The sequence below is a fragment of the Scomber scombrus genome, chromosome 15, assembly GCF_963691925.1.
Source record: "Scomber scombrus chromosome 15, fScoSco1.1, whole genome shotgun sequence".
NCBI classification, from domain to species: domain Eukaryota; kingdom Metazoa; phylum Chordata; class Actinopteri; order Scombriformes; family Scombridae; genus Scomber; species Scomber scombrus.
The window spans coordinates 3,614,385-3,686,473 of NC_084984.1; the positions used below are offsets into that span (position 1 = coordinate 3,614,385).

The window sequence follows — 72,089 nt, forward strand, 5'->3', positions numbered from 1 at the left end:
TTTTCTCGTCATCTTAAAACTGGGCAGCCAAACGTCAATAATGTTAATGTAGTTTGAAGTTATATGCCTGAAGTGGCTCACCCACCAACTAATAAATGTAAGGAAGTCTGTAACTTCTCTTTCAGTGGTGTCATCAGACCTCTGCATAATTGAAGTAACTTAATCACAATTACAAACACTGTGGCCAAGGTAGGTCTTATTAGGCTGAATGCCAGTTAGTAGTATTAATAGCTATAAAACAGTTTAAACCATCGGTACGTTGATGTTTTTAAAGTAACTCGAGGCACCTAACAGAGCTCCAAAGACGACAAATTGTCTGTGCCCAAACCTCAGGAGAACTGGTCAAAAATAAACAGAAAAATCATTCAGTATGTCACTCGGGGAAAGTCTGGAAAATCATGACAGCTCTTGCCAAAATGCAAAGAACAACAGCTGTCACAGGTTGAAAGTACTCACTAGGGATTTGACAGACATGTGCAGCACATACAGTACAGTAGGGGGTTGACAACTAGTGCAAACTGACATGCAACCTACAGTTACATGACGCACCTTTTGTTTGCAGTATAATTCAGTTAATCCGATGTTAAAGTCCTTCTCGCCAAGTGTTGACATGAGTTTGTCACCTGTCACCTAGTATGACTGTCTCCCTGATCCTGCAATGTGTGCACAAAACCTGACAGGCACTGCAATGCCATGTTATGTTCTTAATGTGTGTGTGTGTAGCTTATTTCCAGACAAAGCAGCATGCCATTGGGAGCTCATCATCACAAAACCAGCAGCTGAAAATACACTCACCTGATGATCCCATTGCTTAAAAACAATCAACAGACAGCTGACAAATACTGTATGCAACACAAATATCTCAGCACAGGTGCCAACTGTTCCTGTTTTTAATATTGGGCACACAGTGTACTCTATTCTGTCCTGGCTGTTCCAGGATGTCACTGAGTCTTTAATTAACGGATTAGTGTTGCATTGATAAGAGATGTCATTCTGAGGGCGGACTCACCTGATATAATCTATGCAAACCCAGCTTCTTCTGTATCCTCACTGCAGCATCCTCCTCATCCTCCTCCTCTATCCCTGGGTTTAAAATGCAAAGCTCTGATGTCAGCACATTTCCATGCAGACAGGCTCACAGGTAAGACTCTAAATGCCCTCTGACCTCTTGCGAATCTATGTTTAAAAACAAAAAAAAGAAAAAAGAAAAGAAAGGGGCACATATGAAACCCATTTTGCAATCTGTCATCAGACACACGGGGCTGAGCAACAGGAATAACACGAACAAGACAGAAATTGATTTCATCTGTTTCTCCATCTCCTCTCACAGTCTGAGTGGCACTCGCTGTCACTTGCTATTTAGCGGACAAGCGTAGGGTTCAATTACAAAAATCAGATATGGTGCAGAGTAAGGTCTACGATACAGCAGACATGCTAAAGAATTCAGAACAAAGTTTTTTAGATTAGTCTGTTGAAAGATCAAACTGTCAGAGGAGATCAGGGTGATATGTTTTTAATGTGGTGGAAAAAACACAGAATTCCATTTTCATAGAGATATGAGGAATTGTGGACTTATAAAAAATCTCTAAGTCAGTGCATGTGGCTGAAGTAGAGAAAGCAAGGAGTCATGAAACATATTCCGGTAACCTTGAGTCAATATTATATCAGCAAAATAACACACTGAGTCACAGCTGGGTATGGTGCTGAGCTAACACAGTGAAGAGTGTTCAATCTTGGACTTTCCCTTTCAGTTAAAACAGGTGACTTGTACTGTGATTCTGGGTGGTCTGTCTTTTTTTTTTTTTTTTTAATAAACCACTAAGTTGGAGCATAATTATAGGCTGACATCCTGCTACCTGCTTGTCAGACATATGAGTGCGTAATTCTTGAAACATATACATGCAAAAAATTAAATCAATAACCTTTTTGTGCAGTAATAATACATATCATATATCTATATTCTTTCATTTTCACACTCAAAGGCATACATGCAAGCACACAAACACACACCCTGACTCACTCTCACACACACACACACACACACAGCTGTCTTTTATTTGCCAGGATCCAGCCGCAGATGGTGATACAGTGTGAACTTTAACACACAGATTCTTGACATTCTTTACGGGTGTGAGTTACTCTTCAGCTCAAAACCAATGCTTGGCTTCAGCCCCCTTAACTTTCCTGCCAACAGGTCACTGTAACAGAGTGAGTCCAAGCGAACCTCTCCCACATATATATATACATACAGGCTACTCTTGTCTACAAAGGTACAGTAACTCAGATTCAGCTTCCAGCTGTACACCGAGACTCTATGCTGGAGCTGCGTCTGTTAATGATGGGTCCTGTAGTGGCAAGTTCATTGCTTAATGTAAAAGGAATGCTAATTTAACTACGCAGCACACCAGCTCACTGTTGAAATCAAGGCGTAAAAATATACAGTGTATCCATGAACTCCTCAGACACTAACAATGATTCTTTGTGCTGCGATGTGCTTAGTGCATGGGCCAGTACTTCAAAATGTATCTTTGCTTTTTTATTTGACAGCAGTAAAAAGGCTGAAATAATATTTCTATGTCCAATCTGTTACATGAATCAGTATCAATTACAAAATTAAAATCTTTTGTAAGATTAGAATCATTTGTTGGACAAATAAACACTGTACATGTAGATAAAAATGTTTCATCTTTCATACACTTGAGCAGATATTCACAAGCCCTGCACTGCTAGGGGTAATTAATTCTTTCAAGAGTTTCTAAAATTTACTACACTCTATCAGATGCTGATCTCATTCATTTCCGGTACTCCGGTCAGAAGACAGAGAGGGGCTGTGTCTAGCCTGATACTTTGGAAAAACAGGATTCTATTATAGTCCATGTGGTTTATTTTACACAGCACATCCACATGGCTAGCAGAATGTCAATTAGCGTGCCACTTTGGAGGCAAATTGCTACAGAGACAGCATTACAATCTTAAAGCATAAGCACACACACGCGCGCACACACACACACGCACACACAATCAGCCCTGCCAAATCCATAAGTCTTACTACCTCTGCTGCAGGAGCATCAACACTCAGTCTATCTTAATCAATACAGCTTTTAGCTTTGGTTTCTTCACAATATTATTGGCTTGGAGCATCAAGTGAAACCACTCAAAGTTATATTTAAGGAGTTTACATTGAACATGTATCAAGGAACTGCAGACAGGCGTGTATTATGTTATTCACTTTACAGTTAAAAAAAAGGCAATAATTGATCAAACTCACCATTCAAACATCAGGGCATCAGAAAGCATCAGAAAGCATCATGTCAGCGTACCCAGCGGGGCTCCAGCACTTTTTTTTTTCTCTGAAAGACAAAAGTAGAGTTATTAGAAGGAGCTCATATGTCTGCCATGTATAACTGAAATGACTGAGACTCAATTTCAAGCTCAGGTCATTTCCCCACTTTGACTTTCAACCAATCATGCAAAGTATCCCTTATCCTCTTTTGTTCTTCGATCTTCAATCATCCCCCACTCATCCTGTACCTCTTTCTCCTTTTTTTTCTCTGCCCCTTTCTTTCTCTAAAAACAGGATGTCGGCTTTCTCTCACATGGTTGCTGACCTTCCAGGCAAAGAGCAGAGCGGCTTGCAGCTTTAAGTAATTCCTGTTGCCCACATTTGTCTCTCATCTGCAACTACAGATGAAACAGAGAATGGGGCATCTGTATTTAGCTCTGGTGGTTGAATTAGCATCACTGTAATTGTCAAAGAGCCAGCGGACCCTACAGGTAAGACGCAGATTATTACTAAGTGGAACAAGATCAGTTGCGCTACGCCTATGCTTCCTAGTTGATGGGATCCAGAGGCATACATAAACATAAAGTTTCTCTTTACGGAAGCACTTGAACCTTAAAAAGATTGTAAAATGGGTTCATTTTAAAGTTGAAATTCAAACTTGAATTATAAGAAAATTACCATTCAGTCTCTCCATCTATCCCCCATAGAAGGATGAGGCTGTCTAGAAAAAAATGCAAGCACAGACCTGCATCCCAGGCAGAATCTGTGTTGAGATCGTTGTTGCTGTTGCAAAGAAAATAAGACTGTATGACTATGGTTTCTGTGGTATGTACTGTATGGGTGTGCATGGGAAATCCAGTGCAGAGTGTTAGTGTGTGGGAGGAACAGCAGCAACTGGCTGAAATCACTGAGTGAATGACAGATGGAAAAGCCATACCTGTGGAAAACCTTCTTATAAGATGCTCGTCTATCTGTGTGTGTGTGTGTGTGTGTGTGTGTGTGTGTGTTGTGTGTGTGTGTGTGTGTGTGTGTGTGTGTGTGTGTGTATGTGTGTGTGTGTGTGTGTGTGTGTGGAGGAGAAACAAAAGGGAATCATGAAAGAAATATCATGCCCTGGCAGCTGGAAAAGACATTGAGCAAAGTCTGTCTGGAGCCTGAATCTCTGACAGTTTGTTTCTCAACTGTAGTAACTCTGTAGCGTAGGATATATCTGACAGTCACTGTGCTCATATTACACGATAGACTGCTTAAAGCAGGAGTGTGAGGTGATAAACTCAAACTGTAGTGTCATTTTTCTTCCTTTTTCAAACAGAAATCTCCTGCAGCCTCTGCAAACCTGAGCACTCCAAACATCTTTCAAACTTGATGGCAAAAACCACCCCCTCCACCCACATATTCAGTCATTACCTGTCTAGTCCTCAAATACTGCTCCTATTGAGCTTGTTAATATGCGCCAAATATCTCTGCTCTAATTGGCTAAACTGGCTTCCTGTAATTATGAGGGAGGAAACTGGGGTGAGGGGTCGCAGCTTGCTAAGTTTAGCCCTGTGGACAAACCCACACTCAGGCTAGTATCTACCTAGAGTGTGTTTGTATGTCTGTTTATGTACATTAGTGACTGAAGGACTGAGAGTGTGTGTGTGTGCGTGTGTGTGTGTGTGTGTGTGTGTGTGTGTGTGTGTGTGTGTGTGTGTGTGTGTGTGTGTGCTTGAGGCCGCTGGTATGATCAAATGAGCAGCAAATGAATTTACCAAAGAAAGAGTTTAAAAATCAACCAAACTTAACAGACGTATGCTCAGCAATAAAGAGGTATTCACAACTACTGCAAAATACCTTGTTAGTTCTTTAAGTCCCATAATCCAGTAAATAATGCATACACTTGTAAGGCTATTGTATTCATGATTCTCTTTGGTCTGTTAAGCAGCAGTTGCATGATTTTTCTGCACTCATGTTGTGATCAAGTCTGTGTTTTTTGAATGCAAGAACACATGTGACAGTCCAGCTTCATACAGTAGGGTGCGACTTTTTCCCTGTTCATACAGACCATTAAGAGATCCCTTCATAATCCACTTTCAATGTAATTGATGTTGGACAAAAGCTACAGTCCTCCTTCAATCAAATTAGTCAAATAAAATCAATATCTTTCAACGTTACTGTCCATTTAGTGTCAATTTATCCGTTTCTTATGATCTTTCCACTGCAGCTGAACAGGAAAACATTGCCCATCAAGACAGAAAAAGGGATTAAAATTTTTTTTTTTTTTTAAATCAAACTGTGGAAGATATCCGCTTTATTTGACAAATTCAGATGGCTTAAGCCTCGTATTATGTGTTAATACACTTTTAAATACATTTTTGCTCAAAACAAGGGATGTGGATTGGACACACAGTCCAACAAACTGAAGCACTTGAAGCTTGCCTTGCCATGCATCCTCACTTGACATGCTATCCCCACTGTGGTGTTGCAGGGGCAGAGCCAGGCTAAGGACCAGGTGGTAGTTTCATCACTCTTTGTGCGTTTAATATTAGCCAAAAACACTCACTCAGCTCTGCCTCAATAAGCCTCTCTGTCCTTTAAGTGTGGCTGGAGTCTTAAAAAACACCACAGGCCTGCATGAGGTGCAGCAGGTCATGCAAACCCAACTCTGGGCTCTGAGATGCTGATGTAAACATCAGGACCTCAGTGATGTCACATACATTGGCTATCATGGTTCATTGAAGCTCAGTGATCAAGTGCAGAACACAGAGAGGTTTTGTTTAATACATGTAAAATCAAATTGTCATTTACATGCTTCTACACACACTGACAATATCATTTTCAGCCTGCAGCCAGACTCAATATCTGTCTCAGTATTACACTTTTTTCCTGTGCTGTATTTAATTGACAAACTCTACCCTGAATCCTAATTGACTGAAGTGAGCAGTGATCATCAAATGTGAGGAAACATCAGTTTAAAAACATAACATGATCTTCATCAGCTAATGGAGTTTACCCAGTTGCCACAATGAAATGTATAAGCCTCCTCAAGGTAGTCTATTCAACCACAAGTGCATAACAACTGAAAAACGCCTTTCTGCTTATGAAGATCACGTGCTATGATCGAAAGCTCTACAACGTTTACTAAATGGATCTAATTAGATACATTAAGAGACGATCTTCATCAGTAACTTAACTTCTTCTCCTCTATTTCTCCCTCGTATCAAACATTAAGGTGTACTGAGTAGCAATTACAGATAAGCATCATCATCATCATCATCATCATCACCACCATCACAGACTCCCATCAACAACACGTTTGGGGTCCCGCTGATCTCGCGCGCAGCTGCAACCAGCATCAAACTCAACTCAGCGCGATCTGCAAAAATAAGCCCTTCAGTTGAATCCTAATGAACAGCAGCACGGAAAACTAATGACACAGCCCTGTGAGCCTCAGTGAGGAGAGCTTCATAATCACAGCTACATTACTATTACCCTGCAAAAGCTTTACTGCACCACTGACACAGATCAACATTTTCTTTCTCTCTCTCTCTCTCTCCTCGCTCTCTTTCTTGCTTTCATTTTTTATTTTTTCCCCCCCAAAGCAAAGTTACCTTACCGTCTCCTTAAACGCTGCTCGACATGAATCCCAGTTGGTCTAAATGTGATCTCTGCTGTGGTCTCTTTCATTTGCATGTGTCTCCCTCTCTGTGTTGTGAAAGAGTTTTCCAAGAGTACCACGGCTTCTGCGCACAGCTCCCACCTCCGACGTCTTGGAGAAGTGCATAATATCACTGCGCCCTGCCTGCTGTATGGGGCATCTGTTTCTGAGATGATAACAATCAAATAGGCCTAATAATCGAGGCACTCAACACTGTTTTAGCGCCTGTTTGTAATTCGTAAATGACTGTAAAACAGATTATAATTAAACAATAAAGAATGTAAATGTGTGTGTGAGCGGTGGGTGTTGTTTCTTCTGTCACAGTAGAAATGTGTGCTTTCCTTTCCTCTCTTACTACAGGTACATTGTATGAGGCAGCTGGTGCCTGTCTGCCTGCCCATGAAACCACAGATATATAATGCACACAAGAGCCATGATGCATACTGCATATTGTTCTCTGTGCATTTAGAAACATAAAACAATGAATGTGCAAAACATAAACAATTGGTATCTGCAAGAGGAATTGCTTTTCAGTGCCAGCCACAAAGATTGGGATAAGACTATATTATATTACTATATTGAGACAAGAACATTGATGAGATAAAGCTACATAACAAGACTTATAATACTCTCATTTATTCAACATTAAGTACTTTTTTTATGCACAGTGTCCAATGAGAAAACATCCATTACACAATTCCAAAAAGTGTTTTATTCTAGATATTGTGCAAGGCACATGAGAACTGACAGCAGAACCCAGCTTCTGTAAGTATATATATTAAGATGGTTTCATGTTAATAGAACAAAACATTTCAAACACATTATCACTGAGAGCAAATACAACATGACAAAAGCATTGATGGCTAGAAAATGGCACAAACACTGCCACCATGGAGGGTTCAGGTCCCATCAACATAGCACTTAAATTAACTGCATTTTAATGCAAGAAACTACTTGAAATAAGTATTATTTAGTCTGGGTATTAAGTGGAAGCATGACCCTTGAAGCATTTTGCTCCTGAACTATATGCATAACAAAATATACATTAACAACACAACTGAACTTTATCCTCTTATATCATTTTTATGCATTAACAATGAAAGAGGAGCTGTAAAGTGTCCGATTTAAACACTGCTTTACACATTACAAATGTGCTTTCAATTAGTGGGAATAAAACTTTAAAAAAAATAATATTAATAATAAAATGTCCCATTTTTATTCTGTAGGCCTATTTGTTGCCAGAAGAATGCGCGTGATGATGAAGTGACTCTGGCTTACAAATAAATAATTTTCCCTCTTAAATTAAATATGATTTCTAAACCCTGCGCTTGCTTTGTTAATATGAAGCAAAGATATCCACATCAGTATTTTTTTCTAATGTATGACCCCTGAGGGGCTCAGTAGGTCATTGCAGTAAAGTATCCTCTTCTATGTGAAATAAAAAATACCCATCAAGAGCTCAAAAAACCTCCAGCCCAAATACAAATCCTAGCATAATCACACATGTATTAATAATCCACTGAGTTACAGGGGTAACAGTCTATCGAAATGCATATTCATCTCTAAAACTCATAAACTGTACTTTCATGACATAATGGCAAAGTAAACAATGATAGAGCAAGTATAAAGCTTACAGTGGAACCTCTGACCCAATCTTATTCTATTGGAATACACAAACAGATAAATCAGCTTCAAAAAAGTGAAAATATTAAACATCTGACTGAAATATAAAATTGCCATGAACTGACATTGTTGCCCCTATCTCATTCATATTCATACATGCAGGAGCAGGTCAGATGTTGACAGTGTGGGCATGTTTCTTGCACAATGGCTTGTCTTTTTTGGAGAAGAATGCTTGACCCTGCAGAGCATTGCTGCAGACCTATGGATTGAGAAACAGATACACAGAGCGGCTTTGTTATTCACACAATGTTCTCAACATTTTCTTATTTTTAGATCAAACTCTTGTTGTTGTTGTTGCTGTGAGTCAAACTGTCTCCATGGGGTAAGAGGTGTAAAGGGAAGGGAGGATGAACCTACCGCACACACAAAGCACGTGTCATGCCAGGTGAATCCAAGAGCCTCCAGGAACTTGTCCCCTGCCTCAATGGGGAAGTCACAGCCGTGGCAGTTTGTCCCAAACATGGTGTAGTAGTCTGAGTGAATAGAACATTGTTACATGTTAGTCTTTTTGCATGTATTTTTTTTTTTTCCATTTACATTGTGGGTTTACTGGTTTACCCTGTTCACAGTATGGCTGTCCATCCTCCATATGAAACATGTTGCCTCTAATTGGCTGTTGGCAGGCCACACAGACAAAACAGTTGACATGCCAGGTCTGTTTCAAGGCATTCATGATTTCCTGCAGAGAAAAAAAGAAAGAATAAAACAAACAGAATGATACAAGGGTCAATGACGTATAAGGATTTTCAACAACTCAATTGTAGAATAATAATAAAAACAAGCATATCTAATGCAGTAGTTCAAACATTCAGAATGTTGTGTACCTCAAGATCCATATTATACATTTGAAATTAAGTGATTTTAGTGGGTTTATCAAGATTAATTGGCACTGGCCTTAATAAAAGTCATGTGGTGCGACCATGATTCATCTTGAAATAAATTAATTTACTTAACACGCTTCACATCTTTTTTTACAAGTTTTCAGTAATATAAAGTGTTTGGAAACAAAGTATTTGATTTTTTTTCTTTTTTTTTTGTGTAAATGATGATCTTTTATTTATATAAGATATTTCAAGATGAATCATGGTCGCACCACATGACTTTTTTTAAGGCCAGTGCCAATTAATCTTGAAAAACCCACTAAAATCACTTTCAAATGTATAATATGAATTTTCAGGTACACAACATTCTGAATGTTTGAACTACTGCATTAGATATGCTTGTTTTTATTACTCTAAAATTGAGTTGTTGAAAATCCTTATACGTCATTGACCCACACACAAATAGTAGGTAAAGATCTCAACTTCATGTTAAACCAACTTCAAGGGTTTTATTTTTTTAGTGATCAAATTCAAGTATTTTTAGGAGCCCTTATTGTACAATCAGATACACTTTAATGGATTCAGCAGAGGAAGAGTAAATGATGTTTATAGTATTAATGAGTTTTCAGGACATGCAGACTGGGAAACAGAACAATATGACTCTAGTGTGGTAACTCACTCCCAGAATCTTCTGGTTGCATCGGGCACAGGTGGGAGCCAAGAACTGCTCATAGCAATGTTCGCAGTACACCTGGCCCTTCTCCTCCACGAATCCACGGTCCGTCAGGGAGGAGTGGCAGTGAGAACAGTTGAATTCCTCTGGGTGCCAAGCCATGCCCATGGCCACGAGAAACGGGCCCCTGTAGGGAAGAAGCAACGAACAAGGAAAATAACTCAACCATAACAAAAGTCTTAGAATTGATCAAATCTACCAAAATAAACCCAGAGTGTTTCTTCATTTTTTCTGATGCTACTCACCTGATGACGTTGTTGCACTTGTTGCACATCGGGGTACGTGTACCAGCTGGGATGTGCTCAGCTCGCTGCACCAGAGAGTCAAGGTCCTGTGGATGTGGCTGTGGGGTGGGGCGTTCTGGACCTTTGGGAGCAGCGCTGCCAACTTTGCCAAAGGAAGGAGCTGCTCCGCCCTTAGGAAAGCCTAAACCAGCAAGAAAAAACAATGGGCCATATTATTAAGTGTTTTGAGTGTATGTACTTTCCAAAATTCAAAATGAAAAAACAATTCATTAATAATAATTGCAATTTTCTTCCACCTATTCTTTGTCATTTCCAATCATGACTTGAACGGAACAGATGTGCACAGTCTGATTGTGTATTGTCAGATAATGAATGGAAATGATTTGATGATCTCTAACCTTCATGCATGAAGCATGAGACAGCTGGGGTTGGACAGAGCAACCCCACCCTGTACAGACAAGGGATCAATTTTTCCCACTGAGGGGAAACCACGCATTCCCAGAGACAGAGGAGACACCTGGAAAAATAATCCCCCTCCTCCTCATATTTCAAAACACATGGAGAGGATGCAAAGAGAAAAGAGGATGGAAGTTTTTCCTTCTTTTTTTCAGTGCAAATATGCATATAGGACGGAGGTCAGTGCTGTCTGGCTTCAGAGGGAGTACTGAAGGGTTTGAGGACTGGGGACAGAGACACTACAGAGAAAGAGCAACATTATCAAAGACTTGGGGGGTGGATGGTGGTGGTGGTGGTTAGGGTCAAAGGACAAGTGCTCCCTAAATTTCCTTGGAACTGTGAGCAAATGAAGTGAATAAACAGCACTGGGCACTAGCAGGGAAGTGAGAAGACTGGAGAGGGTTTAATAGGAAGAAAGACGCTGGGTTGATACCACAGAGTAAGTGTGATCGAGAGAAACAGGGGCTCCAAATGGGAATGGAAAATATGGATGGAAAACAGATTCTCTAAGATATTTTACTGTTTAATGATAATAATTGGCTATTTAATACTTCTGCTATGGCTTAGTGAAGAGCTCATATAAATATCAATCCCCAGCTACATAATCAAACATGTTTTTTTCCATAAATTATTAACAATGTCTGACACTTCTTGAGCAGGGCCATAGCTACCATTAAAGGCACTGATGGGACATGAATGGTATATTTTCTGGGACTTTGGGGGGGCTTATAGTATTTTATGGGCAAATTCCAATATTTTTACATGATTTAATTTGTAATTAAATTAAATCATGGAGTACTGAAGCTGAAATTATAAAATATTAAAACAGAAAAACTCATGACATCTTTATGCAGTTTGTTTCATCAGTAAAGAAAATAGGAAATAGGAAAAAATGCTGATGTGCAGACTTAAATAGCAGCAGCGTGATAAAAAAAAAGTCTTACTAGGATATTAAACATGTTTCAACTATGCCCTAATTTAGCTTCAACTATCCATTAAGATAAGCCAGATTTTTAAAAAAAACCAAAATGTCACCCTCACATTCAATTTAATTCAGTGCTAATGCAGAAAATACTGCAGGAGTTGAAATATTGTCCCCATAGCACCATATGACCTTATCTGTAGGAAACCTGCTACAGTGGGGTGGATGGTGACATGCTGTCAGTAAAAGCAAAACTCCGAATCTATTGGCAAAAAGCAAAGAATGGCGACTGAGCAACATTAAATGGGACAGAAAAGTGAAGCAGTGAACATTTGTGAGTCTGTCACTGCTGTCTGGCTGTATGAGGAAGATAAGGAGAACAACGTCAGCATGAGGAGACATCCAAACTGAATCACAGCAGGAGTGCAAATCTCTGTATTGTCTGTTCTGCCTCTCTGATTTTGGATGGATGGAGAGCAAAGCGAAGGAGTCATTCTGACAAATCACATCTGTATATTGGATTAAAGCTCCATATTTATAAAATCAGAATCTGTTTTTAAATTTCAAACAGGAGCTTTCACATCTGAGGAATATGCTCAATATAGCTTTTACACTTAAAGCTTTACCCTTACGCTGAGCATGAACCTTTCACCTTTTTGTCTCTAATTCTCTGAGAGACATTGACCTGTATGTTATATTCATTTTATATCTTCTGACACTTCAATAGCCTATTTAATAATTCATGCACATAAATGTAAAGGTCATGTAACGCATTCTACATTCCACCCAGCCCCATTTTACATTTTTACATGGGTACTATGAGACATGTGCTTGTTTATTTGAACTGAAGCATGTGTTAATCTGATAAATAACTCCAGCAACAGAGAACTGACTGTGGCCTCTCCGGCTCTCTCCCTGTGGCACCTTTCAGCAGCCATTCCTTAAAAGGCCTCCGGGGAAATACACAGGGGCACATAGCGCATCTGTTCACTTATAAGTGCACACTTGTGTCTTAGTATTGCTAATAATGACCTCTTACTGATGCCTTTCAGAAAATATTTACCCCTGACCTGCTTGAGGTCTCGTGGCATGGATAGCCATATTTAAAGAGCAGAGCTTTCACACAAAATAAAATACATAATTCTCAATTTCACAATCTATTTAACTGAGGGGATCTCGGGGAAAGCCAATAATCTGAGCTCATTAACGAAATACCTCTGGTTTTTATAGAGCTCATAATCTTAAATGGCTTAGTGTCAGGTATTAAACCTGCAGTAAATGTTCCAGCTGAGCAGCAGTGATTTAGAGGAAGGCGCTGCCCTCTGGTGGCCACAAGAAGCAACTACACATAATTTGACATTCCCGGCAGAGGCAGAACCACAAGTAATGGATGATTTTTATGTAGTATACTGTATGTTACTCTACCTGATGGACCTCCAAGCTGGAAGGGGGGCTTGTTCTTGGCTGCAGGGCTCTTGAAGTTGGAAGAAGGGACAACGTTGCCATTCCTGGGTGCCGCTGCAGATTTGGAATATGTTTTTGCTGCAGGCAAGGTGTGCACAGCAGGAGTGGTTTTGTCAACTGCCTCACTGGGAAACAGATACAGATACATACTCCACATAAATCATAATTCACTTCAACATCAAGAAACACACATTTTCACATACAGTACTACAGCCTTTTCTGACCGTCTCCTACATTACATCTTCAACCAGTGTAGAGATGTGTGCAGATTCACACCATGGTCACAGTTTTTCCCTCTCATCTGTCAGAATATGTTTTGGGCATTTTCATAATTCATATTTAGGTACAACCTGTTGCAAATCCTTAAATAAGGTTGAACCTCTAGTGCAGACTACCACTTCGTGTTAAGTAGTGAACCTGGTCAGTTTCTTCCACTGCAGGTACTAACTATTATAATAAGTTGGTTGCAATCTCAGTGGCACATGCAAACAATCAAGACACTCATTGAGAACTTTGGAAGACAGATAAGCATGTCTGCCCACTATCCATATGGTTTTTTTCAGTTACTGACATAAGTGAACAATTATAGGTGGTGATGCCATAGTTTCCACTGTACTGTACATGTAGTCTCACGATACCAGATAAGATACCAGATAGGTCTCCACCTATCAAAGTCTGGGGATTTAAAATGCATGGATGGAAGTTGCTTGAACAGAGACCTCTAACAAATCTATGCCCCTTACATTTTGTTAAGGACACGCCTTACCGGAAATGATGCTCTCCACCCATTATCCTCCATAGTGAGCTGCATGTCTCCGGCCCAATATGAAGGGTTGCCCTCAAGACTATGAAGGCTTTTTTTTAAAACTCTCCAATTGTTTCATCCAGTTTTGACAACAAAACCTGGGAGATTGTCCTCAGTTTCTATGAGTGAAGTGTTTAGAGACTGACTCAAATATGTTCAGTTATCTGATCATTTAGCAGCAGGAGATACCAAGCACTGTTATTTTAGAAGGTTTATAAAGTTATTATTTTATATGCTGAACTGGTATGATAGCAGAAGGTTTTATCCAGTGAGACACTCAGTGGTTTCTTTTCCTGTGGAAGTACAAACTGTGAAGGGCCACAAAATATTTTAGGAGAAAACGAGAAGTCATCAACCCTTGTAAAATTTCACAGCTTTTATTTCAAGCTGTGAACCTCCTGTGGGCGGCAAAGAGTCCAAACTGAATAAAGGCGAATGGCTGGTGTACTTTTAAAATGTAACCTTCCACAATGTGGTGAAAATGATGTCACCTTTCATACCATTAGGTGTAACAGGGCTCAGAAGATCCCAGTCAAGCAAGTAATGACGTGATCATTCATCTAATGAAGATTTAACCTTCCACAATGTGGTGAAAATGATGTCACCTATATCCTAGGTGTAACAGGACTCATAAGATCCCAGTCAAGCAAGTAATGACGTGATTGTTCAACAACAATCAGTGAAGCACTGTTGCTGCCCAGATAGACTGGTTGAGCAAAGGATTTGCACCAACAAGTTTATCTTTTGTTACCCTGAAGCAGTTTATTTTTTCACCTTCAGAAGAGCACGTTGCTAACAACAGAACTTATTATGATGTCAACCACAGATTTACTGTTATTTTTACATGGTTTTGATCCTGTCTGGTTTTGATCCGATGTTTCTGTTTGAATTACATTTCAATTGTTGACATGATAGAATATGCGACCTGCATAAAATCCAACCAATAATCAAATTTAGCACATTAACCACATGTTTACTGATTTGAATCGTATATGTTTTACGGTATTTTTGGGGATTGAGGATTTATGTGAGAGTCATTAAATTGCAATGACAATGATAAAGGCTAGTTGGCTGCAATACAGCACAGCAGAAAGAAACACAGCAAATGCTTCTAAAGGCCTCCAGTACAGGTAATAGTTGTGTTTTAGCCTCTATGCTCAAATCAGTAAACTTAATCTGTACACTGAGCATTCAGACATAATTAACCTTTTATTCTTTGTGCATTAATAATTACTTCAAATAATAGACATTCAACCTACTTGAATGTCTGCAAGGAAAGTGCAGTAGAAGGAATGAAACATAAAGAAATAGAAACAGCAGTAAGGAAAAGACTTTATTGAAGTAAAGTGAGAAGGAGCAGACAGATGTAACTACTGAGGTTAGTGTAGAAAACAGAAGAAAAAGATTCAGACATGCACAGAAAAACAAAGATCAAAGAATGTTTTCAGAGGAAAATAGAGGTATACTGTATTTCCAAGCACACATTATTACTTGTATGCATGCATTTCATTTACATGTTGAAATATAATTACATATAGCTACATAATATGTATCTTAAATCATTTTTAAATAAAATAACACAGGATGTGTTTGTGCAAAAAGATGCATTACTTTTTTTACTCATGTTTTTCAAACTTTGCAATTTGATAAGTTACAGTGTAACAAATGAAGAGTAGACTTATGTTGGTACGCAAAAAGGGGCAATATAAGTTTTAAAATGGGCAGAATAAAATAAATAAAACACTAAACAACGGCCGACTACACATTTAGCACTCGTGCTGAAACATCATGATGCCAATCTCTCAGCTTGTTGTACATGTGTCCTATAACTTCTGGGTCCAACTTGTTCTCCCTGATCCGCCCCACAAGACAGGAATAAAAAGAGAAAAAAAAAGGGAAAGTTCGAAGGTTAAAGTAAGAGAAGAAAAGACGAGACGAGAGAAAGCACAGGAATAAATGAAGGAAAAATAGCAAAAAACATGAAATATACAGTTTTGAAATGATTTATTACATTGAGCGATTATCTAGTCGCAGATGTAACAGATGTGCAATATCTGCCCTCTCTTTAGTAACCGCACACTGAACAAAATCTCACAAAGAGAAGGAGAGCAGGAATCTCCATCTGGCAGGGCTGCTATTACTGTACCCACAATAGTATTTAATTACCCACAGGTTCCAGTGAGTGACACACTGATTGGTTGGAGATCTCATATGGACAGCAGACTGTGTTTACTGGAGATTAAATTGATTGAAGACAAGAGAACAGCAGCAGCAGAAATCACAGCCTATGCTGAGACTAAAGCCATCTCCCTTCAACCATCTTCCTCCGAGAGCCCTCAATGTGGTTTCTCTAAAATTAAGCCTTAAATTAAGCATGATACTGTGGGCCCATAAGATCAGGAAATCAGGGCTTAACTCTGAATCTGAGGCTCCGAGAAATGCTTACATGGGCACGTTGAAGGCCAGATTTGATCGAGAAAAAAAGCAATACTATAACATTTGTATCACTTTCTGCAGAAGTGCACGCATGCACGCACGCACACACACACACACACACACACACACACACACACACACACAGAAAGAACTAACACTCACACACACCAAATCTAATTACATTAAAAACCACCAGCCACTTACTTCTTTCCACTGTTCTCTGGAACTTGCTCTGCAAAAACGAAAGGAAAAAAAAAACAGCCATGAAAATAAATTCAAATAATATAATAAATGGTCCGTGAGAATATGGGCAGTCACACAATTTTTCTGCTCCAGCTTGTTCTGCAGTAGGTTAATCGTGTGATAGTAAGAACTGGATTAATCTTGACCTCACTTCCTGGACCTATCCCCAAAATCATTCACAGCTGCAGAAACACCATACACATTGAATACACATCAAATGCTCAAATCTCATCATATACACTAACACCAGTCTGGTAACATCATTTCACAAAAAAAGACAGACTGATGTCTCCTTTTACTTCATTTTAAGAAGTGGGTTACTGTAAATGTCATTTTGCATCAGTTCAACAGATCCACATTCACACACACAGCCCCTATGAATAGGCCCAAAAACCACAGTGTGCTCATGTAACCATCAATGCCACTTATAGTCAAAACAGCAATATAAAAAATAAATTCAATCATATGGTGATGACAGCTTTCTTCCATTATTTAAAGAAACTACAAAACACGATAATGGAGTTTTAACAAAAGACATATGATTATAAAACAAACTGAAAGTCATATAAAAGCTTTTAACGACAACATGTTATAAAGGATTACCCCTAAAAATGGACATCTTTGGATAAATGAATCACACACTCAACTTAAAGTGGTTTAAAAGCTATAAAAGCAACTAACAAGCTGAGTCTTAAAAACATAATATTCAAATAAGTCCTAAGATAATATTCAGCCACTTTCAAAACTAAGTACTATGTGATCACAATGAAACAACTGCACACCTTTCTCGGTGCCAGTGAGCTGGGCCAGGATACGGAAGGAGCGGGACTGGGAGGTGCCAGTTCTCGGGTGCCAGTCCTCCGTGTCCTCAATCAGACGCTTCTTGCTGGAATCACTGACTGGGGACACGTGGTTCACCTCAAGCTCCACACCGGGATTCCTGTGCAGCCGGATCAACCAAAAAAATAATGACAACGAGAACATTTGTGTCTTGAATATACAAGTGTATCAATGAGATCATCACTCGTAAAATCAATGATTATGTGTTACGTATGAAATCTTCAGGTTAATATTACAACAGGACAACAATGTTCCAGTTTATACACATACAAACTCAAGCTCATCATAGCAATACAAACACACAGTACACACAATATAGTAATGTATTCTATGCAATGAGTGTTCCACATTTAACCCTCCTGTTGTCCTCAGGTCAAGGAAGGAAGGAAGGGATGAGGAAGGGAGGAGAGAAGGAAGGAAGGAAGGAAGGAAGGAAGGAAGGAAGGGATGAGGAAGGGAGGAAGGAAGGAAGGAAATGAGTAAGGAGGGAGGGAGGGAGGAAAAGAGGAAGGAAAGAAGGAGAGAAGGAAGGAAGGAAGGAAGGAAGGAAAGGAGTAAGGAGGGAGGGAGGAAAAGAGGTAGGAAGGAAGGAGAGAAGGAAGGGAGGGAGGAGGGAAGGAAGAAAGGAAGGAAGGAAAGGAGTAAGGAGGGAGGGCGGGAGGAAAGGAGGAAGGAAGGAAGAACGGAAGGAAGGAAGGAAGGATGGAAGGAAGTGAGGAAGGAAGGAAGGAAGGAAAGGAGTAAGGAGGGAGGGAGGAAAAGAGGTAGGAAGGAAGGAGAGAAGGAAGGGAGGGAGGAGGGGAGGAGGAAAGGAAGGAAGGAAAGGAGTAAGGAGGGAGGGAGGGAGGAAAGGAGGAAGGAAGGAAGAACGGAAGGAAGGAAGGAAGGAAGGATGGAAGGAAGTGAGGAAAGAAGTATGAAAGGAGGAGGGAGCAAAGAAAGAGGGAATGAGGGGAAGAACGAAGGAAACATTTAAGTAAGAAGGAGGAAGGAAGGAAAGAAGGAACAGTCAAAAGAGACGGGGTCAATTTGACCCGGGAGGAACGACAGGAGGGTTAATCAAGTGTGCAGCTTGAAGATACAGGTTTCACAGCATGACCTAACTGTCGTTTCTGATTTCACAATTACCTCCTAGGTCTAGCTTGAGGTGGAATTCTGCAGGCAAGCAACGAGAAGATAGTGAAGAAAAAAAAGGCACTTAAAGTGTTAGGTATATTGCATAAGAAATGTTCTTTTGATATGGGAAACTCATGAAAATGTTCTGACCTATACTTACTTAAGACTTCTCTGACGCTCACTAGTAAAGAGGTAAAACCATAGAGTAGAAGTCAGCCAGAGAATAAATGATATGCCATATTAAAAAAAAGGTATGAAACTAAAATGGTGCAATTATACACACCGATGCATCAGCACCAGTGACATGAAGTGCTTGAGAGATGGAAGTGACAGTTGCCATTTCTCACCACAAGATGGGAGTAATGTGCTTTGAAAATAATGGATGCCTTTTGCCTCAAAAATGACTTGATGGTGCTCAAGAACACACTAATATTTATTTTAAGCGTTCACGTGCACTGTTAAGTTCAAGTGCTCATGTCAAAGTCCAAGTATGTGCAATTTTTATTCTGCGTGTGTGTGTGTGTGTGTGTCTCTGTGTGTGTGTGTGTGTGTGTATGTGTCGGACGATGTGAAGGATGATCAAAGACAGTGCACAAGTAAGTCTATTCTTAGCCAAAGTAGAATATATTTGGCAGTGATATGAATGGCCTTGATTAAATATAGTGACAACAGTAGCAGATGGAATTGGACAGATGCAGAGCCGGGTGACTTCAGCAGCCCAGCGTGTAAACACAGTATTGGCTAACACAGATCCTGATGCCACTGAGAAAATGAATGAACAGTATGAGCTGACCCTTCACTGTGTGTCCTGTGATGTCTTAAGAGATGGATTATTCACAAGGATCCGTGGTTTATTTGGACCTTGAAATAAGCATGTACTGTAAGTAAGATGAGCACAATCGTGAGGGTTAGCTCAAAAGGGGTGCAAGCATGCCTTTGGTAATCATAAACCAGAGAGATGTGAAGGCTGTAATCACATTCCACATGGTTAGAAAGTTACTGCAGTAGGCTATATCATCATTCACAGCACTAACTTGGTGTCTGTCTCTTCTTCCCCCTCCTATGGGCAAAGGAAGGGTAAATAGAAAAAAGGTTTGAAGCAGAGAAAGAGCATGAATAGAGAAAAACTTGAGAAAAAGAGTGGAGTCCCAAACACATGCCCTTTAATCGAAAGGCCCTTCTGAGATCATGTGCAGATAGAAAACCAGATAAACATAGAAACAGAGCATGCAGGTCAGGGCACAAACACATACACAGACACATGCAGCAACAAATACACTCGGTCTCTATAATATGATAATCCAAGATCTTAGAACATTTGTGATGACAGAACTGTAGGTGTTATCACATACCTACCTCATTATAAATATGTCAGTTATTTTGGTGGTTTTTTGTTTTCTCACATCAGGCCAAACCCAGAATAAAAATATTTTAAATATCATTCGTTGGAAACACACACGGGTAGGTTTCATGCATTTAAAGTGTCAAGAATTACAATAAGCTACTTTGCTCACCGAAAGCCAATAAAAACAGATCTCTCTGACCTATTTTTTCAGGTGACATGAAGAAAAAATGAGTGGCAAATCACTTAACCCCAGCTCAGGCTACTATAACCCAACCAGTGAGCCAAACCTTGCTGATGAAGCCCAGTCCTGCCAAACTCTGTCTGCTCTGTCCCTGGTCCCTTGAAGCACTGAGCTGCCAGGATTCTGGCTAATTAGAAACAAGTGTTACACCAGCAGTGCCTTTTGGGGCTGACTGTGTATTTGGCAGGGTTGTGAATCCCACCGTCAATTATAGACAGGCAGACAGTAGCATCAGTTAGCATGTTGTCTAGACTCTGCTCCTCTTCCAGTTACCCTGCAGCATATTTAAACAAGATGTGTGCAGCGTGCCTTGGATTTTCCTTATATGCAGCTGTGTGAAAACATTAGTGATGGGCTGCTTCAGTTTTTCAAATAAGAGACATACTTGGCGGCGAAATGGACCATAAAGTAATATAGACAGAGCAGAATGGAATATTTCATTTTTTGTGATACATTCCTTCAGGTAGAAGGCAAAGCAAAAATGATCTGAGGCCTCTGTGAGCCACAACTCCTTCTAGACCTGCTGACTAAAGCACACAGTGTATTATTAAATCCCTAACATTTTGCGCTTATAGGAAACCCACATCAGTAGTGAGGCTGTTCCATATTTATACACAAGAATTTAAGATTTGACCTTCAGATAAAAATGGGACAGTGTAAGAAAAAAAAATAGAAACTTGGTTTGATGGTACCTACCCGTTGAACTGTTCTGACAGACCCTGGCTCTCCAAAAGACCTCGTCTCTGTCCCATAGCCACCTCGCAGGCATTGACATTGGAGTAGAGGTTGATAGGTGTGTTATAGACAGAGGACTGTGGGACATTGGATTGGGAGGAAGGGGCTGTCACTCTGGCTGGAGAGGAGGAGTTAGATGAGGAGGAAGAGGCAGATGGGGAGGTGAAGGCGGCACGAGCAGGGCTAGACCTGGGAAACGAGTTGGCCGGAGCTGTGTCTGAAGCAGTGAGTTTTGACTTCAGCGGAAATGGAGGCTGCGGTGGTTGAGAAGGGGCAGCTGGTGTGAAAGCAGAGGATTCAGAGGGGATGGAGGCTACTTTGGAGGCAGCTGGAGAAGAAGAAGCTGTCACTGCACTGCTGTCCCCCCCAAATGGCCGGGCTGTCTTGTTGTATGCAATATTAGGCGGATTTGATGGCTTGGTGTATGTGGTGCTCGGGGCAGGGTGAGTGATTGGGACAGGCTTAATGATTTCTTGAGGTTCGTCCTGGATAAAAGTGGGGACACACAGCATGCACACACACACACACACAACAAATCCACAATAAAACCAATGCATGTAAATCAGCATTCTCAAAAGCACTGCACAACAATCACATCAAAATCAAGATTGTAAGAATTAAAGTCATGCCTTTGCCAGTTCAAGAGGTGCTATAAACTGCAGCCTCTCAGCTCAGTTATGCATGCCAAGCAAATTTGTGTTCTGACACAATCTCAGAAGGGCATGATATGCATGCTCACTTTTAAGTAAACTAGTACAATATTCATAAAAAGACATGAACTTTATAATAATATGCAGTTCTAAACGACAATATTTGACTTCATACCTTAGGCACTCCATTTTTAGGGGCATTTGAGGGACTGTGAAAGAGAGAGAAAGAGAATCATAAAAACACTGCTCACAAAACAGCTGAATTTATATATAAATACATTTAAATGACTGGTCATGCTAATCTTCATAAGGGTTAAACTGAAATGGACTGAGGCAGGATTAGATTATTTTCGGGCCTCTGTTGTGTGGCATAATTCACAGCATCATTTTTGAGATGGTGGCATTTTGTGGCATGTGACCAGCCACCTGTGAAATATCATTTGTCTGTGTCTGCTTGGAGTTACAGTTTTAGTTGACAATTACTTTATTTCAAAAGACCCGTATTTTTTGTCAGAGATACATTGTTGTAATTTTTGGTTGCCAGGGTAACTTTAAAACAATCTAAGAAGTAGGATTTTCAAACAAAAACAGCATAACTGTTAATTTAACGACGAATGAAGGCAGCTGAATGTTTCCTGCAGTGGATGGCCAATCTCATGCATGGTTCAAACTCTGAAAAATCGACTTTTATTGCATACTGAAATAAATGGAAACAAATGGCGGGCTGGAAAGAAGTAGGAAATGTTAGAAACTGTATCCTTTTGGAAAGTGGTTTACAACAATTAAATGCAATTTGTAGTGAAGGGTCCAAAACATGGGAAAGTCACCAGTATGTGAACACACACACTACGTTTGGGTTTGTGTCCATGTGTGCAGACTGGTGTTGAAGTGTGGTGTACGTTTGATTTACAGTCATGATTGAAGCAGCTGCCACAGTTCTGTCACCCGTGGGAGAGGAAGGGTGGTCTGTCTGTTGTCTTGAGATGTGTAGAAAAACCGGCAAAATACCAGCTAATCTTTCATCCCCTACTTGTGTTTCATTCTTAAATTCTTGAAAGCGTGTGTATTAATAAATATCAACAGTGCAATAAGCAATGCACACCCCCTTCATGCTCGATAAAGCACCTGCATTTGCCTGCAAAGTACCTTAATTGTTTTAAAATGATTCCATTAGTGAAACATTAAAAGTGAAATGCAGACAGATTTCTTCATTAACAATGAGTCCTATATTTGGTCCGGAAATGCAGACAATGTGTCCCTTATTCCTCATAAAAAATAAATACATAAAAACGCAGACAGTGGCTAAGCAAGGCTGGCTCCTGACCAGGATCTGCAGTATGTTGCAGTATGTCCGCTGGCGTCCTTCCTTTCTTTGCCATATTAGGAAAACAGTCAACAAACTCTCACGTATTTCCTTTCTGACTGAGCTAAGGCGCAACAACTGAGCCTGGCACTAGATTATTAAAGAGCCCCACCCTCCAACCAGATGCTGATGTCATCTGTGCCCATATACTTACATTTTACAGTTTCCACTTAGCAGTTAATATACTTTATACTTCTTTTCCAATGTGATTGTATTATTGGACTTGCTTATGGAGAAACACCACGATGTGCCAAGGAAAACAGTGAAAGGTCTAAAGATCAAATAGCACATTCCATTACAAATAGGACCCAAGTCTACAATGAGGCACTGTGTATCTGCCATCAGTGTCCCAGAGTAGGGCAACTGGGCGGATTCACACTCTATCTGTCTTTTCCCAGAGCAAACTGAACAAACACGAGCTGGGGTGGTCCTCGGAACATCTGCTCTTTGTGTCCTGCTCCCCTTGGCCAGCTGGACTTACTTCTATTCTGCTATCACAAAAGAGACAAACACTAGGTGAGTGTGTAGGTGCTCATGCATGCATGCATTTGCTTTTTGGTGCCCATGTGTGCACACGTACATACTGAGGGAGGCGATAGTTTGACATGATGAAGTAATTAAGGTTAATCTCAGTGTAACTGGATAGTATCATGAATGTTCTGTGATTCTGACGTCAGGTTTTTTCTAAGATTTGGGTTAGTATAACTGCAACAAGTGTGAGTTTATTACTGAATTGGACGACCAACACATGCTGTGAAAGAAATCTGGAGCATCTCTGTGTTGTGCTCAATGAAGACTGCAATGCCGTATTGTGTTTTATGCATTAACTGTTATTATTCTCAGGCTGGATGCTGCTTCAGAAAAGTCACAACTCCAAGTTTTATGTGATTTTGGCAACTATATGAATACCTACTTCTACTGTAGATAATCAAGCATAATTAAGACAGTATATTAAGTATTCTTTTTTATAAATAGGTAATTGTAAATTAGAGGGTTTCCTGATCTTAGCAATGTTAATATCTGTGCTCCAGACTATATTCCCTCTACATCAAAGTACCACACTTGTCACCAAGAGGCAATACACTGTGCTTCTGTACATGTTTGTAATACAGATAAATCCTCCAATTTTCCTATTGCTACTAATGGCATTTGCTCAGCCCAGAACACACCTCAGTTTGATTCCTCCTAATCTAAAAATCAGGATGCATTGTTTCATTAGATTACAGACATAGATATCTACAAGATTTATTTATTTATTTATGGACTGTATTCCAAAACATCTCAGAGCTAGGAAATCTATTCCTAAAAGCAAAATATAAACAAACATCAGAATTAACATGACAGCAAAAGTGTATTTGGAGGGGGGGGGGGGGTCACTGAGTATGGTTTTCATCAACCTAGACTTCTATGTGCACCCACTCAGAGAGGGAGAGAGAGAGAGAGAGAGAGAGAGAGAGAGAGAGAGAGGGGGAGAGAGAGAGAGAGAGAGAGAGAGAGAGAAAGGGAGAGAGAGAGAGAACTCCCGAATGAAAGAATGAGAAGGTTAACCAGAGGAATAAGCCTGAGGGCAAATCAGACTGACGCATTTCCACCCTGCCTGTGTCCCTCTGAGGGCCAAGAGAAACAGTCTGGCATGTGGCATTTGACTGGATGATGGAGAGGCTAATAGACACAGCTTTTTCAACACACACACACACACACACACACACACACACACACACACACACACACAAACCTTACCAGCCTCAGTACTCACATTTTCTTTTTCTGTTATACCATGAAGGGAAAACTGCTCACATAAGAGTGGCTTTTAATTTTTCTGGCACTCACAATTTTTTGACTTCACTTTCACACACAGTTTCTAAAGCGGAAAAAACTTCACGAGTTGGAATAGTTCCAAAGAAACATCTTTAATAATCCCCGGTGATAACCCTCTAACTCCAAACATCTGTCACTGTCAGTTTTGTGTAATTTCATCATATTAAAACAAGCTGGGAGTCAGAGCATTGGTATAGATATAATACGATATGTGTATTGTGGAATTTACACATGCTATTAAATGTCAAGCACAGGTTCCAAAACGTTGTTGACAAGATCTGCTCTCCTCCTGTTTAACATGTGTGATATATGTGGGAGACATGGCAAACACAAAGTCTGTTTTCTCAGATTTAACACTACATGAAATTTTGAGCAAAAAAGCAATGAGACGAAAGCAAACAAGCACTAAAGAAAACCTTGGGAAAGCAAAACAAAAACTCCAACAGAGGGATGTGGAATCAGTGGGTGTGGAAAATCACTTTTTTTTTTTTTCTGTTTTTCTGTGCAGCCAGCCAGTCCGTCCGTCCAGTGGCAAAACTCACAGCTTGTGTCTGGCACATGGCCTCTCCACTGTCAAAACAGAGGGTTTAAAAAAAGAGTGTCACTGCTAACAATGACAGAAACGTGACTGCTATTTCCATTGTTAAACTTATTAACATGTAACTCGCCTGCCTGCTGTTGCCGTCGGTTGCCTGGATACTTCACTAAAATGGTTACTGCCCGTGTCTGCTCGTCTGGTGTTTCTGTACACGTGTCAAGTGGGAACTCTACACTTGACTATATCAGCTGTCACATGCATCACAGTGATGGAGAGCATTCACATCGTGTCATGCGCCTGTACAGTACAGTGCTCCGCTGTGGGAGTGATAACTCTCTGCTCATGTGTACTTCTCTTGGCAAGCAAATTGTGGAATAAAAAATCTTAACCACAGGGCCAGACAAAAGATATTCAGATTTGCATTTAATGGCACTTCCAGGCCGCATCGACACCAGGTCGATAAATAGAACAAATAGGGAAATGAGGGAGTTCTCTTTGAGGTCAGATCTCTGGACGCAGCAACCTCAATGGGATAAACTGCAACTCCAGTTAATGTATCTTTTGAATGCAGGTCGAAGCGTAAGCCCCCCATCCTTACTTACTTTCTCTTCCGACCACCACACCACATCTGGCAAAGGCAGCCAGGAGTCATTGGGGGCTTTGGGCTGCATTGGATTGTCCTCTCTTTCACCCTGTTATAACCATAGCATTGGACCTGCTGGGTGTACATTAGCCATGTATGAGAATATCTGTAGATTCAACACACACACACCCGAATAGCTGACTAGAGTTTAGCTACACTAAGTGGCCTGCAGGCAAAAAAGCCCATCTGTGTCACATATTGTAGCTATAGCACTGTGAATGGGGGGGGGGGGGGGCAGCCCAGCAAGTGTTGCAGTATAAAAGCAAATCCTACTCAGAGTATATTGATATTCTGTAATATCTTAATATATATGTCATTTCCACTTTTTGTAATTTTCTTTTTGAGTTGCGAAAACTCAATAATATTCCCTTAATGGTCTGTTCTGTCACACATCACACCTAATAAATTTGTATAAAAGTTACATACTCAACACCTTCAAAGAGCATCACAGTGTTGTATTTCCCATGAAACACTACAGTATGTGTTCTGGGCCCACAAATGCGTTACAAAGTGGAAAGTACACAGAATCTGAAACACTTGTGTTGTGGGAGCTGACATGAATACTTCAGTAAAACACCAGGATATGGTCGGATCACCGAGCTAGCTGCGTTGATCTGTTTTATCTTTGGAGGGTTTTTTTTGGAACCAGGTGTTGCCAGCCACAACCTCTGGAGAAATGGTGTTTCATTGCACTCTGTTGCATATTTCAATGACAATAAATAAACATCAATTATCATACTTTCCTAAGGCCACTTCCCACAGCCGCCGCAACTGTTAGCTGCTCGGGAGCAAGGTTTGTTTCCATGATAGTAGAACAAGACGTACCCGTGAAATTCACTGAAAACCGCTGGTCATATCAACCATGTGTATCAATCAAATGCTCACATGTTGTGTCCTTAAAAAAAGAGACTTTGCTGCTGTTTTTCTGATGAAGGCTTCATGCATATTATTTGTCAGTCTATTTTTTAAATATTAACACATGAAGTGATTTTTCTGTTGTTTCTGTCTTCTGCCCTTTTTTCCTTGACTTGACTCGATTTGACAGACATGATGTTTCTTTGAGGCAGAGCGTCTAACTGAACTTCAGTGCAGGAGAAGCAAACTTCATTATTTGATAAAATCACTATCACTTATTTGTAGCTCAGAAAAGGACTGTATGCAACCTATATGGAGTATGCTCTGTTGAGGTAAATGTGGATCTGTGTGAAGTAATGTACTAATATGTTTACTAAAGTGCTGAAGCGGAGCTCACTCTCAGACTGAAACTTTTGGATAACTAGTCTTGTTTTGTTCTTAAAATCTACTGCATTAGCTAAAGTCAACACGTGCTTCTCTAAATGTGCAATGGTGGTCAAACCTAAGCTGTAAAGCCTCACCAGATAAAAGGCTGAGTCCACCACACAAACAGCCAAACAGCCAAACTGAACATAATTGCTTTTAATCTTCCTGGCTGTGACTTCCTCACAAAACACAAACTGCAGTACAGAGCACGTTTACTCTGGCAGTGATACTCGCAAGAAAAAAGCTAAGACACATAACATCTCTTTTTTCTGAGACCACAATCTTGGAAAAGGAAAACCTGGTTTCATCCTTTGTCACAAAACACATAACTGCTCTTTGCTCACTCAGACTCATCTCATAGGATCTGTTATGATTTACTGTATAGTAGTACACAACAGGATAAGGAGAGTACTTTCAAGCCCAAAGTCCATTTCCTCTCGGATGAAAACAAGTTTCCTGTCACCTAGCAACAGGCAAATGAGGTAAACATATCAGCCTCAATAACCCAGAGTGCCTTTGCTGGCTAGACAATATACGGAAAGACTGCATGGTATGTAATACTTAAATGGTTTTAGCTGGATGCATTTTTTCGTACATCCAGTTAAATAACATTTCCAGCTATTAAATAAATGATGTGTGACACTACACACACACAAGTGTTTCCATTCTATATTCACTACTTTATATGGTTAATGTAGGATTTATCATTTTTGGCCTAGAATATTTGCATATACTTCATTATCTCACATGAATGAAATCAGTGCATACAAATGAGCACATTGGTGAGAGCTTACACTGTATTAACAGGTAGAAAACAGGAAGATCCACAGCTGTAGTTTATTGGGAGCAGATGCTTTCATATTTGCATACTCACACCATGACGATTTGGACATGCAAGTGTCTTTTTTATGGAAACGCCTACAAAGTGTGAACAGAGATAAAAAAGTGACATAATGGTATTGAACTGCAGTCACATTAATCATTTTTTCGGCACTCTTGGAATGTTATTGTGACCCCGACGGTCTTATCAGTGATCATCAAGACCATAAATCACATCTGGGAACACTGATGGAGAAGTGTTGCTTGACAGAAAGACTTCATGTAGTTCAACAGTGAAGTTTTTTGCAGTTTTTCATGAAACTAAAACTCAAGTTTTCACCTGGATTTTTTTCCCACCCATCCAAAAGGTTTCCTGCTGCAAGAAGACACTGACCACCCCAGTTTACCTTATTTACTATATACTTTTTTCTTTTTTCATTTTAATAACAAACTAAAATAACAAGTCCTGTATACTGCATTGTTTGTGATATGGCAAATACCAACTTTTCACAAACCAGTTTCTAAAAATGTAGCTAACTCAATAAGGGGGGGGGGGGGGGGGGGGGATCATCATGTAGTGTATAATTTGTAACTAGGAGACCCTTGTAACTACCTGCAAAAATGTCAAGTGGTAGTTGGTGATTTGACTTGTAGTTTACTTGTACTTTGAGACCAGAATGTTTGATGTTTCATTGTGCATTCATTACTCACAGAACATTACATTACATGCAGCTGTGGGACAGGACTATTTTGGGACTATTTTGGGACTATTTTCCCACGATTAAAGCACAGAGACTCCTTTCACCTCTGATGTGGTGATGGAATGACGAGTTTTTCTATCAACATGTTTCACAGCTTTGAAAACTATGCGTGCTGTGCCTCCATTTGTTTGTCACTAACGATGATCTTCTTTACACTTGACTGCTGGAAATGTGTTGTACTCTGTTTGGCTAAAAAAAGGTTGACTCACACTTATGAGAAGGGATCACAGCACTGGACGTTCAGTACCGGCTAAGACTGTGACAAGTCTGAGGTATTCCGTTGTATTACAAAATCAACTCAAGCTGGCTGTTAAGTTAAACTACACACGTACACATAAACTTTGGCCTTTTTTTAAATGGCCTATGAAAGTTGTTTAGGGCTCTTGCCAAGTGAAACCTTTCCTTTAATGGATAAATACGGTATAACTACAACTAAACCCTCAGTTGGATTCCTGTTTTCTTTTTCTTTGAAGCATACATTAAGGAAGAGAGGGCTTTAAGAGTTTTCATTAAAAGTGCTCCTAATAAGGGCTTTAATGCACTCAAGGGCCCCAGAATACCAGGGCCTTCCTTTTTTCCTAATGGGAGGAGCAGAGAAGCAGGATCTGACACAAACTAAAAAACTGAAGCCCGATCTGATGACTTCCACAGATTTGGCGACACACACGACACAGCCAGGAAGAACATGCCTAAACCGTTAATCAAGAACTTCCCTGTAATAACTCACAATTCAGACGGTTCTTCACTTTTTCTGTGTACGTGTTCATGATACTATACAGCCACGTTCTCTCCATAAGCATCACAGCTTTTTTCGGCATTTCCTTACTGAAGATCCAAGGTGAGAATTTCCAATGCTGTGCCCACAATATAACTGGGACTCTACTCTTTGCATTAAGTGTGTTTAATAAAGTCTAAAAAGTAATCTTGTTGTGTGAATTGTACAGCTTTGTCCTGGAACAAAACAGAATATCTCTGGATCCAAAATGATGCCAACGAGTCAAATAGTCCAATTATAATACAGATGACAGAACTGATGCTACTGTGCAAGGAGCAACACAATTAATCAGGTCTTTTTTTAACATTTCAACTGTCCCTACAGGACCTCAGGGCCATAGCATCTGTTGTGGCAACACAACCTAACTGTTATAAATTAGCACAACAGAGTGCATCTGTTTCAAATAATGAAAAGGCAAATTGAATACAGCACAAACAAATTGGCAGGGAAGCTTCCTATTGAGCCTCAATATTGTTTTTGTTGTCAGGTTGCTATCCTGTGATAAGTAGCTTCTAACATATACTGTCATTTGGCTCCTTGCAGGCTTAATTACACACTAGCAGGCAAAATCAACAGAATATGCAAACAGTTGTTGAGCTGCAGTAACACCTTTACAGTTATTAAACAAACTATGAGAATACACGGTGTGCAAAACAACCTGAAGTGCACTCCGAGCTCTTGGGGTGTGGCTTAACTGTGCTTAAAAAAAGTGTATTTTGCTGCTTGTACATAAATAGTGAAGTAGTTTGCACTGAAATCCATAGATTACATACATTTGTATAAAAGTGTGCTTGTGTGTGCATGTGTTACCTCTGCAGAGTGAGGCTGAGATTGCCTGTACAGGCTTTAATCTTGTTCTGGGCCTCTAGGTGAGTCATGCTGTCTGTGGAAATGCCATTAATGGATAGAATAATGTCTCCGACGATCATCTTGGCTTTGGCTGCTTTGCCTCCATCTGTCAGCTGCAATGACACACAAAAAGAAATTAAAAGCAAGCTCATTCTGCACTTTACCAAACAAAGAAGAGTTGTCACAAAGCATTCAGTTACAGTACACCAACTTTGACTCTTAGTTGAGAAGGGTTAATCATCAACTTCTGCAGTTTAATAAAATTAGTAAGAAAAAAGGGCATTTAACTAAAAAATGTTGTAGATGCATATTGTGTTGAGTTATTTCTTATAACCACCAATTATTGTGTTCTCTGTTCCATTTCCTGTCTTATGTAACCTCGGTTAGATAAGAACAGGCATCCTATTCACTTCACAACATCAACATTGCAACATTCACGGAACAAGGATTCAACATTGCCCATAAAAAATGCCAAAAAACATTCCCACAATGATGACTCACCGACCAAATGACCACATGATCACAAATCAAAACCACATGGTTTCAATTCAAAAGGCTGAAAATAAATCATATTGTTCCTTAAGACAAGAAAAAAATTAAGAAATATTTTACAAAATGTATTAAAAACTCAGAAATGAAATTGCTAATTTACATACATATCTAAAGACTACATTCATTGCCTTTCATCACACCATTGCCAATCATTTCAGCTTCAGTGTTTCTGGTTTTGCACAACTGCATTTGGAAATTAAATGATTTCTTCAGTGTAAATATCAAACTAAGAGTTGGGAAAATTGTAATTGTTAGTTCTTCCCTCACATTTTTAATCCAAAACCACATCCACAGGGGGGCCACATGCATATGTTTTTTTTTTTGTTTTTTTTTTTGCTGGGTCTCTTCAGGACATTCCAAACTTGTCCTGAAGCCACTCCAGGTTTTTCTTTGCTGAGCTTGTACCATTACATAGTTTGTGTGCACTGGAGCAATCCTAAAAAATGAATCATTGCTTTACCTTCTGAGAGCTTCCAAAGGTATTGAGCACATCCTTTGTAAAACTGCTGTATTTCAAACTTTTTTTGTCTGTATTGTAAATTTGGAATATTTCCCAAAGCAAATAAATGGTTGAAAGGCTCAAAATGAAAAATGTTAAAAAGCTGTCCCATATCTAGAGGTAAAACCATTTAATACCTAAATGGCTTTGACTCAACGTGTCATAAAGCTTAAAGCTCTACATTAGGTAATCTTGATGTTTAACAAGTCGTCACCGTGCTGTGACTTGTACTCAAAACACCGGATGTAGCCTAATAAATCCGTGACTATGGGATGACTCTCTACCAGGTGTGGTGATCGACCGGCGATTACACAAAGCTGTGAACACCTCATTAATCACTCAGCACACCCTTACACACTCAAAACCTGTATAGCCATGCAGGCTTCCAGTGTAAGCACAAAAAAAAAGAACTCTGTGTACTTATTATATTATGATCATATATTTACGTCATCTCTCAACAGTGTGAAAGAGCAGAACCTGAGCTGCCTGAAGCCTCAGACATTAAATGGCAGCTCAGATGAGGCCTATGAGTGTGTTGAGAGATAGAAATTTATGATGAAAAGTGCATGAGCAAGATGAGAGGAAAGCCATTTTATCTGTCAACTCTACTGAGTATATAGCACATGACATTTGGGACTTTAATGTCAGAACAGAACCATAAATGTGCCAGCCTCCTCATGCAAATGCTCCACCGCTGCCATCTGAAAATCTATAAACCGTCAAACCCATAACCACCACATCTAAATACATAAAAAAAAAAAAAGACATTTCACTTTCAGCTGCCTTCGTCACACATGCTTCAGAGTCGTTATTTACATAAACCGGCCCTGATTTGGTGAGATGAACACAAAAAAAAAAAATATTTTCCCTCTCCACACTGCTAAAGAATGCATTCGGGTTAGGTAACTCTAAAACCTTCCCCTGGTTTTTAAAAAGGAGACAATGAGACATAAAGAATGTGCTATTGTGTTAACCCTCATAATAACAAAATAGGGGGAAAAGAGTGGGAGGGAGCGAACGAAAGAATGAGGAAGCGGGGGGGCAAATGGCTGGAAGGGTCGACAGTGACACATTTCACTGGAGTCGTGTTTTCCTGGTGTCATTATCAAGTAGCGGGAAGTGTTGAATGCATAGCTGAGGCTGATGGATGCATACCAACGTCTTGGAAACCTATAGCGCAGCCACAACATAAGTGCTACTCACAAAGTGTAGTGTGCTCACTGCGCAGGCTCGTACATGGCTTCAACTGATTCACTTGCTCACTCAGTGTCTGACTCAGACTTGTAGGCACACCTGCCAGCGAGTCTGCGCTGACTCATTTGCTCGCTATAAAATAAGTCATTGGTCTTCAGGGCAGATGCCAATAAAGACTAGAAGAGTAAGAGTAAGCAGTCTTTAGAGATCACTGGCATCTGCTGTACTTAACTCAAAACTAGGCTCTGTCTTATTCCTACAGCTCCAGAGGGTAATGGCTGAGGGATTGCTGAATGAGCACATGAATGGGACAGGGATTCTTCTCTTTCATTCTCCCAGTGTGTCCCTCTCTGCATGCATGTCTATGTTTATATGTGTTTGCTAAGAAAGGAAGTGAGAGTGAAATTGAGATCTTACGTTCGCTCCTTGTAGGGACGTGAAAAAAGTACTATAAGACTATATAGCTCTATATTTGGTAATTCTTCAAATATGTCCTATTTCAAGACATGAGAAGAGAAGAAGACTCTTGTAACATTCTCAGTGTTTTATATGTGGTTAAAAATGTTAAATGCTCTAGTCTGCATCGAACAGAGAGTACTTTATGAATCCCAACTTCTTGCAGTCAAACACTTTTTTTCTCACATGGATACAAAACAAATAGAATATGTTACAGTAAGAATCCCTGGCATCCGTGGTCCATAAATATAAATCAAGAAAAAGTCTGAAACACTCGTGACAGAGAGCAGATAAGTAATGAACTGGAACTTTGGCTTTGCTACTGCAGCTCTCTCAAGAGAGAAGGACGTTTTAGCAGCACGTTACCAAAACCTATCAAACACATCATGTAATTTGTGCTGAGTTACTATTTTAAATCTTGCAAGACCAAATAGAAAAAAGAAAAAAAAAAAGCTACAAGAGAGGGTTTTGTGTTAAGTTTCCCAAATGAATGAAGTGTCTTTCCAACTTTGCATGAATGGGATTCTAGTCACATAATGGTGTGGCTGCTGTGCTGCTGTGGTCTTCTCCACACTGCTGAGTTTACTGCTGTGAAGTTACTGGTAATGACTGGTTGTTCCACACTACATGTGTGAGGATACAAACGTAGCTTTATGTAAGGCTTCAAATGTAGTTTGAATACGGCATAGTGCAGAATAGTAGCAGATCTGTCTGAGGGGTTTATGGTCAATCCTATTGCACACTGGATATTATGACACTAATAGCCAAAAAAGCCACTTAATATCTGGTACAGATGTCTTTGTGGAAGAACTCACTCTCTGCCTAATTCTAAAGAGGTTAATCAAAATTCAAAGGAATTTTGTAGCAGAATAACAATAAAAACAGTATGAAGTGGCGAGAGAAGCCTTGACAAATTAACAGTCTATTGCTTCCATGTGTCTTCAATCCATCTGTTATATAGTCATAACCAAATGCAGTCATAAAAGAAAAAAATCAAGTTCATACCAAAGACTGTTCAGATTTAAATGTTTACTCTCAGTAATCGACATATCCTAAATAAGGCAATAAATGAATGAAGAAAAATAAAAGATTCCATAAGTTTCATTCTTGATGGAAACTGATTCTGTTTAGATAGAAAGCAGCTTTGTTAGATAGTTGATACAGTTAGATTTATGACGTATGGTGCCTCTCCAGATAAAAGTCTCTGTTCAGGGGAGAAGGCTGCTGCCAAAACTCTACACTGGAATTCTTCACTAAATAGATCATCAATGCTTTATTTTTAAAACACTGATTTACAGTTCCAACATTTTTAAATTTCACACACTTTTTCTGAGAGAAGGAGACAGCACTACTATTTATAGTACATCATTTAAAACTGGACACATTTACAGTAAAGGGAGGCCAACATGTGAGATAATGCTTTATTTTTCAGGATACTAATCACCTTCCCTGCTGTTAAGTGTGCTAACTTCCCTCAGTGAAATTATGGAGTAAGGAAGAGGGTTGTGGTCGTTTCTCATTCGAGAAGTCATGTTACAGGAAGTGTCTTGTGGTGGAGGCTGAAGGCCTGTGAGATGCATGTCATGTCTGTGTAGGGTAGACTAAGATAGAAGACCTTATATGGAAAAGACTTGGGACTTACATTATGTCATCACACATACACAAGGCTAAAGCAGGTTGACTCAGTTTTACTATGCAATTATAAATTTGTCCAATAATGACTTCCTGACAAACTTCCCGGTTATTAGTAAGACTATTTTTATCCAAGTATTCAATGCATCTAGAAAAACCTGACGAATGACTTTAAAATGTTGTCTCTTAATTTTGAAGCACAGGATCATCTGGGTTGTGGTGTCTGCATGCCATCAACCTGTAAAGCTCATCTAAAAAGAAACTGTTTACCCAGCAGAATGTCTCTGTCTAGAGAGCATTAGACAGCACACCGCAACCTGCTGGGCCAGCACAAGCAAAAGCAATTACAGTTTACAAGAAGCAAGTATAGTTTATTGTCAAGAGACTAAGTCTTCGCTTTTGCACACCTGTAACACCTTGCAAGAATTGTTCAAAAAAGAAGTATGTGAAGGAGCAGAACACTGCGATTGAGAGGAGACCAAATAGCAGCCAAACATCCCAATTAACGGCACTTGAACAGAGGTAAACCCACGGTTGTCATGGTTTGACCCCAGTCTCTTACTACATCAGTTAGGCTGCTGGAAAACACGAGATGCCTCACAGACCTACATAGGAGCTCTTAGTCAAATCGCCATGACAACGCAAACAAAACAACACAAAGCAGTACCAACCCAGCACTGAATACTGAATGCTCTTCAGTCAGGTCAGAAACAAGTCTGGCTGATGAGAACTGCTGAGGCAGATGATATGAAAAGGCTTCAGGGGCTCGAGCCAAGTGCCCATGCTGGTTTTCTACCTCCATCCGTTGTTCATTCAACTACCCTGCAAGCTTTAAAATGGGACCACTTGATTTCTACCCAGCAAAATGGCACAATGATTTATGTTTCACCTACTGGATGGCAGAATATAAAGTAATAACAACTGGGTCGCTATAAAAAGCAGACATGAAATCACAAGTTGATTCAAAGGTAAAACAACATAAAAATGTACTGCATTTATATTGCACCTTAAAGGTTAGGGTCATGATTTATCAAGTCTGCCTTGAAACATTGCTCAGGTTCCCAAATGAACATTAAAACAGGTTCATCTTGTTGTAATCATTCCTTCTGTTCACACTGAACATTAAAAGATCCCTTCATAATGTGCTTACAATGTGATGTAATGCAAAGTGATGGGGAAGTATAAATTCACAGTACTCCTCCCATGCAAAAAAACAAACAAAAACTAATTAAAAGTTTATCACAAGCTAATACAAAAAGCTGTTCATATCAGTCAAATCAGTCTTCTAGTGCAAAATTCCCTCTTATTCCACCACATGTTTAAACTAAAAAGCTAGTTTTGAAAATATTAATACTCATATTAGCTTCAGACAAACATTGAAATGCATTTTTGCCCATTTTGATTGTCCCCCAACACTTACAATGTAAGCATATTTGGAGGGGATCTTTTACTGGACTTAGCAAAAAGGAACGATTACATCAATAACTTTGTTTGGCAGTCAACCATGAAGACAGTCATCTGCAGGGTCCCATTCTTCTCAATGCAGCTAACTCTCTCAGACAGAGGAAAAAAAGTGGATTTTTCCTTTAAAACATCTTTCATCCAAAACAAAAACATTGTGAGTGATCTAAATCTATATCAAGAGACAGTTTAGTAATTCTTTATAGCTCTCTATTGAGCACTGGGGGCGATTGAAAGCAGATGCCCTCAATATAACACCAGGCAGATCATACTGGGATCAAACACATACTGCAGATAACAGTCTTCTACAAAACCCATACCGTATGTAACCTGAACACATATTTAGGACCTTGAATAGAATGATAATTATGATGATTAAATATGCCTTGTGAAGTACAGTATGCACATACATGAAGCTGTGAAATACTGGATATATTCAACTAGTTTATATTAAATGTCAGTTTCTGTGCTAAAATGCAAGAGATTTTAATACAAGAGACAGATTCTTTTTTTTTTTTTAAATACAGGCACACTGTTTGGCAGCAACGCTACACAGACCACAAGCTATCAGTCTCAATGGTTTCCTGAAAGGCCAGGGGAGTTTTTCATTTTTTCTGGACCTGAGCTGAGCCAACTGTTATGGCTCAATGTCAGACGGGGCAAGCCGCATAATTCTTTATCCGAAGAGCTTCACAAGATACAAACTTCTGTCTGTACCAACTGTAAATCAAAGACAGAAAATACAACAAACACATTTTCTCTGATGGCAAGTTTTCAACTGCATTTCACATTGGAACATTGGAAGCACCAGTAGTAAATGTTGGGACCGTGTCAGAAACAACATGTTTTTCTGAGTGTTTATCTACACTAAGGTTTATCTGCACGTAATATGTTCAATATCCATCAACCAGTGCATCTGTTCGACTGCTGGTATTTTGGGTGCAGTACAATATTATTATTGTTCTGAACTGAAAATTAGAGTGAAGATGAATGTCACTGGGTGTTCTCCTCATTGTTCCTCTACGAGTCTAACTTGACAGTATTTTTAAGCTGCGGATAGAGAAAAACATTGGGTTTGGTCGACCTTTCAAGTTTGGCATACAGTATATGCTGGATTTAAAACATCATAAAATTGCTGTAAATATAAAAGAATGTCTGGTGAGTAAAGGATGCTGTATGTTTACAGCCAGATCAAAGAGCACAACAACGGATGGTTTAAACCAAATTAAAATCTACAAAAAGAGACAAGATACGTTTAGCGAATACATTATTTAACTACTTCTATGGGGCTGTCTGGCTCTACTGGATCCTCCTCTCTCTCTTTTTACTCTTTGATGTGTGTTGCCCAGATATACATCACCAAATTCCTCTCCTTTCAGAGTGAAAGTAGCATCATCATATTAAAACATTATGGTGGTGCTTAAAGAAGAACACATCTGGAGACTCAGAGCAGGCTGCAGACGTAGAGCTAAAATTGGTTCGTGCTATGTTCAGTCAAAGTATCACATGCCACTATAACAACAAACTAAAGGATACAAAAGACAAGTGAGGGAAGTGAGGGGTACATGGAAAAAGAGAGGAGAATTTCACTGTGCTGACCCCCAACTAACCTACAGCAAGCAGCCATTAAATGTGGGTGATTATCACACACACACACACACACACACACACATCTGAAAACTGACAATCCGACAATACCGTCATCCACGGTAGAGTTCCAGTAGAGTATTATTTATTTTTAGTTCTGATTAACTATTTTTACATCTTTCTTGGACTGAAGCTAGTCCTACAAATTAAAAAGAATTGCCCCCTGTCCACTACAGTGTTGAAAGTTTTCTTTTCCTAAACAAAGCAAACACAATAAAATGTCGTGGGTGGGTGCATTTCCCATGTGGAAACCAGTCAAGAAATGCCTAAAAAGGAGCTAGAATAGACAAAGACAACTAGGAAAGAGAGGGGGGGGGGAGCTGGAACAGTCACCAGCACACATAACCTACATGACAAGGTCCTTCTTCTATTAATCATCCATACAACAACAATAAACACACATCACTTCTCAGTATGAACACATCAACCCTTAAGCTTCACAACACAGTATCCATGATGTTTTGCTACATGAAGACCCGAATTTGTGGTGTTTTTTTATAATGACTTCTGTGGGTTTTTCTAAGTATTTTGCTTTGAGTATTGCTATTCATTCTGTGACATCCAACTCCATACCACAAAATACACATGGTTATTATGGTATGTTCTCTACCTCAAAGCCAAATATTCCTAAAAAAATAATTATCAGCCAGCAGCCAGCCTTACATACTGTATTGTACTGTATGTAATATTTTAATCAGTTGCATATGGTAAGCTCATGTGAGGGTAATTACTTTATAATTTTCATGGTAATCACATCCATCTAAGCAAAATAAATATAAGCCCTAATGTGACAACAACAGATGCATGTTATGTACAGAAAATGAAGTGTATTTAGCATTGTGGGTCTCTAATGAACCTTAAAATAGTCTTGTGGTCTACACAATTTTCTCTTTCCTCTAATGAAGGAACTGAAGTAATGTTTAAACTGTTGGCAGATGTTTCCATATATGTGCCTTCTACTCACTTACTCTTCTCATTCTGAATAAAGTTAGTCCTGTACAACAAATTGAAAATGGTGGTTAAGGGCAAGAATAATGCTTCCCCCCCCCCTCCTACAGCATATTCCTACAAATTCATTCTTATAGTCTCAGCCTCAGCAAAAGGGCAGTATGTCTTCACTCATTTGTCAGTTAATCAAAATAGACCAATGTAAAGAGAACATGTCCAGCATGTAATTTGTGTGAGGCTAGTATTCTAGCTAAGATAAACAAACAAAAGGAAGACTTATTACTGGTGCCAGGACAATAACAAGTAATCTGAGCCGTTTACTGTGCCACTCACTGGTCACGCGCTGGGATGAAAATATGTCACGGGAATGACACTAACCAATAATGTGATGGAATGAAAGGCTGCGAGAGTCATATTGCCTTTGCTCGACTAGCTCCAGACCACTGATGACTCAACACAGGACTGCTGGTGGACACAGGATGTGTTCAACACTTTTATGATGCATGGAGTAGCTACTGTGTCCACCACCATAACCCACAAAAATAATGTTAAAAGTAGCACATTATATGCACTTGTGATTTTAACAGTTTCAAAGTTTTGGTCAGACTTTTTTGACACCTTTCCCAATGCACCCGTCTTATTGTATTTTCAACTTTCTAGAGAAAACAGGACATGGATCAGCCCTATATATATACACACACATACACATATATATCACACAAATTTGTATGTCCGAAGGTGCTCAAAAATCTAATCAGGTGACAAGTGTGGAGGCGTTTTTATCATGTATTATTTTTTAGATATGAGGACTGAAGAATGTTTCTACTCACAGATGCATGCCGCCATGACAATAATGTCCTGCATACCATATCTATCAAGGTGGCAGGACATAAAAATAGTCTTAGCAGCGATGCTGGCCTTTTCATACTCTTAGAGTAACTATGTCCTAACACAGATGGTCATATTTCCACATGAGAAAAGACAGTCCTCTCCACGTATAACATTCAAAACTCTGTAACTGATCCTGCCAGCAACAAATAAACAGAGTCACTGACCTTGGTCATGACAGAGATTAAAGTTTCATAACAGGAAGCAGCAAAGACTGCATGATAATGTTCATTCTGCAGTAGCAAGAGTTATTTGTCAAAGAACCGCACTTAAGACTCCTGTTTGACAAGAAGCAATGTTAGTATACTTTAGACACTTCAGATAATCTTGTGATGACTACTACTTGACAGACTTACAGCAAACTGCACCACAGTCCCTTTAATTTGTGCTAAATCGCAGTGTTGTGCACAGAATGCCCTTGCACCATGAACATAAACAGCATAATTATGTATAGGCTGAGGCTGGATCTGCCTCATAAACAGGCCTGTTTTTTTTAAACACCAGCAGCCCTTCTCTTAGCTAAGGGCTGATCAGAACCTGGTCAGCCAGAGCCAAATCCTACTCGGAATTCATGTGGTCCAAAGACTCAAATACTTATTACAGAACCACTGTGACTTTCTCAAGTTTCAGTCAGATAGGCCATTTAAGGACAGGTTTTAATTCTTCCACTGCAGACTCGGTACACATAGATTCCTGTGTCTCGCATCAGGACTCACCAGGGACAAAGGCCAGGACACTTAGCACTATCCCTCATCTCAATGGCCAAAATGACAGCAGCCGTTAACAGCTATTGGATGAATCCCTCCAAATATATCCTGAATGGCCATAAGACAAATTCAAGGGAGTTTTCCCAATCGACAGGCAATGTAGTTACAACTCAGTTATGTAACTTTATTATGACAATAGTCATAACCGTAACGGGAGATAGGTCAACTCTGTGGGGGGCTGAGTGACAGGGGCCATGTACTGTTAGAGAGGGTGTCTAAATCCAGCAATGGGTGTCACACAGGAGATGAATGGCACACGCACTTTCATCACTTACTAGGGAAATGGTATGCCTCAGAGGTGACTGTCATGGAAGGGCAAATACAGTAAGTGGTGTGTGTGTGTGTGTGTGTGTGTGTGTGTGTGTGTGTGTGTGTGTGTGTGTGTGTGTGTGTGTGTGTGTGTGTGTGTGTGTGTGTGTGTGTGTGTGTGTGTGTGTGTGTGTGTGTGTGCTCGACTCACCCGTGAGATAGTGAGGGGAAGACAGAAGTCCTTCCCTCCTTGCAGTCTGAAGCCCCATGGAGCAGGGCCAGCCAGGGAGACGTTGTAGCTGCTGCTCATGATTCACCTACAGACAGAAGAGAACAGTTACACTTAACAGTTCATGAACTGTGAATCCAATTAGAGATAGACTCCACACGAAGAACAACTATTACAGACACAAAAAGGAATAAAAATCAAAAGGAAGAGAATGGGAGGGAGAAAAGTATGTAAATTGTAAAATGACTGTTTTCCAGGTAGAGCACATTCTGTTAGGTCCAAACAGAAGCTTTCAAGTCAAGTCGATTTTATTTGTATAACCCAATATCACAAATTACAATTTTGCTTCAACATCCTCTGTTGTATCCTCAATTCAAATAAAGAAAAAACCCTTTAAAACCTTTTAATGGGGAAAGATTAAAAAGGTATGGCCCTGCTTTGTTTGCCATTGCTGCTTCTGTGTTGAGCAAAGGAACTCTATCTCACTGTACATTCAAAAACACAATAAGGAATATATACTGTTTCCTTTCTGTCAACCAGTAACATCTCTCCAGACTAAAATCACAATAAAGCGATCTAAATTCAAGTATACAACAGTCTATTAATAGTCCTCTTCTAAAGCCGCTAGCTCATTGCTGACAGCTTTGGAGCAGGTCCCAGGCAATGTCTTTTATAATCAGGATAATAGTGAGTCTTGTAATATAAAGAAGGCCTTATAGTTTAGCTAGTGGACAGATACCCTGGGAAGGTGCACCAAGAAGTAAGGAAACATCTATAATGTAGTTAGTGTGGCAGGATATGCATACAGAACAGGAAGGCAAATAACCACTTGTTGAGAAAGTATTTTAATACACGCCTCAGAATGAATGGCCCAACTTCATGGTCACTTGACAAAAGCAGAAAAAGCATTCACTTATTCACATTAAACACCATTAAATTGCACATCCTCTGGCGAATTGGGTATTCATACCAACCATGGTATAATCTTGCAGTAACCCACAGGAGTTTTTTTAAAAAGAAGGAAGTCAGGACTGATAATCCTTTGTTTATTTTAAAAGAATCACAGATTGGCTAGTCTGGATCTGCACTTTGACCCCATCATCTCAGTGTCCTTACAGTGAACTCTCCGCTTGTACACAATATATTCCGACACATAGGTATCCAGACTGAGACAAGGCACAGCCATCAAGCAATGGGAGGTAAAATACTGGGTACATTGTTGGTATTCATTTTCCCAGTGATCTAGTCTCCCTGTGACTTTAAGAGAGTAAAACTTTAACTTAAAATGTCCCGCATGCATCTACGTCTCCCTAAAACCTGTTTTAATCTCTACCAACTGTGGTGCTGTTGAGCCAGCAGAGGACAGAGTCAATGTGAGACACACCCTGGATAGCTGGAGACTTATTACAGATCAGCTTTAGTTCAAATCCAACGTTACGTTTCATTGGAAGGCAAGTTTGCCATGTATTGCATCTCAATGGCTAAATGCGCAATCTCCTTTATTACCTCACGAATGGATACAAAGACCGTATCATGATTACACACATATGCATGCAAATTAAATGGACAGTTCCAAAAGTGAGACAAAGCAAAGACTATTTGGTACTGTAAAGTATTTCATGCACTATTGAGTTTCACTGGTTTAAGCCCTGCCTGTCATGCATTCCTTTTCCCCTGAATAATTGAAGCTGCAAACTATTTAGTGGAAGCAAGACTGAGGTTAAGTAGAGTCACATGTTAAAAATTTAGTGTATTATTAAATTTATTAAGATGATGATTGAGGAAATTGATATACCATATTTGCAGGATAAACTTTACCTTATAGTGTGTGTGAGAGAGAAAATCTGATGTGATGTGTATTCTGTGTGCCTGCCAGCCTCTGTTCAGGAAAACCACACATCACGTGGAAATATTGTATATCACCTTTGCTCGGGCCTGACAGGAAGGCTGGATGTTGACATGAAAACATGACATCAAAGGCTAAGCCACAAGCATTATATATCATACACCCATACAGCACATTGCAATTACATGGAAAAGGGGGAATGCAGAGGCCTAGTCTGACGAATGCATTGTTGGTGGTCAACAGAATTTCCTTATAAGAGCAACTGAGAATCAGAGAAAGCTGAGACGTATAGCTCTGATGTAAAGAACTAAAGACATGGCTTCTCTACTCTACTCTACTGTCAAAGGAAATGGGTGGTGAAAAGACTTTGGTGTTGAACTTAAAGTTTATAACTGTTAAAACTGATGACAGAAGTTTGAATATCTGCTTGTTTATATCTGGCTTTGGTGAAGAGGATTTAACTTTGGGCAAGTCCCTTTGGCTGCAAGAACATGTGTGAATGTAACTTCATAAACTAAGCAAAGCAAGTTTTAATGCCAGCCTTGAAAATGGAGCATAAGAACAACTACATAAATATTCATAATTGTGTGCCAGGCAGTGCAGAGAACATACTTTTCTGATGAGTATTTCATGAATAATAATGCCTTGTCATCTCAGAAGCATGTCATTTTGAGGTTGTAAGTTATGTTGCTGTCACAAACTCCCTCAGGGACACAGCACCACCTGCTGTAGCCCGTCACCTGGTCGGTTGTATGAGACACACTCAAAATCAGAGGGCCAGCTTACAGTCATGATGTCATCATCATGCCTGGAAGGGTAAAGGCATTATAAAGAAGCCGGTAGAGGAGTCACAAAAGACTGCGGGGGAGTTGGGGGAGAAGAAATCAAATCTTGTGTGAAAGTGATAGAGGAGGAGGTGAACACCTGGAAAGCACAGAGCCTGCAGCTGATCTATTTATACTGCACACTTTCACAATCAAACTAATGTACCCCAACACAAATACACGCACGTAATCACGCAGAATATGCAAGACTATAATAAGGCAGCAACCAGCTGAAGACAGCTGTCTCCCTCTTCAAGGTGACCCAGGGTTGAGCCAAGAAGATTATTTTGGGTGAAATGACAAGGCCTAACCCCAATATATTATCAAAAGGTTCAACCCATTGGACTTAAACTTGTCAAATTGCAACACTATTTGAGAAACACTGAGAAACATGCTTGTATAATAAACTGTTAACAGTGAAAGCCAGCGATGTCCCAATCAAAATAAGGATCTCAACCATATCTTTCACATTGTTGCTGCTCTGTTCAGCACTTCATATGAGTCTACGCCTCTGAACTGGCAATGCTGACACACACTTGATTTTGTGGATTGACACAAAATACAAAAGACAAATACTGCAAGTTGTATCCAAAGACTTTTGACCCAAAAAACATCCCTTGAGGAATACACAGCATTTGACTTTCTCAGCTATAACTATGTCACTTGTTCACCACAAATTCCTTCAGTATTAGATTTCATAGCCAACTGGGACATCTCAGTGAGGGTACAGTACATAAAATGTTATTAAAAAAAAAAAAGGCAATTCTTCAAAATCAGATCACACTGCCTCTAGGTCACGCTAGATCCACATATCTAGAATTTCTTTTCCTAATATGGAGAGAACAAACATTAGGTTCATCTCGTGTCACCGCTTGTTTTGTAATTCCTTATGATATCATGCATAGACATGAGCGGACACACCTTCTAGTGATCCCAAACAGAGGAAAACAATTGAGCTCAGCACATGAATTTTATCAGCAGCACCCACTTCAATTCTTCTATAAGCTATAGTTCAACCATAATTTTCTTTAAAACTTTTTTTTTCCCCCACTTCAGCCTTATCTTTCAACTTCCTGATATAATGGTACTTTGTTCTACTTAATATTTCAACACGTTCACACCAAAAACAGATTAAAACACACTCCTTTCAGCACAGCATTTTAATGGGATCTGCTGACCAAGTTATTTACTGCCTCACACATTCCTATCTTTTTTGTAGTAGATGTTCATCTAATTTGTTTGATCTACTTAGTAGGTAGGTAGTAGACTATCCGCATAGTCTGCAAACTCTGTAGGTGTGTGAAAGTAGTAACAAAGCTGAATTCAACACTGTTACCAGCAACTTATTACGACGCAAAATCATTAGTCAAACTAATACAATGTCAAAAAGTAACACCTCCAATGGTTCACTTATGTTTAATCTTCATCTTCATGTGCTGATCAAGTTAAAAACGGTGTTCAGCCATGTGTTTGGGGTTACAGTTGAGCACTAAGCACTAAAAATTTGATTATGTGTAGAGTCAACAAAAATATTTGTGTTACAGTTTGGGAGATCGAACTAGAAAAACATCCTCTAAAAAAGATTAAACCTCCACCCACCATAGAAACGCTTCCTTAATTGGAAATCAAACACGGGTCGTTAGAGTTGAATGTGTCGCTCAACAAACTCCCTGACCTCAACGCCCCTTTCTACTGCTTTTGTCACACCTACAGCTGTGTCAAGTCATATTTCCTTCATGAAAGCCATGAAGAAGAAAAAAAAAAGTTGAGCATGGTAGGCCTACACATGATTTGCTCTTTTCAGAGTTTCAGACGTCATGTTCATTTACAAGGCTTGAGGAAACAATGTGGTGGCCTGGTGACATCATAGCAGGACGTGTTGACTCACTGAGTGGAATACATTTTTCATATTACTTTTATACCTCAGTAGTGTGCTGTCTAGTAATCTGCCATTTTTTTTGGTTTGCCAGTGAAATGCATCCTTCAGTAGCCTCGTCTTACCCACAGTGTCCCATGGGACAACATGTTCTAACCTGACTTTTTACGGGACACCTTTTATACACATGTGTAGTCTAAAAGCAACAGTTAACAGCTCTGCTATGTAACACATGACAGCTTTTTTTTCCATTTTAAATATATTTATGCCAAAACTTAGTAATCCAATTGCCCCTCTTATGAATAACAAAAGTGAAATGTAGTGTAGTAGTTTATCAGTATGGACCATGAACTCTGACTTAATAGTCTTGGGACAGAGTAATAATTTCCCAGGCATTCCTCACTTCTCTGTTTACTTTGGACACAATACAGTAGTGTAAAATACAGACTGCTCTTTTCTAACGGAAACTAAATATAGCTTATCTATAGTCGCTTGTAGGTGGGTGTGAAAAACGCGTGTGTAACATTTGACATTGCTTTTCTTTCTTTTTTTTTTTCTCTCCCTGACTGCTCCAGACACAAATCAATAAAACAACAAGTTTTTGGTCAGTGTTACAACCACAAAGTTGTTTTTCATGATAACTTCATGATAATATCCCTCCATATTTCACTGTGCTAAAGTTCTTTATAACTTTTTTTTTTTAACAGGCAAAATTTAAAGCAGTTTAAATAATCACTGCAACGCCAGAAAAAAAACTTCCCCCCCAGCCTCAGCATTTGAATGATTTAGTCAGATGGTGTGAACAGTACTTACCTTGCCTTAAGAAGCCGGGTCTGGTGTTCAGGGAGAAGAAGCGTGACTTTTAGACCGTCGGTTCTCAGTTTCGGAGTCAACTGGGCTGAGCGGAACTGAGACTTCCGCATTTAAGCCAGCCCCATCTGGCTGCCGGTAGGAGGGCGCACAGCAGTGTGTGTGTGTGTGTGTGTGTGTGTGTGTGTGTGTGTGTGTGTGTGTGTGTGTGTGTGTGTGTGTGTGTGTGTGTGTGTGTGTGTGTGTGTGGGTGGGTGAAAAAGGGAGGGGTGCACACTGACTGAAATCTACACAACAACAGGCATAGGCTTGCTTTACAGTGCTGCAGCACAGGTGAGTTTTAGCATAGCGACAGGAAGTAGGATTTAGGTATAGAGCAGTTTTGGGCTAACGGTACACTCCATATGTTAACTATAGCGCGCGCGCACCCCCCCCCCCCCCCTCCCCCCCCAGAAGCAAAAAGGCTATAAAATTGCCCACAATATGAAAGGTCGATTAAATGTCTACTTTTCTGTTGCTCACAAAGATGATTTTTGCTTCAGTTATCTAGATAGATAGATAGATAGATAGATAGATAGATAGATAGATAGATAGATAGATAGATGGATGGATGGATGGATGGATGGATGGATGGATGGATGGATGGATGGATGGATGGATGGATGGATGGATGGATAGATAGATAGATAGATAGATAGATAGATAGATAGATAGATAGATAGATAGATAGATAGATAGATAGATAGAAAGAAAGATAGATAGATAGATAGATAGATAGATAGATAGATAGATAGATAGATAGATAGATAGATAGATAGATAAATGGATGGATGGATGGATAGATAGATAGATAGATAGAAAGATAGATAGATAGATAGATAGATAGATAGATAGATAGATAGATAGATAGATAGATAGATAGATAGAAACTTTATTGATCCCCTTGGGGAAATTTATGGTCCAGCAGCTTAATACACAAAGACATCAAAGAACAATATACTAAAACATTAAATACTAAATACTAAAATACTAAAATAAGAACAACAATCTAGTCAAACAAGCCCCACATTGTGACCCCTCACTGTTTAGTACTGTGTAGTGATGCATTCATTTTAGGCTAATTTTGCATAAACTGTTCATAAACAACTGAATGTTTGACAACTATACTATACTAGCTCTATATTCTCCAAAGATAGCATTAGAACCAAACTAGGCCTCCATGTTTAAAGGAAAGTGTCCATACACATTTTTATTAACATTAACTTATACTTAATGTTTGGTGATGTTTGTAAGTTTTGACCTATAAACCAAAGTAGAGATGCAGTGATACCAATATTGCCTCAAATAGCTGGATCAGTTCTGGACAATGGGCCTATCTGGTATCGGATATCCTTATTTTAATTAATAACAATTCAGGAAATGTATAATATGCTTTATATATGTATTTATTTGTTGCATCAAGTATCAGTATCAGGGCTGAAAAAGCCAAGTCGGTGCATCCTTAACCTTTGTGTCGTCCTCCCGGGTCAAATTGACCCCGTCTCTTTTGACTGTTCCTTCTTTCCTCCCTTCCTTCCTTCCGTCTGTCCTTCCTCCCTCCCCCTTCCCTCTTTCTTTCTTTCCTCTCTTCCCCCCTTCCTTCTTTCCTTCCTCCATCCCCCTTATTCCTTCCTTCCTCCCTCCCTTCCTTCCTTCCTCCTTCCTTCTCTTTCTTTCCTCCCCCTACCTTTCTCCCTTCCTTCTTTCCTCTGTTCTTCTTTCCTTCCTTCCTCTTGTCCTTTCTCCCTCCCTCCCTCCCTCCTACCTTCCTTCTTTCCTCCATCCTTCCTTCCTTTCCTTCCCCCCTTCCTTATTTCCTTTCCTCCCTTCCTTCCTCCCTCCTTTCCTTCCTTCCTCCGTTCCTTCCTTCCTTTCCTCCCTTCCTTACTCCTTTCCTTCCTTCTTCCTCCCTTACATCCTTCCTTCCTTCCTCCCTCCTTTCCTTCCTTCTTCCTCCCTCCCTTCCTCCTTTCCTTCCTTCCTTGACACGAGGACAACAGGAGGGTTAAACCAAAGCCAACCTAATTATTTGTGTGCTTTTATGCTGAACCTAATATTTAAACATAAGCCTAACCCATGCCACCCTTTAATATTGGTAATAGAACAGTTCATAACTCCCTTTATACCCTTTTCACGCTTCAGGGAAAAATCATAACTAATCATACTACCCTACAAAGAAGTTGTGATTTATTACGCTTCCTTATTACTTAGCTGCTATTTATTTGTTGCACTAATTAAACAGTTAAATGTGCCAGAATAACTACGTATTAAAGCCTTTAACCTTTGTGTCGTCCTCCCGGGTCAAATTGACCCTGTTTGTTTTGACTGTTCCTTCTTTCCTCCCTTCCTTCTTTCCTTCTGTCCTTCCCTCCTTCCTTCCTTCCTTCCTTTCCTTCCTCCTTTCCTCTTTTCCTTTCTCCCTCCCTCCCTCCTTCCTTCTTTCCTCCCTTCCTTCTTTCCTTCTGTCCTTCCCTCCTTCCTTCCTTCCTTCCTTTCCTTCCTCCTTTCCTCTTTTCCTTTCTCCCTCCCTCCCTCCTTCCTTCTTTCCTCCTTCCTTCCTTCCTTCCTTCCTTCCTTCCTTCCTTCCTTCCTTCCTTCCGTCCTTCCTCCCTCCCTCTCTCCCTCCTTTCCTCCATCCTTCCTTCCTTCCTTCCTCCCTCGCTTCCTCTTTTCCTTTCTCCCTCCCTCCCTCCTTCCTCATTTCCTCCTTCCTTCCTTCCTTCCTTCCTTCCTTCCTTCCTTCCTTCCTTCCTTCCTTCCTTCCTTCCTTCCTTCCTCCTTTCCTTCCTTCTTCCTCCCTTCCTCCCTTCCTTCTTCCTCCCTTCCTCCTTTCCTTCCTCCCTCTATTCCTTCCATCCTCCCTTCCTTCCTCCCTTCCATCTTTCCTTCTTCCTCCCTTCCATCCTTGACTCGAGGACAACAGGAGGGTTATAGCCCTTAAACTGGTCCTTTTCACAAATGCTCTCTGTGGAAGCCCTCAAAATCACATACTTGTGCTACATGTTGACTTCATGGTTAGTCCAGAAGTCTCAGTGTATTTATATTTAATTAGGACTGCTATAATGCTATATTTTCATTATGTTGATGAATTGACAGATTCATTGTTTGGCTCATAAAAATGAGTGAAAACTTGCTCATCACTATTCCCTCATGTCCAAAGTGATGAATCCAAATTGCTTGTTCTGTCCGACCAACAGCCTAAAACCCAATGATATTCAGTTCAGTACCATATATAACAAATAAATGCAGCAGATTCTTACAATTAACCTTTGTGTCGTCCTCCTGGGTCAAATTGACCCTGTCTGTTTTGACTGTTCCTTCTTTCCTCCCTTCCTTCTGTCCTTCTGTCCTTCTTTCCTTCCCTCCCTCCCTCCTTCCTTCCTTCCTTCCTTTCCTTCCTCCATTCCTTCTGTCCTTTTTTCATCCCTCCCTCCTTCCTCCTTCCTACCTTCCTCCCTCCCTCCTTCTCTCTTTCTTTCCTCCCCCCTTCCTTCCTTCCTTCCTTACCTCCCTCCCTCCTTTCCTTCCATCTTCCTCCCTTCCTTCCTCCTTTCCTTCCTTCTTCCCCCTTCCATCCATCCTTCCTTCTTCCTCCCTTCCATCCTCCTTTCCTTCCTTCTTTCTCCCTTCCTCCCTCCTTTCCCTCCTTCTTCCTCCCTTCCATCCTCCTTTCCCTCCTTCTTTATCCCTTTCTCCCTCCTTTCCTTCCTTCTTCCTCCCTCCTTTCCTTCCTTCTTCCTTTTGCATTTTTGCTAGAAAAAATATCATTTAAACGAAGTTATGGTTTATCAAAATTGTTGCAGATTAACCTTCTGTAGCTTGACTAACTGATTAATTAGTTCTTTCAGCTTTATATTTATCATAAATATATCTTAAAATACTACATTTAATTCTGTGATATCTGCCCTGGATTGGATTAGGTTTTTACTTCAAAACAACAAGTTCAAATATGTTGTTATTTGGTATTTTTGAGTCAAGAAAAGTTATGTCATTGAAGTAAAGGAAGAGAAATGTGGCTTCAGGAATTTGCATGATGTTATGAAAGAAATATTTCAACCTGTGACAGGGCATGCTTGCCTTGTTGCATCAGTTGACTATGAAGTCACTCTTTCCACTAGACGCCTCCCATTTATGGGACAGACGAGTCACGTGCCATCATACCTTTGTAGTCAACAGCAGACGTCAGTTATCCATGAAGTGTATTGTTTGTTAATGAATGAACTAAACACATGTTGTTGGAGTACTATGAACTACCACCAGTAATAACCCATTTTGGGAATTATTTGTACTTTGACATTGACATAGCATATTTTGTTTTTTAGAATTAGCCTGTAACTAATATTGTATGTCACACAATCACAGTAGATAGTAGGCTTGTAGATTTCCTCATAATTTATATGTATCCACATTTTTTCAGTGAATGTTTTTACTCTGCATTTGTATGTCAGTGCAAAGACTTATTTCTTTATTATTATTATTGTTATTATTATTCGTATTATTATTGTTATTATTATTATTATTATTATTATTGGTATTATTATTGTTATTATTATTGTTATTATTATTATTATTATTTCTTTATTATTATTATTGTTATTATTATTATTACTATTATTATTATTAATATTATTATTATTAATATTATTATTTCTTTATTATTATTATTTCTTTATTATTATTATTGTTATTATTGTTATTATTATTATTATCATTATTATTATCATTATTATTATTATTATTATTACTATGATTATTATTAATATTATTATTTCTTTATTATTATTGTTATTATTATTATTATTTCTTTATTATTATTGTTATTGTTATTGTTATTGTTGTTGTTATTATCATTGTTGTTATTATTATTATTATTATTATTATTATTTCTTTATTATTATTATTGTTCTTATTATTATTATTATTGTTATTATCATTGTTATTATTATTATTATTGTTGTTATTATTTCTTTATTATTATTATCATTGTTATTATAATTATTATTATCATTGTTATTATTATTATTATTATTATTTCTTTATTATTATACATTTATTTATTATACTTTTACCTTGATATTTCAGTGAAGCAGGTTTCAGTGTTTACACAGATTTCTGTGGCATAGTGTCTGTCTGCCCTCTAGTGGTCATCAGAGAAAGTACATGCTTCACATTTTATGCGATCTTGTGGATTTAAAGCCACTATGAAATGTATGGCCTTGGGGTAGGGAGTTTATTATTAATCCTGCCCTCCTCCGCAAGTGTTGATAGGTTCATGCCTTAAAATTTGTCACTCATTTTTAGGGCTGCAACTAATGGTTCGTTTCACTATCAATAAATCCGTCTGTGATTTCTTAAATGATGAATTTTTTTGTCTTAATGTCATAAAATGGTGAAAAATGTCTATCACTGTTTCCCAAAGCCCAGTGAGATGTCCTCAGATGTTTTATCACAACCTAAGGATATTCAGCTTATCCTAGTTTATTTTGGTGATTCCCCTAGGTTGATCATCTGATTGGCAGGCACCTGCGCTGACTAGTGGGCTCAGTCTGTGTCCGCAGGCCCCTTTTTGTTTGTCTCTCTTTCTCGCTTCATCCTTTTTTATAGTGCTCTGGAGTATCTGTTTTTCAGTTATTGAGTCATTCATTACAATAAATGTACTTGCAATAAACTTCTCTCCTGGTATTGCGTCCGTTGTTATGTTTGATGTGTTGAGCTGTAAAATAATAATGGGGTCCTAAACCTAGGCCTTTAGATTCTGGTTAGTTAGTGAGGTCATCTTGTTGTGGCCCATTGCATGCCTAGGTGCATCACTGACGATAAATAGTTAAAGTAAGGTAGTAATCCTGCAGATAGATAGGGAACTGGTTTAGTTGTAGAGTAGGCTAGACATGTCAAAATCCTGTCTGAAGGGTAGCATGTGGCTGCCCATGATGACCTGTGTGAGGCTTGCTTTGTGTGTGAATGAACTGTTGTTAAGATATTTGGGGTTTTAGTGTTTAGCGTTTCACTTTTTTAACCCTTGTAATTTGTTTGTGTGAGGCTAGTAGTTTAGAATCCGATGTAGATTGTGCGGGCCTTTGCTTGTGAGTTCTGTCTATTGTACAGCTCTGCTCATTGTGCGTACTTCAAGGGGGTATTTTGTACTGAGGCTACTTTAGATTGGATGACAGTTTCTTGAATTTGTGCTTATTAACTATAATTTGCTTGCGGCTTTTATGGTCACCATTCATACAGCTTTTGTTCATTTACTGTAACCTCTTTGGAAGCTTGGAGTCTCAGTGGAGTCATTTGTGGTTGGTGGCATTTGTAGTTGAAACATGACATTGCATGTTTTAGCAGGCTAGTGTGTTCAACCTCAGTGTGTATGCTACTACCTTGTTGCTCGTAGTATTCACTGTAGTGTTACCATCATGGTATATGAGGTGGAAAGGTTTGTGCGGTTGTGGTTTAGGAGGGATAGTTGGTCATCCACTGACTCGACTCCTAGGTTCAACAAAGACTGTCGGAAAAGTTAAGAGTGTAACCACGTATAACTCTTTTCTTCTTCCACTTGTTGAGAATTGTATAGAGGAACAGCTTTTTTCACGTGACCAAAGTTGCCCCTGACACTGAGAGCCCCCAGCTATTTCCTCCAGTCTGCTATGATGGCATTTGGCATGTGTAACACCCCTGTCACCTTTTAGCAACTCAGGTGGACAGTGTTGGTGTAGACCTTCCTGACTGTTTTTCAGCACTTTAAAAAAAACACCTCCCTGACCCAGAACCTGAGTAAGCTGAGTTTGTAAAAGCTACCATCACTTATCTTGGCAACGAAGTAGGTCAGGAACAGGTTTCCCCCTTGCAGCCAAGATCAGCTCTGTTCTGTTACTGAGTACCCAGCTCTCACCACCAAGGCCTAGTGGGTTACTACAGGGCATTTTGTCATAACTTCACTACTGTTGTTTCTCCCCTGACAGACCTTGGCTGTCTTCCTAGAGAGTTGCTGTGGGACTGAAGAGTGAGCAGGCTTTTTCGAGCTGTGAAAGCTGTCTTGTGCAACTCACTAGTTCTTGCTGTACCATACTTCGTTCTGTTCAAGCTTGAGGTCGATGATAGTGGTTGAGCTGCTGGAAAACTCAGCAGGAATTAACCATCATGTCTGTTAATTTTCCAAGAAGTTCCTGTTGAAGTTTACTTCTTGTTGTTGGTACGTAGCTTTATAAGATTTCATAAAGCCAAATCAAGGCTAGGAAGATTGAAAAAAAAAAGAAAAACTGATTGTGTAAAGTTTGAATTCAGACACACTTTTATGGCCCTACCATCATGCTAAAGTCTCCAGGTGTGCAGAACAAATATCAAACAGTAATGAGCAGGTTAATATTAAATAAATGAGCACATTTATGTTACCCAAAGGATGCAAGTGTTTCCTATGCTACAATAGTTTCTTGTCTGCTGCTGTAAGTGAAGGAGAGCAGTGTTGGCAGCAGCATGGTAGTTCAATATGTCTACGGTAATATTCAGCAACATTCTTATGAATTTTTTCAGTCTATATGACAAATTTGAACTAATTTCATGTACACAAAGTTTAAATGAAACACTGCATACTTACAATATTTAGTAGGAAAATACCCATGGTACCTTAGTTTGTAAAGTATGAGTAAAGAAAACAGGATGGGCATGTTTAACACTCCTGTTGTCCTCGAGACAAGGAAGGAAGGAAGGAAGTACAGAAGGAAGGAATGATGGAAGGGAGGAAGAAGGAAGGAAAGGAGGGACGAAAGGAAAGAAGGAAGGGAGGAGAGGAAAGAAGGAAGGAGGGAGAAAGGAAAAGAGAAAGGGAGGAAGGAAGGAAAGAAGGACAGGAAAGAAGGAAGGGAGCAAGGTAGGGGGAAGGAAAGAAAGAGAGAAGGAGGAAGGGAGGAAGGAAAGGAAGGAAGGAGGGAAGGAAAGAGAGAGGAAGGAAAGAAAGAGAGAAGGAGGGATGGAGGACAGATGGAAGGAAGGAAGGGAGGAAAGAAGGAACAGTCAAAACAGACGGGGTCAATTTGACCCGGGAGGACGACACAAAGGTTAAACTTGGGATGTGTGTTGCAGAATCAGCACTGTATTTTATTAAATGTTCAAATTTCACTCTGTGGTATTTCGATGAATTAAAATGCATTGATTTATGTTATATACTAAAAGGCATGACCTACTCTACAGATTACCATTAGCTGTTCGAAGTCAGTAACGTTACAGATTTTTTTAGATGATGCATTCTGATGTATAGGTCAGCTGGATGTGTGCCATGTCAATATATGGTTATAAACCAATGGGAAGCCCAGCAGCAAAATCCCCCCTGCGCAATGCTATTGAACCATTGAAGTGTAATAGTCCTTCATGTAACAGTGCATACCGTTGGTTCATCTTTACATAACTGGATAAGCAAACCGCTCAGGAAATCCTGGAGTTAAACTTCAAAGACTGTACAAAAGGAAACTTTCTGGGTGTTTGAATTTGAAGGAAGAACACACTTAGTGTCACTGTAGATTCATTGCCTCAGCCTTTATGGCTACTGTGTCCACAATGTGATTAAATGATTGCGTAAGTCAAATTGAAACTGGATGCATAATGTTGCGCAACAACCTCTTGCATTTGGAGGCATAAATTCAACAGATCCATATTATTCATGGACGTTGGTCACTGTGGTGGCTCAGATGGTCAAAGCACATTGTAATGAAGTGTCCTGCTTTTAAAGCCACCATCGGACATCTGTTAAATGTCATGCTCGTCTCTTTCACGCTAGTCTTTTCAGAGAAGTTCTAAGTGTTTTATTAAAAAAAAAATACCAACACTCATATGTGTCTTACATATGATAAATAATGTGCTGTGACAAAATGAAAGGCCATGTCAATAATGCAGGTGCTATAATGCATTATAATAAGACTCAATTGAAATGTTTATATTTATCCATATCACTCTTTATATCAAAGTTTATTATGTGTAAGTTGTTGATATTCGTTCATAATGCTTCATAATAGCAGACTATTGTATTTAAGAGGAAACTGTCTCAATTTCATAGCAACAGCAAGTTATAAAGACACATATCTATGTATTGGAAAAAATAGGATTGTTAATGCCTCATGAAAATGATTGTGGTTAGCAGCACCAAGGGCAACACATACTGAATATTCAAAGAATGAAAGGGATTGGTATAGTTTATATATCAGAATGTGTCAAACCCATGAACGTGTATGATACACCAGAGTGTCTTTATGACTTGCTAAGTTTGACAGTTTCTCACACTTTGGTTGGCAAAAAACTCAATCTCAGGTTTAAAACACAACTCTCAGGGCCTGATTCACTAAAGGTCTGCGTGTGTAGAAACGTGTGCAAACTTGACATCACCCGCAAAAAATGTGCAAACTGATCTACTAACGCAGCGCACTGAGGTTTGCGTCTTTCAACTGTGCAAGATAGTACGCGCTGTCCATTTAGTACGTTTGCCATAATGAATGTAATATTAGTAGTTTACCTTAATGAATGTAATATTAGTAGTTTACCGTAATTAATGTAATATTAGTAGTTTACCATAATTAATGTAATATTAGTAGTTTACCGTAATGAATGTAATATTAGTAGTTTACCATAATGAATGTAATATTAGTAGTTTACCATAATTAATGTAATATTAGTAGTTTACCATAATTAATGTAATATTAGTAGTTTACCGTAATGAATGTAATATGGGGCGTTTCAACCCCAGTGTGCAAAATACAGGGAAGAGAAAATGCAAATATGTTATTTAGCACAAACATTGTGATTTACCAAACCTGAAGGTATTATTTCTGATGCTAACTGCGTCTATAAAAGATACCTTTGAAGGGCAGGTATTAAGGCCTGTTACTATGGAGACGAGGAGACGGAGGCACAATGACAGAATACACACAGGACGGAGTTTTTCCACCTGTGTTAATATTTATGTAGTGGAATATTTTTGGTTTTTCTAACAGCGAATTCGTCACTAATACTCTCCCATATGTCGGTTTCTCTGGTAATATTAGTTGTTGTTATAACTCAATATATTAGTTAACCTCTTCCACTAGAACATGATCACATTTCATTTTGTGCTTGCAGCTTTCTGCTCGTCCAAACTCTCCATAAAGACACAAAACCCTCATTTACATACTGCTGTCTCCACCCTGTTGCACCTGTTTTCATTTACGCAGTTATTCTTAGTAGATCACCCGCAAAACGCACGCTAACGTCACGCACAATCTATTGCACCGTGCACGCAATTTAGTACCCACTATTTGGGATCTTAGTAAATCAGGCCCTCAGTGTAGTTGTGGTGAATGAAAGCCTTGGGTAGCATGAAGCATAATTACTAAAGTGTCTGAACTCATGATGCAGCACACCATGACAGCAACTTACAAAACATGACAAACGTTGTTATACAGTGCCATACACACAGCACACATTTATAATGACTTCTACAATGACTCATGGATACATTATAGATGTAGTGAACAGACTAATAGTGCATTATAAAATGGCATTCACAAAAAAATAGTAACCTTTTTTTTTCATCACTCATTTAAATGGCTATGGTTAAAAGCTACCCTTAGTCACAAAGTAAACAAATGTATAAAGTTAGCTCCCTCACAAAATAAACCAGAACTATTCCAAAAAAGAGACTATCTTTGGTATCCCCAACAAGTTCATCACAAATCTGGTTTGTCTTTTATTCATTGTTCTTAGTATATATATGAATCCTGGCTTTTCTGACAAAAGTGCATATTATTTTGAACTCAGTCTTTCCAAAGGTCCTTCAAAGTTTTTTCTTTGTTTCACTGTGACAATAATGATAGTACCGAGGACTTGACTCTAACAAAAAACTAAAGTAGTGTTATTTTCCGTTAACAGCAAGAGGAGAGATGTGTGTCACAGTTATACGATTGCACAAGTAAACAATTATATCTGCTGTACTGCATGGCTCTACAACCGCATCACAGTTGCAATAAAAGTTGCTGCTAAAAAAATGATCGCTTCAGCATTCTTAGACATAAAAACAAACATATTTACTCTGCTGTGTCACAGTAACACATAGTCATATATATAGACAAACATTTGTGTTGGGGAGAGAAATCTTTGCGCTAACTCAAAGAGCTGATTTGAACAGTCCATCAGGCTGTACATCAAACAACAGTCCTGTTGGTTTTCCCTGTGTGCCTTTGTTTCCTCACAATAACAGCGGTCCAGCAGGTCTTTCTTTGAGTTGGGTCTGAGAGCGGCATGGGAGTTCAAACATACAGTGTTGTCCAAAGAGTCCAGCTGGATGGGGACCTAGGACTCCTTAACATCTTCATCCTTCTGTTCATAATGTGCTTCCCTCCCTGTTCACATTCACCCTCATCTTCCTGTTTTGTCTTTTTATTCCAGCTTTCAGGATTGTCCTCCCTTCTCCCCTGGGCCACGGGCATTTACATGTTGAACAGACTCAGATGAAAGGTTGTAGCCACATCTGTTCAGTGAGCCTCTCTCTCTGAGTCTAGAACAGAATTTAAATTAAAAACCTACATTTTAAATTAACATGTTGACATGATTTGAATGTATAATGAGCACCTACCTTACCTGTTCCAGGCTTTGGCCTCCCTTTTCTTTGGTCTGTTTAACCTGTGACTTGTACTTTCTCTCTCAGAGCTTCAAGGGAATAACTGGAACTCACACAATGGCTCTGGTCCATTGGGTCCAGCTCAACATCACTCCAAACCTGCTGCAGGGGAAATGCACATTAATATATGTATATTGAGGTAAGAATTTCCTTAAGTAACTTAATAATAACTTGTATTTGCCTTGTAATTGTGGTTCTAGTAGAAAATAACAATGGGCTTCATTCACAAACAGTGCATATACATAAATATGTGCTTAAAGCACAAATCTGGGATTCATCAATATGTTCTTACTCTGTAAACAATCTATGCACAAATCATATATGTCCCACGGTCTTAAAAAATAATATAGTCAATATTTAATGAATGTAAACAGTATTCATTGTTAGAACCACAATTATTTAAAATGATTGGGCCTAAATACAATGACAATAGCTTATATATCAGTATGTCTATATTGGAATGTAAAAGCGATTCATTCCCCCCCCCATCAGATTTTGCAGTGATATATGCAGCTCGTTAACCAGCAGCCTGCTCAGTGTTCCTCACTGCCACTCTGCTTTCAGTACATCACAGCCTGTTGTGGACAGAGATGAAACACGAGGCGCACCTGGTGCACCACTAGGGATTTATTTAGATCAGTTCCACAAATCTACATATGTACTATATTTTTATTATGCTACAGACATTCTGCATGGTAGTGGTGCAACAGGTATGCAGGCTGTATACAAGATTCAGAATCAGGCTTCAAACGTTTGTGCCATTGCCAGCCAAATGTGCCTTTTTCTACTTATGAAAGTATTCCAGTATAGTGTAGAAGCCAAACTCACTGTGTCAGTTGTAGACACGGAGGACACTTGGTGAAACTTTGTTCTGGACGACTGTCTGCTCAGCATTGAATCCCTGAAAGAGGACTCGCTGTGTGACACTGATATGCAGTCCCTCTTGGGGGCCTGGGCGAGGAAGTGTAGACAGGGGACCTTTTCAGCAAGTGTGTCCCTGTTAAAATAGTAATTACTCAAACAAAACCACTCCATCTTTCTCAAGCTTAGGTTATTGATTAGTTGGATGAGTGCACTCACCTGTATTTAGAGTGAATGATGGCATAAATAAAAGGGTTGTAGATGGCTGATGCCTTGGCTATAACTGCTGGGACAGCTTTGGAGTAGGGATTTAGGATGCTTCCATATCTGAAAAGTGATTGTACAGAGCAGAACTGTCCATCATCTGTGGTGATACTTATACTGTAGTTTAACCAATATTGCGTAATATCTCACCATGCCATAGATAATGACATTCTACAAGAGGTGGAGTATGGTTCATGGTTAATGGCTGAAATGAATCACATGATGCAAGCAAGTATCCTCTATGTTTTATTCAAGGTTTCATTCCAAATATCATTGGATAATAAAGAGTCCTTGTCATACTGTACTGTATATTTACCCAGCCCAGGCGATGAGGGTGACACATGCATAGGGCGACCAGGAAAGCACAAACACTATGATGACCACAAAGGCAATCTTGGCCAGCTTCCATTCAGTCTTGATGGACTGCTGCTGGATCAGGGTTGACTTCCTCACCTGAGACCCCAACTTCTCAACATCTCTGTTAGGACAGAGAGAAGGAATAATGAAATTGAGTTGTTAGTAATCTTACTATACGTGGCAGCATTTCAATTATTTACAAAGAGTTTAAAGTTCTGAATATTCACCTATGTTAATTCATTCACCTGCTTGCATGGCGGATTGCCAGAAACATGCACAGATAACAGTAGGATATAATGCCCAGAGGGATGAAGAATACAAAGCAGCATAACATCAAAGTGTAACTTTTATTGGCTGGAGTAGATGTCACGTAGTCCCATGTGCATGAGGTCATCAGGCCCTCTGGTATATATGAACCTTGAGAAAGGAGAGATAAAAAGGATATGTATAAACTCTAGAATTATACAGATAATTGCATAAAAAGAACCAGGAGGTGAGAAAATAAATGACTTACTCCACCCCAAAAGTGGTGCAAGACTCCAGGCTAGAGAGTACAGCCAGACAAGGGCAATAATGAAGCGAGTGCGTCTTTTAGAGGTCCATCGTATGGCCTGCAGAGGCTTGGTGATGACAATGTAGCGGTCTACAGAGATGGCCAGAAGGTTTATCATGGAAGTGATTCCAAATAAAGCCCCACAGAAAGCATACATTTTACAGCCTGCAGAGGAGAAGAAAGAAGAAAGCATTTTAATACATTTCCCCTGGTAACTGGAAGACTGTGACTTAAATGTGATAGTGACAAAACAGATGTTAGTGACGTAAATTCACAGCCCAATATGAGTGGGTACTATATTTCATACATAAACAACACTATGCCATAGATGCAATAAAGTATGAATTACATGTTAAAAAGAGAAATACCTGTTTCACCAAAAATCCACCCCTTGTAAAGAGAGTTAACAAAAAATATGGGTGACTGTGTAATTGCCATGAGGAAGTCACTGACTGCCAGGTTCATGATGAAAAAGTTGGGAGGAGTACGTAGCTTCTTGTTACTGAAACACAGGAGGGTTGAAAAGTCTTAAATCACTGAAAAGTGCTCACCGTATGGCCTTTAGCACAGCATATATTTTTTTGTTTTTAAATCAGTGTGAATGAAGACATCATTTCAGTTGTAGTATTAGCTGTAGTTGTAATTCATGCACTGTAGTATTTTCCATATGCTCACAAACTTCGACACAATGTTTGTTGCTAACTATTTGCTCCTGTCATCTTCTGTCAGATGTGGTGGATGATGAACTTTGTTGTGGTTCAAAAGAAAACCCTGATCCTAAATGTGTATATTAGTTTCAAATCAGGCTGTCTGTGACTCAGCAGGCAGCAGGTTGTCCACTAATCAATTCATTCGTTGTTCAGTCCTCAGCCGCGGGGCCTTACATGGCTCACTGTCATTGGTGTGTGTGAATGTGTGAATAAGAGGAAACTTGTAAGGCACTTTGGATTAAAGCACCATATAAATGCAGTATATTTCCTGGGCGTACAGGTGGTCAAGAGCACATGCCACATACAGTACGCAGCGGACCTCGGTTTGAGTCCCGGCCGGTGGACCTTTCTGTATGACACACCCCCCTCTCTCTCCCATGAATTCCTGTCTCTCTACTGTCAAATAAGGGTGTCTATGCCTTTGTAATGCATTCCATTTCCTAAAGTCATTATTTGGAAATTACTGCATCGTAATTCTGCTTTCTAACTGGACCAAACGATTTTAAGATAAATGTTAAAATGTTATTGTAAAGTATATTTAAATGATCTTGCTGTGGATTACAATACAATTATTGTGTTAAAGATTGTTGAGTTCTTGACTCATTGAAAGACTTTAGGTTCCCCAGAGAGATGTACAGACATACTGTACATACAGGTCAGGGGCTCATATGGAGCATCTCCTCTTTGCTGGTCAATGCAATCAATCAAATACCAAATCCGCATCCTTCTGAACTGAAGTCCAGTTCAAAATTGAAATTAAAAAGCACATCAATTATATTATATCAATGATATTGCACTGAAAGAGAGATGAAATGAAGATTAAAACTCTTAGCAAGGGAATCAGAAGAGCAGCTTCAGTACTAACGGATTCTCTAGTGTAAACTTTGTTGACTAATTTTGGAAGCACAACCTTACTGTTCAACAATTATCTGAGACAATGACAGCAATTTCAATGCTTTTAGCACCTCTAGTGAAAAAGCCACTGTAGCTGACACTTTTTTTACTAGAGGTCATACATTGATTTGTAAATTACATTTCAATTTAGTCGCATTTTTAGGAAGACATTTGGGAAACACTATAGGCCAAATGCCTAGAGGATCTCCAAAAACCAAACCAGAATTGACAGCCTACTCACTTATTGTCTCCAATAAAAGTTCATGTACTTTCTGGGAGGGTGCAGGTAAAGCAGCAAATTAACTCTAATCCCCACACTGCTATACAGCTGGGAAATGTTACAAAACCACACAGCACCTGTTTGTTTATTTGGTTTGGGATTTTTTTTTTAAGCTAAGCATGTGAAAAAGCTAAGGAAGAAAGTTTATTTGCACTGCAATATTACATGTACACAATGCTATTTTCCTGTCAAATCTCCCTAAACTCAGTTCTGTTGGATAACATGTCTCTTCTCTTATCCCCCTGACACCCCTCCAGAAGCTGCTAAGACAACACATACAGCCAAACACATACATTTCTATTAAAGTGTCACACAGTTTCACATCACGAGAACCTGTGATAATGTACACATGTACCCAATTTGCAATAATGAACCTGGAACCAGCCATGTGGGGGCCATAGCAGATGTTGGCAGCACAAGTTATTTTCTAAGGCTACAAGTGGGCACAGATGGTCATGTTGTAATGCATGGTAATGGTGCACACCACAGCACACTTCAAATGGCTTTTTCACCACTATTGATTTTGGTATACTGAAACAATCCCCCAGAAACAGTACTGGGCTGAGTAGAGGGCTACCAGTGTGTGGAGATTTTCTCTTTTTTTGTGAATTAATGAAATCTGAACATCACCTAAAATCTAGGATACATTAGTTCTACCTTTTCTGATGTAGGGTTTTGAATATTAACTATTTATAGCAGCCTTTGAAGATGCCTTTCATCTGTGATGTGTCAGTTGAATCTGTGTCACTGAGCATTTACTGTGACATAAATGGGCACACGTTTATAGTATAGGGACGGATGTAATAGGATGAACATTTGTTCCAAGTGAATTAAAAACGATACTATATGTATTCTTATTTAGGATATCAGAGTCTTAGACTAATGCTCACATAGTGCCATAACTTGAAAAACGTCAGTGCTTGTGCTTATTATGTATTTGGGTCTCTGATGTGCATACTAACACAAGATAATAATACTTGTAGTGATAATAAGACCACCCAGTCAGTTTGGTGTGTGTTGGCTTGCACTACACTCTTGTGATTCAACCATAGACTGTATATAAAAATGGACGTAACATCCGTGACGTCACCCATTGGTTTGTGGACTGCTGCTTGGAAGCGAATAGTTTCGGATCTGAGCAGCGCCATCTTGAACATTTCAGGTGCATGCCGGGTAAAAAAAAAACACGGATTCTACTTATATGGGCATCAGGAGGAGCATGAGGCGCCCTCCTGAACCTGTGAACCAATCAACCTGTCAATCACGACGTAGCCACACCCTAATGCATACCCTGCTTTATTGTCACATATAAAATCAGGGAGGCCAAAATGTCCCAAATGAACATCATACTGCATTGAAGAAGGCTTTAAACTAGCGATTGAGACCATAAACACATTTTGAAAACGTTTACTGAGGTTAGAAATCAAGTGAGAGGTTGGTGAATTCTCCATTGACTTGTATAGAAACGGAAGTCCTTTTGACACCAAAACGGTCGCCCCCTGGTGGCCTTTTGATAGAATGCAGTTTTAAGTTACTTCCACGTTGGCCTCATTTCAGAGGACCGGAACTCCCCGCCTGGATTCAACAAGCTAGTCAGATTTATCTTGTTTCTCAACCTAGTGAGAGCTAACACCAGAGCTAACACACACCACCTCAGCTGTTGTCATTAAATATAAACATCTTGCTAGTGACACATCAATGCCAGTGAGTTTATATAATTTTAAAGTTACACAGTATGCGCATGTCAACAATATAACCAATAATGTCACTGCCATATTTATAACTTTAGATTATGTTATTTTGAGTGTGGATGGAGCAGCTTCAATGTCAGCATAGCCCTGATCAATATGAAAAATAATCATTTTCAAAGTTGTTTGGCTGTCGTCTTGCAGACAGACCTGACAAGGGATGAATTAAGGCTTTTTACAAATTAACATCATGATTTTAATCATCAATTATTTTGTCATCATTTTGATGTGTTTATTTCAATTAAATCACAGCAAAAGTTTATTTACACACAAACTGGCCATTCTGAACTGGGCTAGTTAGGTAGGATGAGATGGCTGCTGCTTGATCCTTGTGGTATTTTTGACCAATGCATGTCCAGTACATTTTATTTAAACCCTGGGGAACTGTGTTAACTTTTGGAAAAGGGGTAAAATATGGCCCCTTTAATATTTACTTCAGTAGTTACATTAGTACTGAAAGCCTTTTGTGCTCCTTGTTTTGTCCACTCACTGTAAAAAGACTAAAAAGAGTGAATACTTTACACACTTTGCACAGACAGATAACCCAGAGTGTATTTGTGTGTTTACATGTAAGTGAGTGGATGTGTACTAAATAAGTGTGACTGGAGTAGAGATTGAGTGATGCGACATTTACGGTAGCTGTGTATTGCCGTACTTCACTGGACGTTAGACCTTAATGCAGAAAACATGTCAGACTCAGGATTGTATCTAACACTTGGTTCTTCATTGCATTCTGTGGAATACTATATACCCAGGAGGAACCTTAGTGTATACATGTCAAATAAACACCCATGTGTATATACAGTATATTGACCTCATTTCATATTTTTATTTTATTTTAAGTGAATTGGTACAGTATGTCGACATTGAAATCTTGGCCTCAAAATGTATTAAATATAAAGTAGAATTTGGGACATCATGCAGACAGTAACACATGTCATTGAAGGAAAAGCACATGTGCTACTAATAATATTAACAATGGTTCAGTTTCATTTAAAGGTGTAATAAGTACAAATTATGTAAGAATGTTTTAGTTTAAAACAATCAAAAATTAACTTAAATTGTCAACAGAATGTATAGAAATAAAATTAAACGTTTCCAGACTTTCTTGGCCGCCTGTGGACTGATTTCTGAGAATAATATATTCTCCTTGCCTGTCCCCCGTTCCTCTGCTGCGCTAACAGGGTGCAACACAGGCGGGGAGTTCTGGTCCTCTGAAATGATGCCAACGCGGAAGTAACTTAAAACTGCATTCTATCAAAAGGCCACCAGGGGGCGACCGTTTTGGTGTCAAAAGGACTTCCGTCTCTATACAAGTCAATGGAGAATTCACCAACTTCTCACTTGATTTCTAACCTCAGTAAACGTTTTCAAAATGTGCTTATGGTCTCAATCGCTAGTTTAAAGCCTTCTTCAATGCAGTATGATGTTCATTTGGGACATTTTGGCCTCCTTGATTTTATATGTGACGATAAAGCAGGGTATGCATTAGGGCGTGGCTACGTCGTGATTGACAGGTTGATTGGTTCACAGGTTCAGGAGGGCGCCTTTTGCTCCTCCTGATGCCCATATAAGTAGAATCCGTGGGTTTTTTTTACCAAGCATGCACCGGAAATGTTTGAAGATGGCACTGCTCAGATCCGAAACTATTCGCTTCCAAGCAGCAGTCCATAAACCAATGGGTGACGTCACGGATGTTACGTCCATTTTATATACAGTCTATGGTGTGAACAGGATGCTGACTGCAGCTCACTTAATGACAACCGATGTCATTAATGAGAAGACATTTTGGATTTTCACATATTGCACCTTTAGCTGTCCAAAGAAGCCATACTGGTAAACTATCATGCACTCTACCAGAATCATGAATTTTCGGGGGAAAAAATATTTCTATTATTATTGCAGGTTTAAAGATTAGCTGATTTGAGATAATTACATAATTTCTGAGTTCCACTACCAAGGGAAGATAATGATGGTTTATATACTGTATTTGAATTGTTCATTTGTCTATTCAGTAATTTATCAAAACAAATCCTCAATCCAATCAGACACAAAGTCATCACACAAGAGTCAGGCAGTTTTCTTCATCAGGTTTTAACACCAAGTATGAAAGCCAGTGAAAGCTTTTTGAAAAGGTTGCTTTTTGGCTCGAGGCAGGGAAGACAAATTATAGGCTGCATCATAATACATGTCACAACATTTTAAAATGATCGGTATTCAGATTAGCAAATTCTTTTTTTAACCTGACGAGTTAATTTTCTTCTAGTCCTGTTAAGAATCGTGCTGCACTGATGTTGGTGATGTTATGTGACTTTAGCCTTTTATATGAGACAATGGTGATGTGAGGCACATAGTAGTTGATTGGATTACCCTGAGCTGCAGTATTTACACTTTATGTGGTTTATGTGGAAGCGCGGTTTTGACTATGTGTAAATAATGGAATGGCTGAATGAATTGTTGAATTCATGCATTGATTTATCCAGTACAGTTAAATAATCACTAGGCTGTGTCCTGGTATTGAATGCCTGCAGGCTGCTGTGAAGACCTTCCTGCCTGTGTTCATGACATCTGTACTTTCTAATGCAAGAACACACTGTTTCCCTTATTCAGTCATTTTGCAGAAAGTACAGAGGTGGGAAAAATCACATGAACTGCTTGAAGTGATGGCTTTGAATTTTTCACTAGTTTTATTGCTGTTTAAAATTCAGCCTTGATATATTTTAGTTTCAGTGAATAGTCACACGTTGTGCTATTTAATTACTGAGCAGCACTCCTTAAACCAATGGGTGATGTCACAGATGTTACGTCCATTTCTTATATGCCGAGTGAGAGCACGCGGGGGAGGGGGCCTGCCAGCAGCGCGTGTACAGTGTCATCGACACTCCTCCAGGCTCTGATTGGTTGTTTTATTCGGGAACGAATGGATACTTGCAAATCATTTCATGACCACTGGGTGGACCCAGGGACAGTAAATTATGTCACATCTTATCTGTATGTTATTCTACTATCAGATCATAATGACAATTTTAGCAAATGTAACAAAAATAGTTACAGACTGCAGCTTTAAGGCCCCCCTCCCAATGAGCCCACTCTGTTCTGCTTGGATAGGCTCCAGAAGTTGCATAAACTATTGGCGCTTTTCCACTACACAGTTCCAGCACGACTCGCCTCGACTCGCCTCGCCTCGGTTTTTTTTGCGTTTCCACTAGGGAAAGTACCTGGTACCTGGTGCTTTTTTAGTTCCAAGCAAGCCAAGCCGATACTAAATGTGACGTCACCAGACTGCCGGCCACTGATTGGTCAGAAGAGTTGTCGCTGGAGGAGTCATGAGCCGTCCCACACAAGATTCAAACCCGGCATTTTTAAATACCGGCAACAGCGTTACAACCATAGTTACAGCCATACGGCTCAATTTTCTTGCTTTGTGTGAGACAGAAAGCCTCATACAGCAGCAAGTACACCACTGCCTCCATGTCCTCCATTGTTTATGTGTTTGTGTCGCGTATAAAACAAAGTCACAGCAGTTTCGCGGAGCCGTGCTTTGACGACCCCTCCCACGTTGAGTAGGTACTTTTTTGTAATGGAAAAAGTCTATTCTGGAACCGTACCGAGGTGAGGCGAGCCGAGTCGAGGCGAGTTGTGCTGGAACTGTGTAGTGGAAAAACGCCATAATAGTAGTGGAGGGATTTCTCGCATTTTTCTTGTTCTTTACTTGAAGTAGAAATTTTTCAAATACACCTGTACGTTTGAGCCCAAATCCAATCCGAAATATGTGAATACGCAACATGAGTAATCCATGGATCAACCTTAGCAACAAATGCTATGGAAAGGGCAGCTGGTTGTGGGCATGCACAGATAGTCTGATGTCATCACGAGGAGGAAGTAAAGGTGACATTGCAAACACAGCGTTCAGAACACGCTGGCTTTTGGCTTTCAATGTAGGATTTTTACACATGTTAACCTCAACTTTTGGACCTTTGGCCACATTTAACATAGACATCCAACATAGTAACAGTATAGAAATAACAGAAAATCACAAAAAAATCACCCCGTCCATAAGGAAAATCTACTTGATACCTACCAGAAAAATGCGTACATGACCAAGGCGTTCCCAGTAACACCCACTGTTCCGATCACCAAGACGAAGAATGCAACAATGTAGTGAGCGTGGTCCTGGACATCCACCTGCCGATAGAATCCGTGATCCTTGTCCATTTCTGTGACAAAAACATACACAGATGTCAACATCAGAGGGTCTGTCTTTGCAGTACAGCATGTCATGGTGGCCCAGTCTTCTTCTCTGCCTTCTCTAACCGACTAAACTTTCCAGCATTATGTAATAGTATTTATTAAGATCAGCAAGTAAAATGTCTAGGGGGAAAAATATACAAGGACATGATGGCATACAGCTTGTGTCTGCAACACTGCATCTTTATTCAGTTAGCATTCCTTCATGTCAACATTTTATGGAGTTGCTCAAGGATGTGAATTAATTTGTCTTAGTTGAGACTTCTCTGTAATAGTTTCTACATTACATAACATATTTTTAATATTTTGTATCTATCCTTTTTCGTTTTTTTATATATCAGACATGTAGCAGTTTTGTGCTTACATATGTTTTTTAGGAAATCTGAGGAAATCCCCACATTTCCTCTCAGCTCACTGGTGATGTTTTGAATCTCAACTGTGAATTTTGTTGAGTTTTCAAACAGGAAATTTTGGGTTTTGGGGTTAGTGTTGGGCACTATAACAAAATTGGGTAAGTTCTGATGAAAATGCAGAACTTGCCGTACTTTCTACACCACTGTTTGGTAAGTTGAACAAGCTGTCTATCCTGTTTGGATTGCAAGCTTTGTGTAGAGGATAAAGTAATGACAAAATAGTGGTATATACCTTTTAAACTGTAATCTAGAAACCAGGTTCCAGGTTTTCTTTTTGTGTTGTTTTGTTTTCTTGGTTTTTGGTTAAATTGTAATCTGAGAAAATATTTACATATTCAGGGGTGATTAACAGTGTCTCTAATCTCAGCAAGGATTTCCAAAACAGCCTTTATGTATGAATAGCTTTATAAATCTGTCAAAAACAATGTTTATGCATATGAGTCTCAGACATGAATGTGGGCCCATATTGATAAAATGCCCCAGCACAAAGAGCTGCTCTTACTGACGAAATTCGAAGAGGTTTCTTGGAACGTCTTCAAAAGATTTTCAACTCACAGCTAAAACTAGATCCTGGTTCAGATAACAGTTATCCACACAGCATCTTAGCCCTTAAGAGAGCTCCTAAGGAAAACTGTTAGGAGTCAGTAGCAGGATTTTTAAAAAGCTCAAGAGTTTCTTAAGCAGAGGAGAAAATAATGGAAAGACAAAGAGGTAGGAGAAATACTGTCCACACGCTTTGGTAACTGGAAAAATCTGGATCAGCATGTGAATGGGCTACTATACAATTATGGCTACTTGCTACTAGGGGTGGGGGAAAAATTGATAATGAAAATTTAAGTTTTTGGTACTAGAATAATAAAATCATTTGCTTTTTCAGTCCACTAGATGGCTCTAGTTTGTTTTCTGGTGAGGTCAGCAGAGGTGACAGTAATAATTTGCAGTTGTAAAAAGGTAATGAATTGCAATACATAGCAGAATATTGCAATATATTAAAAAATCGCAATAATATCGTATCGTGACACAAGTATTATATTGTATCGTGGAGCCTCTTGTGATTCCCACCCCTACTTGCTACTAAGTAGGGGTGGTTTCACATGATTCACATCTACACACCCTCCCGAACTCTCCGATCCTCCTCTGACAACCAGCTCTTTGCCCCATCTGCCAACTTAACTACCATCATGGGGTCAAGAGCTTTCAGCCGATCTGCCCCCCCCCGCCTCAGGAGCTCTCTCCCACCAGACATTTGAACTTCTGACTCTGTTTCCACCTTTAAATCCCGCCTGAAAACGCACCTATTCAGAGTGGCATACTCTGTCTCACACTAACTATGCAATAATGTTCTTGTTTATTTATTGTACTGATGCACTTTATAGTCACATTCATATTTATTATTTATCTTTGCACTAAATGTTACCTGATTTTTATTGTTTGATGTACTGTTGTTGTGTTTTATGTGCCTTGTAAGGTGTCCTTGAGTGCTTTGAAAGGCACCTTTAAATAAAATGCATTATTATTATTATTATTATTATTATTAAGTGTAAAGTATGTCTTACAGTTAATTCAACAGATATGTTCATTGCATAAATATATTTTAAAATAGTAGACACTGAATTCTGTGATTAGGTCAATACATTTCACTGTCTATTCTATGCCTATTATCATTAAGAGGTTTTATTTTTTTTTTTTTCATCATCAACCAATCAAACCTTTTAAAAGAATGAGTCATAACTATCAACGAGTCAACCAATCTTCCTGACTAAGTTAAACGTTTCTCTCCCTTCCTTGCTCAGAGTTGCTCTGAGAATCTTTCTAAATTACTCCTAAGCTACGACTCCTTGCTAGAAAGTTAAGAGCTCAATGAAACATTCTCAAAATATTTGTGAATACGGCCCCTGAGTTGTATGTGTTGACCCCAGATCTCCTTCTTTTCCTAATGTCAACAACATGATACTTTTTTTGAGGCCACATATCTCCCTTTTCAGTTCTTCAGGCCTACTACAGTACATATGCACTCGTGAAGAGGAAAATCATGCCCTTTAGCACAGTATGTAAGTCATGAGTGGTATGGGACAACAACAAATCTCATTCTTGTGATCCTTTCGGAAATGTTCCAAGAACTTTAAACATCCGCTGTAGTAGCCTTTTTTCTTCTACTTTGGACCAAAATGACTTTGCCGTTATTTTATTATGTGGTAATGAACTGCATATAGCTTATAGGATCAAAAGGATTATGACAGTCAGTGCCTTTTAATATAAATTATTAACCCCTTGCAAACTGTGAAATCGGTTGGCTAAGTATTAATCACTTTAGGCAGTAAGAGTTGCAGCAGTGAAGAGCAACGAAGGTGCCATGGCCTTACTGGCCAGAGAGGAGATACTCACTCAGTATTATTGAGCTGATGTACTTTGAGAGATTTCACAAGGTCATTCTTGGGACAGCCACAATATGCATTTTCAGAGCCAAGAGTCTACAAATCCCACAGGAAGATTTCAAAACCAATGCTTGTAAGGCAACATCAAAGCTAAAATGGATGGCAGTGGCAGGCAAGATGCGTAAGAGTTGAAGTTTTAATATGTCACAAGTGCCCAATGACTGCCATGCTAAGACATATTTATCAAAGAGGTGATTAAGTCAAGGCATTTTTGATAATGAAAATGACTGTATGGACTTTGCTGTTCCCTCTGGTCATTGCTCAGCTGCGGCAGTGATTATAAGAGGATTTTTATGTTTTTGTTAATGTGATGGAATCAAGAGTGCACATTGAGTCACGCAATATTAACAGCATTTATCCTATGCAAACCCACATCCTGTCTGACTCTGAGCTGCATTATAGAAAGGAGTTAGGTGTTAGGGTAAGGGTCAGTGCAGCATGATGCTCTTTACCACATCACTTTCAGACGATGCTATAAAACATCTATCATGTAGCTCATTTATAATTTTGTTTGTTTGAGTACAAGAACATGTTATAAATCTAGTCCACTGTTGACTCATAATGCATAATCCAAAATTAAACTGAGTGATGTGACTGTACTTAATCCACCAGAGCAGTGGTGATGCATAAACATGGGAAATGTACAGAACATTACTATGATGCTGTGTCTAATATGTTGTGCATTTTTAGTGTATTTGCAAAAATAAATTGAATGATTATATACAGCATATACCACTAAAACACTGAATTAAACTAAATTATGTAAATTGCAATTTTTTGTAGTTAAAAAAAGTAAATAAATAAAATAAATAAACAATATAAGCATAGATATCTATATAGCCCAATGGGTGAAGAGCACATGGGCATGCAGTGTGTCAGGTCCACACAGGGAGCTCTTGCTGTGCTCAGTGAAGGCGTGTGCGTCAGAAGAACCCTCAATCACCTCTTACTTGCCCTCATTAGGCATCAAAGCATCGTCTCATATAAGAGGCTAAAGTCACATAAATCAAATAGGTATCTGAAGTGACTGTGAACACATTAAAGGTTGAGAGAAATGTAATATGTAATGAAGTGCAGTCTTTGCTTTTTTTCATGAACATTTCAGAACAGATGTACAGATGTATGTTCATGTTCACGAAACAACAAATTGATTGATGAATAAGCTTTGATAGAGGAAAGCATGCCTTGTCTGTCTCACGTACTTTTAGAACTAAAATATCCTGATTTTATATTTCTTAAGTGGATGTTTTCATTTTAAAACATTAAGAAGCTACA

General features: G+C 39.3%; 2 protein-coding genes across 2 annotated transcripts; both read right to left on the reverse strand.

Annotated features, from left to right (window-relative positions):
• Positions 1-7,591: 7,591 nt before the first annotated feature.
• pdlim5b (PDZ and LIM domain 5b) lies at positions 7,592-46,457 on the reverse strand. The gene is made up of 13 exons (XM_062434607.1): positions 46,384-46,457; positions 41,007-41,112; positions 30,464-30,615; positions 21,831-21,864; positions 20,967-21,490; positions 17,511-17,668; positions 16,690-16,717; positions 13,206-13,369; positions 10,403-10,583; positions 10,104-10,284; positions 9,162-9,282; positions 8,961-9,076; positions 7,592-8,802 (listed from the first exon to the last, which is right to left on the reverse strand). Exons 2-13 carry the CDS (start codon positions 41,103-41,105, stop codon positions 8,713-8,715), a joined length of 1,848 nt encoding a protein of 615 aa, XP_062290591.1. The 5' UTR covers positions 41,106-41,112; positions 46,384-46,457; the 3' UTR covers positions 7,592-8,712.
• An 11,591-nt stretch (positions 46,458-58,048) lies between these two features.
• opn4xa (opsin 4xa) lies at positions 58,049-67,933 on the reverse strand. Its single transcript, XM_062434447.1, has 8 exons — positions 67,800-67,933; positions 60,455-60,588; positions 60,048-60,251; positions 59,779-59,950; positions 59,493-59,654; positions 59,132-59,239; positions 58,880-59,048; positions 58,049-58,153 (listed from the first exon to the last, which is right to left on the reverse strand). The coding sequence occupies exons 1-8, from the start codon at positions 67,931-67,933 to the stop codon at positions 58,049-58,051; spliced, it is 1,188 nt and encodes a 395-aa protein (XP_062290431.1).
• Between the last annotated feature and the right edge of the window lie 4,156 nt (positions 67,934-72,089).

Coding starts and splice junctions, on each gene's coding strand:
- opn4xa (XM_062434447.1), bottom strand. CDS start 67,933: ATGGACAAGGATCACGGATTCTATCGGCAGGTGGATGTCCAGGACCAC. Junction 59,240..59,492: donor ACCCTCATCGCCTGGGCTGG/GTAAATATACAG, acceptor ATCACTTTTCAG/ATATGGAAGCATCCTAAATC. Junction 58,154..58,879: donor CCGTGTCTACAACTGACACA/GTGAGTTTGGCT, acceptor TTTCCCCTGCAG/CAGGTTTGGAGTGATGTTGA.
- pdlim5b (XM_062434607.1), bottom strand. CDS start 41,105: ATGAGCAGCAGCTACAACGTCTCCCTGGCTGGCCCTGCTCCATGGGGC. Junction 16,718..17,510: donor GCTCACTGGCACCGAGAAAG/GTGTGCAGTTGT, acceptor TCGTTTTTGCAG/AGCAAGTTCCAGAGAACAGT. Junction 10,584..13,205: donor CCAGCTTGGAGGTCCATCAG/GTAGAGTAACAT, acceptor TTGCTGGTTTAG/GCTTTCCTAAGGGCGGAGCA.